This window comes from Nicotiana tabacum, chromosome 3 (genome assembly GCF_000715075.1).
Source record: "Nicotiana tabacum cultivar K326 chromosome 3, ASM71507v2, whole genome shotgun sequence".
Lineage (NCBI taxonomy): Eukaryota > Viridiplantae > Streptophyta > Magnoliopsida > Solanales > Solanaceae > Nicotiana > Nicotiana tabacum.
In genome coordinates this window covers 58,740,719-58,812,807 of record NC_134082.1, presented here as the reverse complement: position 1 = coordinate 58,812,807, position 72,089 = coordinate 58,740,719, and the positions used below count along the sequence as shown (strand labels likewise).

Sequence of the window (72,089 nt, the reverse complement as noted above, 5' to 3'; positions counted from 1 at the left end):
CAATCTTATACTCCCTCCGTTCACTTTTACTTGTCACGTTTTAACTTTTCACTTCTGTTTATCCTAAAACCAGATAACAATTGAATTTATATGTGGTTTTAAGGGCACGTGATATAACTTGGTACAAATTAAGGAGAATAAATTAGTATTGAAATTGACGATAAAAGAATAAATGTAAACCACACAAATTGAATATTTTTGGCCCTTGAGTTCAATCACCCTTGAACCAAAGATGTTTCAACTGGCTTGTGAATAGAATAACAAGATAATGAAAGCTAGAAAATGATAGTATATTGCTTTGTATTGCGTGAATATGATGACCCTTTTACAAATGATCAGACCCTCTTTATATAGTAGGGGAATCCTACTCTTATTACAATTCTATATGAGGTAAGAAATCTCATGATTAGCTAATTAATTGGTCTATTCTTGATACGTGCCAGGATTCTCACCGTGATCCTAGCTCGATTGCGGATATTTTGGCTTTCTGTTATTTGTCTTGGTAAGCTTTCCTTGATCTCGCTCGATATCTATCTTGCTCGGTCTCAATCTTGGTTGATCTCACTCTTGATCGGTCTCTGGGTCACGAACTCGATAATCTAACATTGCATCATGGTTCGATATAACACGAGGTTGAAACTTGGCCTGTAATATTCCGATATCGATTAGTAAGACAAAAGGGCTAGTCTGGTTTTGACCATATACAGATAGTCCCCTCGTTTCTCGGAGAGAAGATGACAAGAAACGACATGAATTTCCGAGCTCCGCCTTGATAGGCCATGATGTAAATGGTGAATGTCACTAATACACCCGATCATGATGTAAGCAACAACTCAAAACATCCCATTGGTCTAGTTACAAGGTATTAAATGCCTGTCAGTTGTTGATCGGCCACCATGAGTTCTAAACCGTCGCCGGCAAGCTATAAGTACTGTAACCTTCCTCTATTCATATTTTATGTTCAAATCTTCTTCCATCCTTGTTTTTCTTTAAATCTCTTCGCTTTACAATTTTTGTACCCAAATTTCAAGAACTTTTAGAAAACCACATACCATCCTAATTCCCTTTTCTTCTGCTCTATAATGGCAAAGACTTCCAAAACTGTACCATAAAAGGAGGCCGCCTCTTATTCACGACCCGCCTACGTCGGAGCTATAGCGGAATATCCCCTTGAGGATTTCATTCCGGGAGGGTGCCCTACTGTCACCGATTTTAGGATTGAAAAGACCTCCTCAGTACCTAGTCGTTGTGAACCAGTCTCGAGGTATATATGCACGATAACTTATAAACTCCTTCCCAAAGTTAAAGAGGATTTCCACTGGGTCGATAAACATGTTTTAGTACCTTCGCTCGAGGAGTCGATCACTACCCACGTGGAGGGTTTCCTAAGTTTTTACACTTACCCTTTAACGGTGGGTCCCTTAGACCCTGTCATCGTCGCCTTCTGCAATAGGTATGATGTGACCCTTGGCCAGATCCATCCTTCCTGGAGAATAGTGATTCTCCTTCGATTCTTCGTGAGAAAAATCGAGGGATGTCATTTCACCCTCGATCACCTTATGTGCCTTTATAGTCTCTGAATCTATCGAGGGGGCTGATCAAGCTTACTCGTCGGGCCATCAAGGCCTCATTCTTGAGCATAGACGAGACTTGTGACCGAGGTTGGATGGGCTGATTTGTCTGAATAAGGACTTCAGACCTAATCCCTGCTGAAGATATGTCGTTTCCTAAGAACTGGAACACAAATCGTGAGTATTACTTCGCCTTGAATATCCAATTTTGTTGTTTTACTTATTATCTTCTTTCCTCATCTATGTTTTTGGTGTTGCAGTTGTGGCCCAGGTGCCGAAAGTAGTCCGTGAGTCAAGCAATGGGTCGAGGGCCTGGTGTCACAGAGATCATACTCCGAGCATGCTTCTATGGAGTTATCGAAGGGTCGATGGGAGGCTCGCAATCATGGTAATTTTCTTTCTTAGAACGGTTATTGTTCAGGCTTCTTCTCAAGCTTACTCATCTTTTTCCCTTTGTAGGCCTCAGGAAGGATGTTGCAATGAGGCCCCCATCTAGTAGTGAAGAAGTCCTTCCCCGACAACCTACTCCAAAGCAGGCCAAAGAGAAGAAAAGGAAAAGGGCTCCGAGTTCCCCAGGCTCGAAAAAGAAGAAATCGACGAAGAGGTCACGCAAACCCAGGGAGACACCGGAGCTATTTCCTCATACATAATCCTCCAATTAAGGGATGAGTATCCAAACTGGTGGCCACGTGCGGGGTGGTGTCACCGTATAAAAAGTTCTCGAATCGGCAGGCGCTGAAGCTGAAATAGTGAGAGAGCTCTAGCTGAAGCTTCCAAGCCAGAAAGGGTCGAGCCCATCCTGCCCCAAGTTATGGGAGTTGAGAGAGAGACCGGGAGAGATGGTTCTTGAGCTACGGTAAGTGCCCCGATAGACAAACTTGGAGCGATTAACATCAGTGGGTCTCCTCAGATTTTGAACATCATGCTTCGTGAGGTTAGTATGTTGAGTCCCCAAGGGGTGACTAATATCCATGGCTTTTTTGATGGGGTCGAAGCCGCTGCTTTGGAAGACGTCACTGGGCTCGGTGACATACCGATGTGAAGAAAAGAGCCGTTGTCTAGTGCAACCGAGTGTTTGTCGAGCTCCAAACTGGTGGATCTATTCCCAACCCCAAGTATTAATCTTGACCGAAGATGGTCAATGGCATTTTCTATCCCAAGGGACGACCGGGTTTTCTCTACCCCCGTGGGGGTCGCTAGTTACCTTTGGTGTTTAGTGGTCGAAGAAGATCAGACAGTGATGGACGAGGTGGAAACCCCTTGCCTATTCAATGAAGCCCAACAAGCATTAAATTGGGTAAATTCGCGTGTCTTTTCTTCTCATATATTCTAAATTTAAAAGTTGTAATAACATTTTCCCTTACGCTTGCAAGCTTCGGTGTTGTATCACGAGGCTTTCCTCTTATATCGAGAGGATTAACTCATCACGAGGCTGAGGTCCAGGACCTCATTAAGAAAAGTGATACCTACAAGCTTCTTAGTGAGAAGCTTCAGGCCGATCTAGTAACGGGTGGGGATGAGCATGACGAGATGGCCGAGCAGGTATTCTGAGTCTTTCACGATAGTGAAGACGAATTGGAGATAATGACTAATGATCCAATTCTGTAGGTCCGGTAGAGGCTTGAACAAATTGGGGAGCTTCAGAAACAAGTAGATAAAAATCGAGCTGAGGCTGAAGAGTTCAAGAAAATATGGACATCCTAGCCTCAAAAAGGAAAGCTGCCCAAACATAACTGGAGTCGGCCGAGATCCAGCTCAGAGCTGCAAGAGAGAAGGCCTCGGTGCAGGCCAAGAAAATTGAGGAGCTTAAATCCCAATTAGCAAACTTGGACAATGAGCTCGAGGCGGCCAAATATGAGGTGGTCGTGGCCGACACCAAGGCCGATGCTAAAGTGGCTCAGTATAAGGTCGATGTCGAGGCCATCCAAGTGCAGGCAAAGAACATGGTGGATCATGAAAAGTGGCAAGCTCGAAGGGAAACCCTTGAGGGAGTCTATACTCAGGGCTTTGATATACTACTAAACTTGAGAACGCTAAAGCAGAGGAAGCCAGGGCTTAAAACCTGGCCTTTCCCGAAGAAGACTCAGATAGTTTAAATGAGTCTAAAGGTGGGGACACTCCCGAGGTCAGATATGTTTCCTCCGATGAAGACCAGGCCACTTAGGCCTTTATATTTTTTGTTTTTCCTTTTGCATCTTTTTGAGGCCATTTCGGCCATTGTGAATTTTTTTGAATTAAGATATTTTGGCTTTTGTAAGACTATTGTGTAAATATATACAAGGCTTTCTTTTCCCTTTTGGCGTTCGAATATTCCTTTTCTTTATTACTTGTATTCACAAAGGTTAGAATAAAATAGCTTAGGTTGTGCAAGTTCGAACAATCTTGCCTTTACATTATTTTTGCTTTTGAGTCATCTTGGAGTTTTGGGGTTACCAGGAACCTTCTCCCAAAGTAAGCAACTCAGACCATAATTTGTCGAGGGTAGCCTTTAAAACCAGTTATGAAAATTTCGAAGGCCTATTTTTTGGTTACGGTTCTCGGACGTCTCTGAGCCTTGTTAATGCGGCCGTAGCCTTTTAATTCGAGCATAACCCAGTGAGCTTGCTTTCCTAAGTTATCCAGGATTGCCTAAGATAATAGTCCCCAAGTGGGTATGGCCGTGGATTTTAAAATTCGGGGTTGCCATAGAGGTCTTGTGCCCTCGATAATTAATAGTTTGATATGTTCGAGTTTGTTTTTCGGACGACAATCCCCGAGTGTGGGCTTGATCATCCGAACTCTGGTTACAATAGGCCCTTGAGCTTGTTTCCTTAAGAGATCGAAAGTACAAAGTTGAAATAATTGCAAGGAAAATACTTCTCTTTATTCTTGTGAAAATGTTTACACATGCATACATGTTTTATGGCAGGGCTCGAGCAACCTATGTGAGCACGGTTGATTTGACCGTTTGTCCCTTACAACAAATCTTACCTATCGAGACCTTGCTATTACAAAGTAATTTTCTTGCAAAAGGTTGACATCCGAGGGTAAAGCCTCCCAGTATTCGAGGTTGATTGTAGAGGAACCTCAGATACTGTTAGTGATATCTTTGATACTGATTCGTGATCGACCTTCGATTTTAAGTTAGCATGATCCACTTTTCCTCGTTAAAAACCTTGCCGAAAAACCCAATTGGGACAAAAACGTTCAAGGGAAAAAGAGTGCAACGCGTGCTTTCCGACCTAAAGACTTCGTGCCGCTCCTTGTCGTATCACCTGTAATTATTAGTCCAAAAATAGATAGAATTGAAATGGGGTTGTATCTTAGTAGTAATATCGTTTAAGATGAGTTACTTTCCAATTGTTCGGTAGTTGTTCTCCGTTTATCACTCTGAGCTTATAGGACCCTTTCCCTGTTATCTCGAGAATCTGGATGGCCCTTCCCAGTTCGAAACCAATTTCCCTTTGTTTGGATTCCGAGTGTTTAATGTGACCTTCCTTAGTACTAAGTCCCCAATATTGAAGTATCAAAGGTTGGTCCTTTGATTATAGTACCTTTCGATCCGTTGCTTTTGGGCAACCAATCGAACAAGGGCAGCTTCACGCCTTTTATCTAATAGCTCCAGACTTGTATTCATGGCCTTGTCATTCGATTCCTTTGTTGCATATCAAAATATGATACTCGGCTCCCCGACTTCGACCGATAGTAGAGCTTCGGCACCATAAACCAATGAGAATAGGGTAGCCCCAGTAGTGGACTTCGAAGTTGTGCAATATGCCCAAAAAATTTCGAGCATGATCTCTTTCCATTTTCCTTTAGCATCAGTTAACCTTTTCTTAAGGTTTTGGATTATGGTTTTGTTGGTCGATTCGTCTTCTCTGTTCCCACTAGGGTGATAAGGTGTTGCAAGATCCTTTTGATCTTATGGTCCTCGAGAAATTTGGTCACTATACTATCGATAAACTATTTTCCATTGTCACATGCAATTTTGGATGATATCTCGAACCGACATATGATGTGGTCCCAAATGAAGTCGATGACTTCCTTCTCCCTGACCTTCTTGTATGTCTGTGCTTCAACCCACTTAGAAAAATAGTCAGTCATAAATAAGACAAATTGAGTCTTACCTAGTGCCAATGGAAGAGGGCCGACGATATCAATCCCCCACTTCATGAACGACCATGATGATAAAATTGAAAGCAGCAGCTCTGCGGGTTGATGAATCATCGGAGCATGTCTTTGGCACTTATAACTTTTTTGCACGAACTCCTTCGCATCTTTTTCCATATCGACCTAGTAATAGCCGACTCTGATTACCTTTCAAACCAATGATTCGGCACCATAGTGCTTCTCGCATGTGCCTTCATGGACTTCCCTCAAAACATACTTGATATCTCCCGGTCCCAAACATATTGCTAGGGGACCATCGAACATTCTCCAGAGAAAGGTTTCATCCTTGGACAAGCTAAATCGGGCTGCTTTTTTGCGAAGACCCTCGATTCTTTTGGATCCGAGGGAAGTTTCCCGGTCTTCAGTTACTCTATGTATTTATTTCTCCAATTCCAAGTGAATCTTGTGGAGTTAATTCCGGCGTGACCTTCCTCAACTACCGACCTCATGAGCTGTACGACCGCCCCCAAGTTGAGCTCGTCATCTTCGACCAAGGATCCTAAGTTCGTAAGGGCATCAGCCTCACTATTTTGATCTCGAGGCACGTGCTGCAAAATCCACTCTTTGAACCGATGTAATGTTACCTATAACTTGTCTAGGTATTTTTGCATTCGTTCTTTTCTGACTTCGAACGTTCTATTAACTTTATTTACTACAAGGAGGGAGTCACACTTACCTTTGATCACCTCAGCCCCCAAGCCTTTGGCCAGTTCGAGACATGCAATTATGGTCTCGTATTCGACCTTGTTGTTAGTCAATTTTATAGTTCTAATAGATTGTCTAACTATAATGCCTGTGGGTGGATTCAAAACAATGCCAATTCTAGACCCATTTACATTTGAGGCACCGTCTGTAAAGAGGGTCCAGATTCCCAAAAACATTCTCGAGTTTATCAACAACTCTTTTTAGACTTTGGGTATTAGGGTCGGCGTAAAGTCGGCCATAAAATCTGCCAAAATTTGGGATTTAATGATTGTTTAGGGTTGATATTCGATATCATACCCACTGATTTCCATGGCCCATTTGACCAATCGCCCCAAAAATTTGGGTTTATGCATTATATTTCGTAAAAGGTAGGTTGTCACAACACATATAGGATGACACTAAAAGTATGGTTTCAGTTTTCTAGAGGCACTTAGCAAGGCGAGTGACAATTTTTATAGGTGAGGATATCTAGTTTCGTCCTCACCTAAGGTCCTACTAACATAATAAATCAGAAATTGTGTACCTTGCTCTTCTCGGACTAGGACTCCACTTATCGCTGTTTCTGATACTGCTAGATACAAGTATAGTCGTTCATCTGCCCTTGGCGTGTGAAATAATGACAGGCTTGATTAGTATCGCTTAAGTTCTTCTAAGGCTCGTTGGCATTCTAGGGTCCATGTGAAGTTGTTTTTCTTTTTCAGCCATGAGAAAACCCGATAGCTTTTATTAGACGACCTCGAGATGAATCGCCCCAGGGCTGCAATGTGCCTGGTTAACCTTTGTACATCCTTCACATTACCCACTACTATAATGTCCTCTATAGCTTTGATCTTGTTAGAGTTGATCTCGATCCCTCGATTGAATACAGTGAATCCGAGAAATTTATCGGACCTGACCCCGAATGCACACTTTTCTGTATTCAGCTTCATGTTGTACTTCTTCAATATATGGAAGGTTTCCTGCAAATGCTTTAAATGCTCCTCTGCTCGCAGAAACTTAACTAACATATGGTCAATATAAACTTCCATAGTTTTTCCTATTTGTTCTTCGAACATTCGGTTCACTAGTTGTTGGTAAGTGGCACTGGCATTTTTAATCCAAATGGCATTATGTTATAGCAGTAAATGCCATACTTAATGATGAAAGAGGTTTTTCTTCGTCACCCGGGTTCATCCTTATTTGGTTGTACCCAGAATAGGCATTGATAAAACTGAGAATCTCGTGGCTGGCCGTAGCATCGATCATGCGATCGATATTAGGCAAATGGAAGGAATTTTTGGGGCATGCCTTATATAAATCTTTATAATCTACATACATTCTTAGTTTGTTCCCATTCTTAGGAACTACTACTACGTTTGCTAACCATTCCGGGTATTTGACCTTCCGGATGGACCCTATTTTAAGTAGTTTAGTTACCTCGTCCTTAATGAAGACATGCTTGATCTCGAACTAGGGTCTCCTTTTCTGCTTTATCGGACAGAACTTCGGGTCCCAGCTCAGCTTGTGAGTAGTGATCTCCAGTGGGATCCCTGTCATATCAAGATAGGACCAAGCAAAACAATCCATATTAACTGTAAGGAATTGAACGAGATTTTTCCTAAGATCGAGAGTTAACCCCGTGCCTAGGTATACCTTTCGATCGGGCAGATGTTCGATCAGCACGATCTGCTCCAGCTATTCAACCGTTGATTTGGTAGCATCAGAATCATCAGGGACGATAAAGGATCGAGGAACCCTGTTCATCGTCTTCGTCAATCCTTGCTTGTCCAACTGGGTCGAGGCTGGTTCCGATGATTGCTATTTGGCTTCATGTTTTGCTTTCGAACCTGAGTCCTTCGTCGATGAGATTGTTGATTTTGGAATTACTTCATCGAAGGCAAACATCTCCTTTGCGGTGGGTTGTTCCCCATAAACCGTCTTTATCCCCTATGGTGTTGGAAATTTTAATACCTGGTAAAGGGTCGAGGGCATGACCCTCATGTTATGGATCCATGGTCTTCTGAAAAGGGCGTTGTATCTCATGTCCCCCTCGATTACATAGAACTTGGTCTTCTGGGTGGTACCGGCTATGTTTACTGGCAATGATATTTCTCCCTTACTAGTTTCGCAAGCCATGTTGAATCCATTTAGCACTCGGGTTGCTGGTACAATCTGGTCCTGTAGGCCGAGTTGTTCTACGACCCTTAATCGAATGATGTTGGCCGAGCTACCTGGATCAATTAGCACACGTTTGACTTGAGTTTTATTCATAAGTACAGAAATTACCAGTGCATCATTATGGGGTTGCATAATTTCTTCTGCATCCTCGTCGTTGAAAGATAGAGTCTCTTCTGGTAGGTAATCTCGAGTCCGTTTTTCCCTTGTGATTGACACTTTGGTGCGTTTCATCATCGGGCCTCGAGGAAGATTAACCCCTCCGATGATCATATGGTTGATGTGCTAGGGTTCATTTTGTTCATTTTGTTTGTTGGAGTCCCTGTTTCTGAAGTGGTTCTTAGCTCGGTCCCTCAAAAATTCTCGAAGGTGACCATTGTTGAACAACCGGGCTACTTCCTCCCTTACTTGTCAACAATCCTCTGTCATGTGACCATGTGGTCCATGATAATTGCATATTTGGTTGGTATCCCTTTGCGTTGGATCAGTTTGCAAAGATCGAGGCCACTTGGTATCTTTGATACGCCCAATGACCGATACGATGGCAATTGCGTCCACATTAAAGTTGTATTCCGATAATCGTGGTGCTTCTGTGGGACCGATAGATCTATCGAAGCCATTCTTGCTCATGAGTCCTCATAGACCTTGACCTCGATCATTTCTTCTTTCATTCCATGCAGAATTTCCCCAGATCCCTGTCTCTACGATCTCCATTATACGGATGATATCGATATCTGTTCAACCTTGGTTCTCGGTCTATATCCCCCTTGATTCTATTGACGGATCTAATAGGATAAACGGACCCCGAAGGAGCCCCAAGTTGATCGTCCTCAACCTTGATCTTTGACTGGTACCAATTATGCACATCGGTGCAAGTAACATCCAGGTATTCTATCAAATTCTGCTTCAATTGTTGTGAAGTCACTAAGCTTTGAATGTTGAGCCCTTGAGTGAAAGCTTGAACATCCCAATCATCAGCGACCGGCGGCAAGTCCATCCGTTCCATTTGAAATCGAGACACGAATTTTCTAAGCATTTCGTTCTCCTTATGCCTTACCTTGAAAAGGTCTGACTTTCTGGTTTCGACCTTGATGGCCCCGGCGTGTTCCTTTACAAAGGAATCTACAAGCATAGCAAATGAGTCAATACTATTATACTTAGTCTCATGGTGGGCGCCAAAATGTTTGTCCTAAAATCGGATAACAATTGAATTTATACATGGTTTTAAGGATACGTGATATAACTTGGTACAAAATAAGAAGAACAAATCAGTATTGAAATTGACGATAAAAGAATAAATACAACCACAGAAATTGAATATCCTTGGCCCTCGAGTTCGATCAACCTTGAACCAAAGATGTTTCAATTGGCTTGTGAACAGAATAACAAGATAATGAAAGCTAGAAAATGATAGTATATTGTTTTGTATTGCGTGAATATGATGCCCCTTTACAAATTATCATGCTCCCTTTATATAGTATGGGAGTCCTACTCTTGTTACAACTCTATATGAGGTAAGAAATCTCATGATTAGCTAATTAATCGGCCTTTTCTTGATACGTGCCGGGATTCTCGCCATGATCTTCGCCCGATTGCGGATATTTCAACTTTTCGTTATTTGTCTCAATAAGCTTTCCTTGATCTTGCTCGATCTCTATCTTGCTCGGTCTCAATATTAGTCGATCTCATTCTCGATCGGTCTCTAGGTCACGAACTTGACAATCTAACTTTGTATCATGGTTCGATATTGTCACACCTCCTTTTTACACACCTACCCCGAAGGATAAATGCGTGAGGGAGTTTTTCCATTTTAAGTGACATTATTCGAAAATGGGATTATTTATTTGTTTCAGAGTCGCCACTTGGGAAAGGTTTAGCTTTTGGTTTCCCAAGTCACCGGTTTATCTTGAATCCCAAATCGAGAAAATTTTCGACTTTCCAAATGAAGTTTGCGAACCAGAAATTCTAAGTAAGGAATTCTGTTGACCCGAGGGAAGGTGTTAGGCACCCACGGATCCCGTGGTTCTAGCACGGTCGCTTAAATTGTTATACTGGCTAATTATCTGATTTTAATACATGTTATAACTTGTGTGCTTTTATTAAGTTTAAACCGCTTTTATTATTATTTTTAATAGAATTGCAACGTCGTGAAAATGCATCTCGAACCACGTCGCAATCAATGCACCCGTGGTTGTTAATACATTCCGACTCCGTTGAGATTTGGATTTGGGTTACATAAATGCGCACCCGAATTTAAGAATGTAATTTAATTAAAATTGCGCCTAAAGAGTCTAACGCGTTATTATCTTTGGGAAAGCCGTGAAGTTCGCTAGGCGGCTCATCCCGTATTCTAAGTATTTTTAATATATACATTTATGAGGGCCCCCGCAGTTTGTGCATTTTATTGGGCGAGGCTCGACTCATTTTATTTTTAAAAGGGCAAGCCTAAAAGCAAACTATGATTTTTTATTTTTATTTTTTTTTGTTTTGTCTCTAAAAAGAAAATATCCTAATTAAAATGTTTCAGGTCCAATACGGGCCAAGCAATATATTTAAAATAAACGTGCCATTGGGCTCAAAAGTAAGCCCGAAGAATATGAATTGAAACAACGGTCCATTAGCGAAGACTGTTCGAGCGCGGGCCTTAAAATTTGCCCAAACGAGAAAGGTATTTAATAGGCCCACTTCAAGACTTTTAATTAGCTACTGATCCTTGATTCTTACCAAACAGATTTCAAATTTAAAAAAAAAAAAAAGAAATGACGGCATGCTCAGTTATTTCACGCTATTGCTATATGCACTTGATAATAACGCATGGAATAATGATGTGTATTTATTTATTCCTACTGGAGATTGATTACTCAGCACAGGCTAACTAGTTTGATACTAGCTCGAACTAAACTTACTAGTCTAATACTTAACTTGGGCTTGACGTATGATAACATAATCAATTACTTCACGCTGTTCTAACTGCCTGCTGATTTATTATTAAACATGCAATTGTTTAATGACAAACTACAAAAGAGGATCTAATACTTAACAATCCAATAATTCACATGATCTAGCTAACTCGAAATCCATTTTTTTGGTCCAAATACAGTCTCATATAGTTCATTCGAATACACCCAGGTGCCTACTAAAATCATGCATTACACTATCAGTGTGAACTAAACCAAGCTAATCGTTAACTTAACCCAAAATCAGCCAAAAACAAACAAAATCAGTCTAGTAGTTCAATATAGTTCTTGACAACATAAGTAATCTAATTGAAATATTAAAACTACAACAATTCTCAATAGATTCAGATTAACAAAAGTTCCTTGTCATTGACTTTCTGGATCATTTATACACTTGAAACAAGATTCCACGTTCAACTGGAGACAAAAGTGTACCTGGATTCGAGATTACAATGAAGAAAAAGAGTCAGTCGAGGCATGGAAGATTAATAGCAGCAATTTGAACTCAACAGCCCCAAACTATGTCAAGCTTGAACCCAGAAACACATATAGAAACCAGGAGTGTTTTGAAAATCGAACAACACTACTCAAATAAACCCAAACTCAACTGAACATAAACCAATGGACCCCAATTGAAAACAAGCAGCAACCTCTCATACACTGACACAAAAAAAAACTGAAAGTGAACTCATAGATGTCTAAGAATAAACCCTTTTGAGTTTGATTCCTGAATTTGACTTCAAAGACCAAACTTCAAACTCAAACTCTCACAGACTGATTAAAAATCACTAATATTCTTTGTGTTTTTGACCCCTGAAAAATTTCTCTCAATCTTAACTTTTTCCCTTTTCAATTTTTCCAGTCCCCCCTCCTTCTTCCTCTCGTTTGATTTTATAGCCCTCCTCCTTCAAAATAAACAGGTTGCCCAGACTTAAAGTATATTTCCTAATCTGTCCTTTCCACCTTTTGTTGTCTAGGCATGGGTTTTCTTATTTAAAAATCTCCTGAAGTTCAAAAAAGTAATGCCTATCCTACTGTACAACAGGTTTCACTACCTATTTCCATGTGCATTCTCAGCTTTTATTATTTAAGTCATCCTACATCTGACTTCCCACCTTTAAAGATGTCAGCCAGGATGTATTTGCACTAAGATTCCCTCTTTTGATTAAATTATTCATTAATTTAATGATTCACTACATACTCAACTGGCAGTCCACTCACTCTAAACCCCATTTTTAGGTTTTCAAATCCCCAAACTAAACTCTAAAATCTACATTAAAACTGCAGCTATAACCAATTCAACTTCCTAAATTCTGGACTAAACTTCTAACCAAAATCACATCAACAAACAAAGGAGCTTAGCAGAACATTGAAGCTAAAGCTAAAGCTGAAATCAAAATTCATTGATACTTAACAGAAGACCCAATAACAACATTACCATGAATCAGAACACAAACCTATTGAACTATCCAGGTCAAACTTCCAATCACCAGTGACACATTATGAGAATGATTAATTCATAATTCCAAATTAAGCTAAATAGAGTGAAGGAAATCCTGCGATATACGGAACTTAACGAAGATTGATGAATATCAAAGAACAAAGAGCCACACATCACATATATGGGACAAACCTGAACCAATGCCAGAAAGTCTAGCATACATTATTAAACAAAAAAACAAAAGAAACCTACTGAAATGGACTATGAAATCAAGGCCAGGATTAAAACTACTATTAGGTTAAACTAACTCACACATAACGAATTAATCAATAAAGTGACCAAACAGTTTACAGCATATAACCAACAATTAGAGAACTTGGACCCAATAAACGGTCTGATGAGAAGGAGAGAAGTACTGAACAAATGACAAGAAACAAATCAAAACAAAGATACAATTTAAAATAGACAAACAAAACTATAGAAGGAAACAAAAGAAATTATAAAGAACTTACTGTTCTTTTCTCGAATTTCAACAGTATGCCCTTTCGAACTTGAGTCCTAGTCAGTATTATATGACTATTTCGTGAGAAATAGGCCTACAATACTGAATAGAAACCAATCTACCCTGAAGCTTTGACACGTCTTGAACCGTTGAAACCCTAGACTCGTCATTCGATGGTTTTTACTAATGTTCGAGCCAATTTGGTTAGGGATTAAGGACGAGGAGGTAAAGGGGATTATTGGGTGTTAGTCTGGGGTCAAGGACAGGCTAGGGCTTGGAGGGGAGATCTTTGATTGAAGATTCGAGGTGATCCAACGAGATTCGAGGGAATCTGTTGATGGTTTAGGGATGAGGGAAGCCTAGTGGTGGTGTTGTGTTAATTAGGGGTGGATTGGGGTGGTTTCATGGTCAGCTCGAAACTTCGATTGAAGATTCGAGAAGATGTGGGGTGATTCGAGGCAAATGGTTCATGGATTCGTGTTGTAGATGGGGAGATGGCTCAGGGGTGTCGTTTTGGTGGTCACCGGCGTTGCCGCCGCCAGGTTTCAGGCGAAAGGGAAGGGTGGCGACTGGCTAGGGTTCTTGGGGTCGTCTGGTTTGTTGAGAGAGACGAAGAGAGGGGGGTAGCTTAGGGGGTGTTGGGTGTGTTTGAAAATATATATATATATGTGATGGGTGAGTGAATCCAAGCCATTAGATCTGATGAGATCAACGGTTTGCATCACTTCACTTATATAAAACAGAGTCGTTTTGGTCTCAGTGGGGGACTGGGTCGATCCAGGGAAAACGGGTGGGGTTATGGGGTGAGATCTTGGACCGTTGGATGAGGATGGATGAACGGTCGAGATTCGCTGGTCTCAAAACGACGTCGTCTGATGCGTCTTTGAGAGCTGAAGGTTTGGACCGGGTATAGGTTTCGTTTGGGCCTGATTTTGGCCCAAAAATGAAATGGCCCAGTCCAATTTTCTTTTCTATTTTTTGTTCTTTTCCTTTTTAATTCCTAGTTTAATTCCGAATTTACCAAAATCCTAAAAATAAATTATAAAACAACAATTATATTACACAGACATTAATTGATTCTTAGCAATAATTAACACACAATATCAAATATTAATTAAACAAAATCACACCATTAAACAATAAAAATGACAAAATTATCAAAAATAATATTTTTTGTGATTTTCATTCCAAATATGATTTAATTAATTCTTAATAGCAGAATAAAATCCTAAATTCATGCAACATATTTTTTTGGATTTTTAATTAAAAATAAACAATCACAGACAAAACTACAAATAACTATCCGAAATGCCACGCAGATTCTAAAGATTATACAAAAAGACAATTTGTTTTATTTTTTGATTTCTTTTGGAGTAATTGTTGTGAGAGCAAAAATCACGTGCTCACAGCTGCCCCTCTTTGTTCGAAAACATGCAGGGTTTTCGTGCAAAGATAAAGTGAGCGAATACGAGCAATTTTTGCCCGTTCGAGTACTCCGTGTGAAGCATTTTTTTGAAATATTTGACCGAACCTTTGCTTCGAAGGTTTCCTACATATCCTGGGCTAAACAGGAATCAGGTCAATGTAGTTCGGGAAGTTTTGGTAGCTGGGACTACCATGGGACTGCAACTTTGCTGTTACTGCTGCTGCATGCTGTTACTACTGCTTTACCGACCTCCTTATTATACCAAAGGAAAAATAAAACTAAGTTAGTTATGCTTATCAACCATGAGGTACAAGATCCCTATCCATAATTCTTTCTAAACTTGATCTTGAGTCTTAGCTGATCTTGCTTGTAGACTTTGATCTGAATCTTGATGCTCGCAAGTGGTGGGCGCTTGTTCATTTTTGCAAGCATTGAGCGAAACGGGATTGGCGGAGCTCATGACTTCAATCAAATTTCAGGCTATCCGCACCTTTGTTTGCTCTGGTATTGGAGCTCATCTTTTTTTTTGTTCTTTTATTCTTTTCCTTATTCTGGATGGAGGCTCATTCTATAGGTCATCTCGATCCCTGTGCCTCGAGGTAAAACCTGCTCAGACAACAAAACAAACAAACGAACGAAATTTTTCTGCCCCAGTTTCACTAGGAAAATTTCGTGAGTTATTTGCCATAAAAATCTGCGGAATTGATGAGGGGATTGGTAACCCCAAGTCTAAAAGGCGCAACTCATTGATTGGAGCCCTAATGTTGGCTAAAGGAAACTCGCTCAACTCAGGGATTGGAGCCCTAATGTTGGCTAAAGGAAATGCTCAACTCAGGGATTGGAGCCCTAATATCGGCCAAGGAAATGCTCAACTCAGGGATTGGAGCCCTAATGTCGGCTAAGGAAAAAATCGCTCAACTCAGGGATTGGAGCCCTAATGTCGGCTAAGGAAACGCTCAACTCAGGGATTGGAGCCCTAATGTCGGGTAAAGGAAACGCTCAACTCAGGGATTGGAGCCCTAATGTCGGCTAAGGAAACGCTCAACTCAGGGATTGGAGCCCTAATGTCAGCTAAGGAAACGCTCAACTTAGGGATTGGAGCCCTAATGTCGGCTAAGGAAACTCTCAACTCAGGGATTGGAGCCCTAATGTCGGGTAAAGGAAATGCTCAACTCAGGGATTAGAGCCCTAATGTCGGCTAAGGAAACGCTCAACTCAGGGATTGGAGCTCTAATGTCGGCTAAGGAAAAATCGCTCAACTCAGGTATTGGAGCCCTAATGTCGGCTAAAGGAAATGCTCAACTCATGGATTGGAGCCCTAATGTCGGCTAAGGAAATGCTCAACTCAGGGATTGGAGCTCTAATGTCAGCTAAGGAAAAATCGCTCAACGCAGGGATTGGAGCCCTAATGTCGACTAAGGAAATGCTCAACTCAGGGATTGGAGCCTTAATGTCGGGTAAAGGAAACGCTCAACTCAGGGATTGAAGTCCTAATGTCGGCCAAGGAAACGCTCAACTCAGGGATTGGAGCCCTAATATCGGCTAAGGAAAAATCGCTCAACTCAGGGATTGGAGCCCTAATGTCGGCTAAGGAAACGCTCAACTCAGGGATTGGAGCCCTAATGTCGGCTAAGGAAAAATCGCTCAACTCAGGGATTGGAGCCCTAATGTTGGCTAAGGAAAAATCGCTCAACTCAGGGATTGGAGCCCTAATGTCGGCTAAGGAAACGCTCAACTCAGGGATTGGAGCCCTAATGTCGGCTAAGGAAAAATCGCTCAACTCAGGGATTAGAGCCCTAATGTCGGGTAAAGGAAACGCTCAAACTCAGGGATTGAAGCCCTAATGTCGGCTAAAGGAAAATCGCTCAACTCAGAGATTGGAGCCCTAATGTTGGCGAAATGTGACTAGGGAATGGAGGACCTATGTCTAAAAAGGTTCAACTCAGGGATTGGAGCCCTAATGTTGGTAAAAGGCGACTAGAGAATGAAGGCTCTATGTCTAAAAATCTCAACTTAGGGACTGGAGCCCTATTATTGGTAAAGGCAACTAGGGAATGGAGGCCCTATGTCTAAAAAGGTTCAACTCAGGGATTGGAGCCCTAATGTTGGTAAAAGGCGACTAGGGAATGGAGGCCCTATGTCTAAAATCTCAACTCAGGGATAAGAGGCCTAATGTTGGTAAAAAGGTAAAAGTTTGATTTTGGGGCTTCTAAACTACCTTTTTTTTTCTTCTTATCTATTTTCTTTCAATTCATTTTTTAGTAAAAACAAATGCAGGAAAGAATTTGGAGGAGACTTCCCTTTGGGTTGATTATTGTTGCTAAGCTATTTCTAGCGCTTGCACATTTCTTTTTCCATTTTGGTTACACCTGTTTCTTTCACTGTTTCTTTGGATTGCACCTGTTTCAATTTTCAAACAAAGAACAATTGTTAGTTTGAAATGGTGGTCGGTTTTGTGGCCTTCATTGTTTTTGATCACTTGATCTCGGCCCAACTCTTTTGGCGAGAACCTCTTCCACTTGCTGGATTTTATTAAAGATTGGTCTCTCTCTCCTAAAATCGAGGAACTCAACTTTTCAAAATTTATCATGACGGCTCAACCGTATAAGGCTTTGACCCTTTCATTTTAATCTGCTTCTACGGGCTTTTGACTTTGGATTTCTTTTCATTTTCAATAACTCTGATTTCAGAGCATCGGCTATCATGGCCAGTTGGGATCGACTTGATGCACCCACTGAGGCTGGGTACTTTTCTTTGGACTTGGCTTTATTAAACAAAACCCTGTAAAACCAATCTTGCCACTTTTTCTTCGTATTAGTTTCGGAATAGAGTTAGACCGAAAGGGATTCAAGGAAAAGTAAAGAAAGGATAAGAAAAATGAATTTAAGGAGAAGCGTCCCTTTTGGGGGAAAGAAGGACTTATCTGGGGTGCATGCAGACTTCAATAGACATGACATACTTCTTGGACTGGATACCCGATATGCACAACTATCTAACTCACTGTGAACCATATCTCTAAATCGAGAAACCTGGCCAGGACTCTTTCATTGGTGGGGGGTGTCTTCTTTTCGATCGACGGCGCCCTTTGCGGGTTTTCGCCAATCGACCTCTCTCATTTCTCTTCTCACCGTCGCCTGATAGCACTCTTTACGAGTTTTCACTAAACAGGCTCTCTCATTTTCAATTTTTCTGCTCACCGTCGCCTTATGGTGCCCGTGTGGGTTTTCACCAATAAGACTCTCTCATTTTATTTCTCTCACTTTATTGCATCGGATCCAAGTAGCTGTATCCTCTGATACTTGAACATTCTCACTGATTGATCGGAAAGACTTGAAAGGATTTGGGTAAAAATGATTTGGATCGAATGACAACTTTGGAACCATTCAAGCGGGATTATCGCAGGACCATTACAACATTTGCCCCAGTTTCATTTTTGAGGGAATTTGGATTTTTATTTTGGTGTGACTGAACCCCATAGAGAGACTGCCTACGTATCCTTTCGGAATCAAGTCGAACGTAGTTCAGGAAAACATCTTCTTCTTTCTCTTTTTTTTTTCAACACTTTCAAAGAGTAACCGGCACAAATGGGTTTGCAAAGGGTAGATAGTGTTTGGGTAGCGAGAATAAAAGCCTTCATCTTCCCAATCGGACAATGTTGTTGTTACAGAAAGACTAAACATAGTACCTTTTGACTGCATCCGCATTTACAGCTGCTTCAGGATCATTTCCTTCGATATCGCCCAGATACAATGCTCCTCTCGGCAATATCTTTCTGATGACGTATGGGCCCTTCCAATTAGGAGCGAATTTTCCTTTTGCTTCCTGGTGATGGGGAAGAATACGCCTTAAAACGAGTTGCCCCACTTCAAAATTTCTAGGTCGCACTTTCTTGTTATAGGCACGAGCCATTCTTTGTTGGTACAACTGCCCGTGGCAGACCGCAGCCATTCGCTTTTCATCGATCAAGGTTAATTGTTCCAGACGGGTTTTAACCCACTCACTGTCTTCAATTTCGGCTTCAACAATGATTCGGAGAGAGGGGATTTCGACCTCGGCGGGTATTATAGCTTCCGTGCCATAAACCAAAAGATACGGGGTGTCTCCAATTGATGTGCGCACAGTAGTGCGATATCCCAAGAATGCAAACGACAACTTTTCATGCCACTGCCTGGAACTTTGAATCATCTTTCTCAAAATCCTTTTGATGTTCTTATTTTTTGCTTCAACGGCACCATTGGCTTTAGGGCGATAGGGAGTAGAATTCTAATGCGTTATCTTGAATTGTTCGCATATCTCCCCCATCAAATGACTATTCAAGTTTGCAGCATTATCTGTGATAATAGTTGCAGGAATGCCAAAACGGCAGATAAGATTGGAGTGCACGAAATCTACCACAACTTTCTTGGTGACATACTTGAGAGTGATTGCTTCAACCCATTTTGTAAAGTAGTCAATGGCAACTAGTATGAATCTGTGTCCATTTGAGGCTTTTGGCTCGATTGACCCAATGACGTCCATGCCCCAGGCAACAAATGGCCAAGGTGCAGGCATGGGATGCAGTTCTGTGGGAGGTGCATGAATCAAATCACCGTGCACCTGACACTGATGACACTTCCGAACGAAACTAAAACAATCCTTTTCCATGGTCATCCAGTAATAACCCGCTCGAAGGATTTTCTTTGCTAAAACGTACCCGTTTATGTGGGGCCCGCATACTCCCGCGTGTACCTCATGCATGATTCTTCCAGCCTCTCTGCGTCAACATATCTTAACAAATTGAGGTTCGGAGTTCTCTTGTATAAGACATCCCCACTCAAAAAGAAACCACTCGCGTGCCGCCTAATGGTTCTCTTTTGGTCTCCACTGGCTTGCTCGGGGTATTCTTAAGTTTTCAGAAACTTTTTGATGTCATGGTACCATGGTTGGGTATTTGGTGCTGCTTCAATTGTATTACAATAACCTTGGCTTTCCCGAATTTGAATTTCCAAGGGATCTACGTGAGCATTGCCTGGATACGGCAACATTGAGGCCAAAGTAGCAAGTGCGTCGGCTAATTCGTTGTGACAACGAGGAATGTACCTGAACTCTATTGACTTAAATCGCTTGCTGAGGTCTTCCACATGCTTCTTGTAAGGGATAAGCTTAACATCTCGGGTTTCCCATTCTCCTTGGGCTTGCCGGATAATCAGATCTGAGTCTCCCATGATCAACAACTCTTCGACATTTTGGTCTATTGCCATGTTTATACCCATAATGCAGGCTTCATACTCGGCAGTGTTGTTTGTACAAAAGAAACAAAGCTGAGCTATGGCTGGATAGTGCTGACCAGTGGGTGAGATCAAAATTGCCCCAATTCCAACACCCTTTGTGTTTACCGCCCCATCAAAGAACATTTTCCAAGCATGATTGTCTTCAGATATTGCCTCAACTGAATTTACTTCTTCATCTGGGAAGTAAGTTCTCAAAGGTTGGTACTCATCATCAATCGGGTTCTTAGCCAAATGATCCGCTAACGCCTGGGTTTTCATTGTCGTGCGAGTGACATAGACTATGTCAAACTCCGTGAGCAAGATCTGCCACTTTGCTAATCTCCCAGTGGGCATTGGTTTCTGAAATATATACTTTAAAGGATCCAACCTGGTTATGAGGTAGGTGGTGTAAGCTTGCAAATAATGCCTCAGCTTCTGAGCGACCCATGTCAAAGCATAGCAAGTTCTTTCCAATAAAGTGTACTTGGCTTCATAACTAGTAAACTTCTTGCTCAGATAGTAAATGACATGCTCCTTCTTTCCGGTCACGTCATGTTGCCCGAGGACACAACCAAAAGAATTTTCCAAGACGGTCAGGTACAAGAACAGAGGCCTCCTGGCTCAGGTGGGACCAAGACTGGCGGATTTGACAGATATTCCTTGATTTTATCAAAAGCTTCTTGACATTCAACTGTCCATTTGATTGCCGCATCTTTCTTTAACAACTTAAATATGGGTTCACACGTGGAGGTCAACTGAGCGATGAAACGACTGATGTAATTCAATCTTCCCAAAAAACTTATAACATCTTTCTTGGTTCTTGGAGGGGGCAAATCCCGAATAGACTTTATCTTTGTTGGATCTAACTCGATGCCCCTCCAACTGACTATGAATCCCAAGAGTTTGCCGGATAGTACTCCAAATGCACATTTGGCTGGGTTCAGCTTCAAATCATATTTGCCCAGCCGCCCAAAGAATTTTCTCAAGTCCCGAACGTGGTCGTCCTGGGTTTTGGATTTGATGATTACATCGTCCACATACACCTCAATCTCTTGGTGCATCATATCATGAAAAATGGCAGTCATGTCCCTCATGTAGGTTGCCCCGACATTCTTCAGACCAAATGGCATGACTCTATAACAGTAAGTGCCTTAAGGTGTGGTAAAAGCTGTCTTTTCTGCATCTTCTTCATCCATCAACACCTGGTGGTATCCTGTGTAACAATCCACAAAAGATTGTATTTCATGTTTGGCGCAGTTATCAACAAGGATGTGGATGTTTGGCAAAGGGAAATTGTCCTTGGGGCTTGCTTTGTTAAGATCTCGGTAGTCAACGCACACCCGGATTTTACCATCTTTCTTTGGCACAAGAACTATATTAGCCAGCCATGTGGTGTATCGGACCACTCGGATCACTCCCACCTTTAACTGTTTTGTGACCTCTTCTTTAATCTTGTCACTGATATCAATTTTGAACTTCCTCTGTTTTTGCTGGATAGGGGAATAATCGGGGTAGGTTGGCAACTTATGGACCACTAAATCGACACTTAATCCTGGCATGTCATCGTATGACCAAGCAAACACATCTTTGAATTCAAACAAAAGTTGGATCAATGCGTCCCTGGTTCTTTCATCTGTATGAATGCTTATCTTGGTTTCTTTGACTTCTTCAGAGCTACCCAAATTAACTGGCTTGGTTTCATTTAAGTTTGGCTTAGGTTTATTCTCAAATTGTTTCAATTCTCGATTTATTTCCTTAATAGCCTCTTCTTCATCATATTCTGGTTCTTGGTTCATTATTTCGTAATTAGACAGCGTGTTTGGATCTGGGTATGAAGTCCGAAAGCATGTCATGTTATTTAAAGCCGCATTATTAGAACTGAAGAAAGAAATAAGAAAAAGTAACAAAATCAGAAAGAATGAAAAGAGATGAACGATGAAATATTAATTTTATTTCATTGAATTTTGAAGATAACAGGGTTCACATTAGTATTTAAAGACAAGAAACTAAAAGAAAAAACATCCGAGTTAACCCTAAAATAACTCGTGATGCAGAAAAAGTGGTAGGACAGGTCTACCGGGACTCCCGCCTGATTGGGAATGGCACAGTTTTCCAATTCTGCAGCTTGGCATTGGGTCCCATATATAGCACCTCAGCGGTGCTTGAGCCCTCCCCTGACTGGACCATGTGGGTTTCATATAGTATCTTCCTTATTGCCCCACAGATCTATTCAATCTCTTCGGCAGTAAAGGCCTCATCTTCTTCTTTCTTCTGGCATTTTGGCTTGACAAATGTTCTGTAAAGATGCGGAATCGGCTGAGGCAAAACCCAACCATCATTCTTTCTATCATTTGCCCATCTTATATCAGCTGGAGTGGGTCGGAAGCCTACCCCGAAGGACTTTTCAATGGTGGGCAGGGTGATAAGTTCAACTATCCCTTGCAATGATTTCCCAAGTCCCTTCCCCAGTTTGAAGCCATGTCGGATCATTTCTTTGGCCACCATGATTGATGCATTAGAAAGGAAAGGTTGGGGGCAAGGTTTTCCTTCTTTGTACTGGTCTGCAACCACAATTTCAAAAGCCTGATAAACTATGTGCTCACTCCCCTCTCTTGCTTCAAGACATGGGACTGATGGGTCCCGATAAATTGATTGCTCATCTTCTCCGTGGACCACGATCTCTTGGTCTTTATGCTCGAACTTCACCATCTGATGAAGAGTAGAGGGTACATCCCCCGCTGCATGAATCCATGGCTCCCCAAAAGAAAGTTGTAGGATGTGTCCATGTCTAGAACCTGGAAGGTTACTTCAAAGTCTACTGGGCCGATGGTCAGAATTAGATCGATCTCTCCAATCGTGTCCCTTTTGATGCCATCGAAGGCACGTACACAGACATTGTTGGGTCGGATTATTTTGGTCCCAATTTCCATGCGCTGTAGAGTTGAAAGTGGGCAAATGTCTACTCTAGAGCCTCCGTCCAACATCACCTTTTTCACGTAGTGCCCTTTGCATTTGACTGTTAGGTGCAAGGCTTTGTTATGTGCGACCCCTTCTGAGGGTAAATCATTTTTGCTAAAAGTGATCTGATTGATTGCGAAAAATCTTTCTGCCATTCTCTCCAACTGCTCTATAGAAATGTCAACATGCACATATGCTTCGTTAAAGGTCTTGATCAATACCTTCTGATGTTCGGCGGAATTCATCAACAAAGCCAACAAGGAGACTTGTTCGGGAAATTTTCAAAGCTGGTCAATCACCTCATAATCTTCCATTTTCATGTTTTGGAAGAAAGCCTCCGCTTCTTCGGAACTCACGGGCTTCTTAAGTGGGAAGCGCTTTATAGTAGCGTTGTTCACCTCTTCCAAATTGGAATACTTTTCAACAGGGTTATTTTCTTGAACTTCTCCTGGGATTTCTTTGCCCTTATAGGTCACCACTATTTTGTTGTAGTTCCAGGGCACGGCAGTAGGATCTTTCATGGGCTTCTGTGGCGCGCGTCCAATAACCACGGGCTCATTCAGCCTCGATGGCTTAATTGGCCCCCGCATCACATAAACCCCCTTGGGTACATACATCTGGGTTGTTTTGTTCAGCTCGAATCTCTTGGGAGGACTCAACGTCATCTGTTTTTCTTTACGGCCTTGAGGGATGTAGAGAACAACATCTTTGGGAGGCGTTGCCCCGGTCTTAACTTCAATTTTCTTCTCTGACTTTGGAAGGGTGGTTTCTTTCTTTTTCTCCCCTTTATCTTGCTTCGAGGCAACTTTTGGTTTCTTTTCTTTGTCAGCAATGGCAATGATGGCCTTCAATGCTGGGTCAAACTCCTTATCCTTACAAATCATTCCAATTACCGGCTCGTTGTTATGGGCTGGCAGTGGGTTGTTGGTCACATTGGGAACATCTTCATCCCTTAGCACTATCTTTCTTTGTTCTATCAAATTCTCCACGGCTCTCTTTAGAGTCCAGCAATCATCTATGTCATGCCCTTCTGCCCCTGAGTGATAAGCGCATCGAGCACCGACTCTATAAGCGGGTGATGCTGGGTTTTGTCTGGTTTGAGGAACAGGCTGGAGTAGGTTTCGCCAATTAGTGTGAAATTTGGCCTCTTGGGCGGTTCTTGAGGGTGGAAATTATTTTGTGGAGGACGGGGGTTGTAGTGGGTTTGGTAAGGAGGTTGGTTTCTAGGAAATGAAGCTTGATTTCTGTTGGCTTGTTGTTGTGGCCGGACATAAGGCTGAGCATTCATGACTGAGTATGGCTGAGGAGTATAGGCCAAATCTTGGTGAGGGTAATAGTGTTGCGGGGTCCTTTCTAAGAAAAGGGATCTGGGGGTACAGTTTCTCCTTGCACCCGACACTGCCATGAATGTTTATTCCCTTTTCTTTCCCTTTGCTATTCCTCTAGACCCACCCTGAATGGCTTGGGAGGTAGCTCTGATAGCGTATTGCTTAGAAGTCGACCCGTTTTTAGCCCATTTTCAACCATTTCGCCAATCTTGATAGCTTCAGCGAACGGTTTACCTATTGCGGACATTATATTCTGGAAGTAGTCAGCTTCCTAAGCTTGAAGGAAAACTGTGACCATTTCAACCTCATCCATCGGAGGCTTTACCCTGGATGCCTTCTCACGCCATTTAACTACGTACTCTCGGAAGCTTTCTGAGGATTTCTTTTTCAAGTTTGTCAATGAGTTCCTATCTGGAGCAATATCAATGTTGTACTGAAACTGCCTGACGAAATCTCTAGCAAGATCATCCCAGATGTACCAGCGGGATATATCCTGGTCCATGTACCACTCAGATGCGATGCCAACCAGACTTTCTCCGAAATAGGCCATGAGTAGTTCTTCCTTTCCACCGGCTCCTCGCAGCTGATTGCAATATCTCTTGAGATGAGTAATAGGATCACCATGCCCATCGTACTTCTCAAATTTTGGGGTTTTGAATCCCAATGGTAGGTGCACATGAGGTAACATGCATAAGTCGGCATATGATACACTCTTCTGTCCACTCAAGCCTTATATGCTTTTGAGACTCTGTTCCATACTCCTCATCTTCCTCACAATCTCTTCTTGCCCTGTAGTGAATTCAAATTGGGGTGGTTGAGGGTAAGTATAAGTAGGAAACTGAGGAGGTTCCACTTGGAAAGATGGTTCTTGAAATGTGAAGGAAGATGAATCAAAGTTAAGCCTGGGTAAAACAGGTTGTGCCGTAGCTGAACAAGGTGGCGCGGTGAATATGTTTGAAGCCACACTTGAAGCTAACACCTGGGGGCGAGACTCAGAAGGTGTTCCAGCAAAGTGGGCTGAAATGGTAGGATATCCCAGTGGGGTATTTGGATAACTTATGGGGATGTTGGAGGTCCCACTTGCCCTGGGAAAAAGCTCAGGGAATCCAGGGATCGCACTTGGCGGTTCTTTTCCATTGGCCCAGGCGTCCCACATTTCCATCATGCGGAGACGCAGAATTCTATTTTCCTCAGTCGTTGCTCACTTAGAAGTTTGGATGGCCGAGATCAGACTATCCTCTGGAATAGGAACTGTTGGCAGAGGAATTTTCGAAGACATTTCAACACTTCCTTTTGACCTTGTGAAGTATGAATGTGAAGCCAGACTACCACATAACCAACCACCTTACTATAGGAACTCTGGCGAAAAGTAGACAACAAACCAGTTAGTTTGAAGCAATTAACACATAGGAAATCGCACATTGGGGTGTGATGCTCCTATACAGTTAAATGTGTTTCTACATGTTTCGCAACGGCTGCATGTTTCATCCCGGCTCTGCTTATATTCCCAATTTTCTTTTTTTTTTCTTTCACTTTTGGCTTTTGTACTTCTCCTTTTATTCCCATTTTCCACTCTTTTCTTTCCACTCTTTCCTTGCCCCCATTTTTTTCATTTTTCTTTTGGTTTTTCTTTGGCTCTCTTTTTCACATCCCTCTCTTATTTGAAGTTATTTACAAAAACGTGACCGGATCCGATGAGGATTGCCTACGTATCACGACGCCGCATGAATCAGATCATTCTAGGTTTTTCTTTGGCTCTCTTTTTCACATCCCTCTCTGCCAATTGTGCTCGTACTTTTGCTAGACTAGCCTCGGATTTTTCTAGGTTATCTTGACACTCAAGTACTTTCCTTCTCAGACCGCTTATAAGCCTTTCATCTGCCCGGCTTCTTTCCGGGTTTCTAGCAGCTATTCTCATTTTATGGATTTGAGCTTTGAGAGCTTCGTTCTCCTGAGTTAGCTTTTTCTTTTCCCCTTCATCTGCGGCAGCTTGGATACTGTGGCCAAATTTGAGGTCCCTGATTTGTCCCTCTAATTTACTTATCTTAGCCCAATAGCTTTCTTCCTTTGCCAACCAGCCCCACTGCTCCTGTGAGTCATTAGTGAATTGTTGGACATGAGGTCTCTTAGAAGGTCTCTCGGTCTCTCGAGGAATTTGAAATCTTTTGCCAAACAAAACCATATAATTGGGGTCCACCTCACCTCTAGCTAGATCCCGTACCATAGTCTTGGGTTCGAGAAATCTGCACTCATTCCAAACTTGGCGAACTCTTCCTTCTGGAAATACAGCCTTTGGGCCCAATTCGACAACATGTATACTCAAATCTTCGTCATGGGGGACGGTTTGAAATCTTCCTAGTTGGCGCAAAACCCTATGAGGAGCATATGGCTGAATGCTCCGGATGCCCATTAGGAGAAAGTAGCACACTTTAGCTGACATGTATATGACTTCGGTGGCAGGGAGCCATCCAAACGTCCACTAAATTTTATCTGAAGTTAAAGAACTCAAGTGGGCAAACCAAGCTTCGGTACCCTCTGGAAATTTAACCCCCGCCACTCGGCTTTCAAATTCTTCGATGCAATCCAAACCGGTCATGCCGTAGTTCATATACCCGACATGGTGGCAGAAATGTTCCAGTATCCACAGTTGTAATAGTAAGTTGCAGCCTTGGAAGAATTTTCCCCCTTTTCAACAGATGGTCAAAGCTCGGTAAATCTCAGATAAGATCAGGGGAACTAATGTGCCATTAGCTTTCTTGATTGCGACATCCACCATTCCCACGAGGCCCAATTCTATGTTGTCGTCTTTCTGCGGACATATTACAACACCAAGAATGCTACTATAAAAACCAAACCCCGCCTTGCCTCCTATTTATCTTTATTTCCGGCATGGGTCAGACCAGTATTCGGTGCTTCGAAACCTTGGGGATTGCCATAGCATTGGTACAGGAACTGGAAAGTGCAAAACCCTCCAGATAAATTCCCATCTTGAATATCCCGGCTAATACTTAACATATCCAGAAACTTGTGAGGAGATACTGGTCTCGGTGATATCGGGTACCGACTTCTAAGGTTTCCGCTAAGGCCGGCGTAACCCGCAAGTTCCTCTAGTGTGGGTGTGAGCTCAAAATCAGAAAAGCGAAACACATTGAGAGTCGGATCCCAAAAAGGTATCAGGGCTTCAATCACGTCCAATCTTGGCTTGATGTTAAAAAGTCCGTCACGACCACCCAAAACTTTTATCACAGTTCCTCGGCTACCTTTCCCTAGGTCATTCCACCACATGTGGAGCTGTAAGGGGATCTCCTCAAGAGCTGCAAAGGGTTCGTTTTCATCTGTGCTCATCCTGCACATTTATTAGGGTGATTTAATTTAAAAGGTTATGACTCATTTGGACTCAAGAAAAGGTTATCAAAATTTCATAAAAGTCCGGCTTTGCAAATGCGACCTTTCAGCACTTCGGGGAAGAAGATTTTAAGACTGTGTTTGCTAAACGGCCAAAAACCCAAAAAAAAATGACTACTAAAAATGACTGTTCTTGCAAAAACGGCCTTCCAACGTCCTTTTGGGGACATTCAACTATTTTAGACAAGAATGACATCACCTTCTTATTTACAATAAAAAAAAATTGTTCTTTTGGGCTACTTTTACAAAAAAACGAAGTTGGACCCTTCTTAATGAAAGAAATGCTTCTAAAAATGACATATTTTTGAATTTTGAATTTTCTTTCCAATTTTGAAAGAAGAATGAAAATATTTTTGAATTTTGAGAAGAAATTAATAAAAAAATATTTTTGGATTTTTTTTAAATTGGGGTCTTAAAGAAAGACTTTTCTAAAGAAGGAAGTAAAGGAAAATATTTTTGGATGTTTTTGAAAATGGTGGACCGGAACCGATGAGGTTTGCCTACGTATCTCACATCCGGTGAGAATCAGACCCGCATAGTTCGCCCGTTTTGACGTAACAGGGGAAACATGCCTACGTATTATTATTTTTTTCGGAATTCCGGCAGAAACCGATGAGGTTTGCCTACGTATCTCACACCTGGTGAGAATCAGACTCGCGTAGTTCGCCAGTTTTGACAGAACATGGCAGTTGAAAAATTTGGCTCATTTGGAGATTTCGGAATTTTCTAAATACCTACCTCTCACTCCTATATTATTATTATTTATTTATTTATTTATTTTTATTTTTTTTTATTTTCTTCCTCTGTTCTAGAAAGCTGGTCAACATGCAAGCCGAAACAAACATATGCGCAAGTAGCACGTAAGATGCATCAGGATGGTCTTTTTCATTTGGGTACACATGTCCTAGACAGACCCAACCCCTGTGTTGAGTCTCCAAGGTCAAATGCGCATGATGCAAACAAACGTTCCTACTAGGGATCCGGTATGAGGCTTGTTATACTAGGTTTAAAAAACTGGGTTTATTGTTCTAGACCTGGCTTACCCGAGCGGATAGCTCGAGCCGAGGGGGGCAACGTACCAGGAATACAGAAGCTTCACCGGCTTTGCAACTTGTCCGAACCTCGTTCTAAAATTGGGATAAGACTCTAACATAAAAGAAGTCACACGAAGTGCACACTTCCCAGATGTTTTAGAAGACTCAGAGAGAGGAGGGTTTCGTAGCAATTTATATACAGTCCAAATAATATCAAAGCAGTAAAAGCGGCATTTAGCACATTAGGCTCAACATGTAAAAATCAGATAAAACAAGCCAACTATAACAGTTATTCTAAGCTCGAATTCTTGAACCCTGAACCGAAGTTCTGGATTCTGATCTCCAGCGGAGTCGCCAGAGCTGTCACACCTCCTTTTTACACACCTACCCCGAAGGATAAATGCGTGAGGGAGTTTTTCCATTTTAAGTGACATTATTCGAAAATGGGATTATTTATTTGTTTCAGAGTCGCCACTTGGGAAAGGTTTGGCTTTTGGTGTCCCAAGTCACCGGTTTATCTTGAATCCCAAATCGAGGAAATTTTTGACTTTCCAAATGAAGTCTGCGAACAAGAAATTCTAAGTAAGGAATTTTGTTGACCCGAGGGAAGGTGTTAGGCACCCACGGATCCCGTGGTTCTAGCACGGTCGCTTAAATTGCTATAATGGCTAAATATCTGATTTTAATACATGTTATAACTTGTGTGCTTTTATTAAGTTTAAACTGCTTTTATTATTATTTTTTAATAGAATTGCAACGTCGTGAAAATGCATCTCGAACCACGTCGCAATCAATGCACCCGTGGTTGTTAATACATTCCGACTCCGTTGAGATTTGGATTTGGGTCACATAAATGCGCACCCGAATTTAAGAATGTAATTTAATTAAAATCGCGCCTAAAGAGTCTAACGCGTTATTATCTTTGGGGAAAGCCGTGAAGTTCGCTAGATGGGTCATCCCGTATTCTAAGTATTTTTAATATATACATTTATGAGGACCCCGCAGTTTGTGCGTTTTATTGGGCGAGGCTCGACTCATTTTATTTTTAAAAGGGCAAGCCTAAAAGCAAACTATGATTTTTTATTTATTTTTTTTGTTTTGTCTCTAAAAAGAAAATATCCTAATTAAAATGTTTTAGGTCTAATACAGGCCAAGCAATAGTTTTAAAATAAACGTGTCATTGGGCTCAAAAGTAAGCCCGAAGAATATGAATTGAAACAACGGTCCATTAACGAAGACTGTTCGAGCGCGGGCCTTAAAATTTGCCCAAACGAGAAAGGTATTTAATAGGCCCACTTCAAGACTTTTAATTAGCTACTGATCCTTGATTCTTACCAAACAAATTTCAAATTTTAAAAAAATGACGGCATGCTCAGTTATTTCACGCTATTGCAATATGCACTTGATAATTGAACGCATGGAATAATGATGTGTATTTATTTATTCCTACTGGAGATTGATTACTCAGCACAGGCTAACTAGTTTGATACTAGCTCGAACTAAACTTACTAGTCTAATATTTAACTTGGGCTTGACGTATGATAACATAATCAATTACTTCACGCCGTTCTAACTGCCTTCTGATTTATTACTAAACATGCAATCGTTTAATGGCGAACTACAAAAGAGGATCTAATACTTAACAATCCAATAATTCACATGATCTAGCTAACTCAAAATCCATTTTTTGATCCAAATACAGTCTCATATAGTTCATTCGAATACACCCAAGAGCCTACTAAAATCATGCGTTACACTATCAATGTGAACTAAACCAAGATAATCGTTAACTTAACCCAAAATCAGCCAAAAACAAACAAAATCAGTCTAGTAGCTCAATATAGTTCTTGACAACATAAGTAATCTAATTGGAATATTAAAACTACAACAATTCTCAATAGATTCAGATTAACAAAAGTTCCTTGTCATTGACTTTCTGGATCATTTATACACTTGAAACAAGATTCCACGTTCAACTGGAGACAAAAGTGTACCTGGATTCGAGATTACAATGAAGAAAAAGAGTCAGTCGAGGCAGGGAAGATTAATAGCAGCAATTTGAACTCAACAGCCCCAAACTATGTCAAGCTTGAACCCAGAAACACATATAGAAACCAGGAGTGTTTTGAAAATCGAACAACACTACTCAAATAAACCCAAACTCAACTGAACATCAACCAATGGACCCTAATTGAAAACAAGCAGCAACCTCTCATACACTGGCCCAAAAAAAACTGAAAGTGAACTCTTAGATGTCTAAGAATAAACCCTTTTGAGTTTGATTCCTGAATTTGAATTCAAAGACCAAACTTCAAACTCTCACAGACTGATTAAAAATCACTAATATTCTTTGTGTTTTTGACCCCTGAAAAATTTCTCTCAATATGAACTTTTTCCCTTTTCAATTTTTCCAGTCCCCCCTCCTTCTTCCTCTCGTTTGATTTTATAGCCCTCCTCCTTCAAAATAAACAGGCTGCCCAGACTTAAAGTATATTTCCTAATTTGTCCTTTCCACCTTTTGTTGTCTAGGCATGGGTTTTCTTATTTAAAAATCTCCTGAAGTTCAAAAAAGTAATGCATATCCTACTGTACAACAGGTTTCACTACCTATTTCCATGTGCATTCTCAGCTTTTATTATTTTAAGTCATCCTACATCTGACTTCCCACCTTTAAAGATGCCAGCCAGGATGTATTTGCACTAAGATTCCCTCTTTTGATTAAATTATTCATTAATTTAATGATTCACTACATACTCAACTGGCACTCCACTCACTCTAAACCCCTTTTTTAGGTTTTCAAATCCCCAAACTAAACTCTGAAATCTACATTAAAACTGCAGCTATAACTAATTCAACTTCCTTAATCTGGACTGAACTTCAAACCAAAATCACATCAACAAACAAAGGAGCTTAGCAGAACATTGAAGCTTAAGCTAAAGCTGAAATCAAAATTCATTGATACTTAACAGAAGACCCATTAACAGCATTACCATGAATCAGAACACAAACCTATTGAACTATCCAGGTCAAACTTCCAATCACCAGTGGCACATTATGGGAATGATTAATTCATAATTCCAAATTAAGCTAAATAGAGTGAAGGAAATCCTGCGATATACTGAACTTAACGAAGATTGATGAATATCAAAGAACAAAGAGCCACACATCACATATATGGGACAAACCTGAACCAATGCCAGAAAGTCTAACATACATCATTTAAACAAAACAACAAATGAAACCTACTGAAATGGACTATGAAATCAAGGCCAGGATTAAAACTACTATCAGGTTAAACGAACTCACACATAACGAACTAATCAATAAATTGACCAAACAGTTTACAACATATAACCAACAATTAGAGAACTTGGACCCAATAAACGGTCTGATAAGAAGGAGAGAAGTACTGAACAAATGACAAGAAACAAATCAAAACAAAGATACAATTTAAAACAGACAAACAAAACTATAGAAGGAAACAAAAGAAATTATGAAGAACTTACTGTTCTTTTCTCGGATTTCAACAGTATGCCCTTTCGAACTTGAGTCCTAGTCAGTATTATACGTCTATTTCGTGAGAAATAGGCCTACAATATTGAATAGAAACCAATCGACCCTGAAGCTTTGACACGTCTTGAACCGTTGAAACCCTAGATCCGTCATTCGACGGTTTTTACTCATGTTCGAGCCAATTTGGTTAGGGATTAAGGACGAGGAGGTAAAGGGGATTATTGGGTGTTAGTCTGGGGTCAAGGGGACAGGCTAGGGCTTGGAGGGGAGATCTTTGATCGAAGATTCGAGGAGATCCAACGAGATTCGAGGGAATCTGTTGATGGTTTAGGGATGAGGGAAGCCTAGTGGTGGTGTGGTGTTAATTAGGGGTGGATTGGGGTGGTTTCATGGTCAGCTCGAAACTTCGATTGAAGATTCGAGAAGATGTGGGGTGATTCGAGGCAAATGGTTCATGGATTCGTGTTGTGGATGGGGAGATGGCTCAGGGGTGTCATTTTGGTGGTCACCGGCGTTGCCGCCGCCGGGTTTCAGGCGAAGGGGAGGGGTGGCGGCTGGCTAGGGTTCTTGGGGTCGTCTGGTTTGTTGAGAGAAACGAAGAGAGAGGGGGTAGCTTAGGGGGTGTGGGGTGTGTTTAAAATATATATATGTGATGGGTGAGTGAATCCAAGCCGTTAGATCTGATGAGATCAATGGTTTGGATCACTTTACTTATATAAAACAGAGTCGTTTTGGTCTCAGTGGGGGACTGGGTCGATCCAGGGAAAACGGGTCGGGTTATGGGGTGAGGTCTTGGACCGTTGAATGAGGATGGATGAATGGTCGAGATTCGTTGGTCTCGAAACGACGTCATCTGATGCGTCTTTGAGAGCTGAAGGTTTGGACCGGGTATAGGGCTCGTTTGGGCCTGATTTTGGCCCAAAAATGAAATGGCCCAGTCCAATTTTCTTTTCTATTTTTGTTCTTTTCCTTTTTAATTCCGAATTTACCAAAATCCTAAAAATAAATTATAAAACAACAATTATATTACACAGACATTAATTGATTCTTAGCAATAATTAACACACGATATCAAATATTAATTAAACAAAATCACACCATTAAACAATAAAAATGACAAAATTACCAAAAATAATATTTTTTGTGATTTTCATTCCAAATATGATTTAATTAATTCCTAATAGCAGAATAAAATCCTAAATTCATGCAACATATTTTTTTGTATTTTTAATTAAAAATAAACAATCACAGACAAAACTACAAATAACTATCCGAAATGCCACGCAGATTCTAAAGATTATACACAAAGACAATTTGTTTTATTTTTTGATTTCTTTTGGAGTAATTGTCGTGAAAGTAACAATCACGTGCTCACAGATATACTACGAGGTTGAAACTTGGCTTGTCATGTTCTGATCTCGATTACTAATACAAAAGGGCAAGCCCAGTTTTGACCGTATACAGCGCCCCTTAAAAAGTAATGATTGACATGATAATTTTACTACAATAACCCTATTTTTGGTACTCAATAATTGAAACCAAATTCCCATACATATTTATAATAGCAACTATGAAGTTCCAAAGTACATTTAATTTTTATAGATAACGGCATTTTACACATCCATCTGGCCATCTCTCCAGTTTAAAAGCCTGAATTTTTTTGATCCAAATGATTGAATAAATTTAGGAGCCAAACCATTCAGAATCATTCACCAAATTTTGGAACATCCATAACTTTTGTCTTCGAATCTTCAATTGCTTCTACTCGATCTTCATCTCTCTTTTTTGAATCTTTAGCTTCCATATTCTTTGAATCTTCAACCATTTTATGTGAGTCTTCTACTTTGATATTTGTGGGAATTTCATCTGTTTCCTTAAAAAAATCACTTTTCGTCCATTTCTTAAAAAAGATGTGCACAAATTTTTTGGACTAACTAGAGAGTTTCAAAAAAAAAAAAACCTTTTGAAGAAAAAAATACTCCAAAGAAAAGAGAATAAAAGATGACTTTAGTGGACTTGTGTGTTTAATGAAGGGGGATAATGAAGAGTTCTCAGTGAATTCCAATATTGAGCATTGGAAAGTTACAATTGACCATTAATTATTCAAGAAGTGTAATGAATTAAGGGTAAAACAAGAAAAAAAATTGTCGTTCTCTTAATATGTGTAAAGTGAAAAAATAAATATGAAAATTTATTTTTAGTATATCTGACAAGTAAAAGTGAATGGAGGGAGTACTAATAGCCTGTTTGGCCAAGCTTCTCCAAGCCAAAAGTTTTTTTTTTTTAAATTACTTTTTTTTTTTTTAAAGTTGAAGTGATTGGTCAAACTTTTAGAGAAGAAAAAAGTGTTTTAGAGAAGAATCAGAAAAAAATAGCTTCTCTCCAAAAACGCTTTTTTGAAAAGCACTTTTGAAGAAAATACACTTAGAAATAATTTTTAAAAGCTTGATCAAATACTAATTGCTGCCCAGAAGTGCTTTCAAATAACTTAGTCAAACACAAAAACACTGATGGGCCAAATAGGCTATTAGTCAGCCGACATGAAGCAGGTTTGACTTTTATCAAGCTAGTATGTATCCTTTCTTTCCTTGATATTAGACAAGATTCACAATGTAAGATTAGATAGCACGGAGTGAATGAATATCTTAGGATACATTTTATTTCGTTACTCTAACGAACCCTATGTACTATGAAACAGCTCCAAACTCCAAACGGGGAGAATCAATTGACTCTAAAGATCCAGGAAAGATAACTATTTAAACACAAAATATTATCCAGAAGAAAATTATCAAGAAAACTACTCCAAAAAAGCAGTGCAACCCACCTTCCTAGATCGAATATTTTGGCTTGGACGACATAAATAGCGCTTTGAGACACTATGAATTTGGTCACGTGCATTCAATTAAGATCTAGAATGTCAGGGCTACATTCATCCTGGATTTCTAATGATTCGTTAACTACAAGAAATTTGCCATCTTTTAAAAGAATCTAATCTCTTTATCTCCGGACAAAACAACAGGCAGCGCCATTGCCAGTACAGCTACCATTCCAGCGGCGGTCCAATTTTGACAGTAACAACCATTTAGTAAGCTTTACAAGAGCCTTAGCTCATCTGCCAAAAGTGCAAGAAATGACATGAACTTGCAAGAAAAAAGTTTATCAACATACATTTGAAGAATTGAGAAGGAAAAATTAGGAAGACTGCTTCTGCCATTCAGCAAAGCTAAGAGGGAAGAGCCGCCTTTGCTGCCATGGTGTTGCTTCTCTTCGTCCAGTTATCCGGCAACTGATATTATAATATTGATATAAGCTATCTAATCAGAACCAAAAGGGATGTGTTAACCTACACAAACAGACTAAGAAAGTAACTACAAGCATAACCGGGTTCGCTTCTCTTCTCTTTCTTCTCCAGTTAATGTTGAGGAACTGATGCCCCTTTCAGCTAAACATCTCTTATAAGGAACAAAACCCTTCACACGCTTCGTGGAATTTGCTCTTCGCTCAAACAAAGAGGGTACGCTAGCTCTAATGGAGAATAATTCCCTCCTTGCCTCTTGATTTCGGCTAATCTGAGCTTCAACTCCCAAACTCTTGTCTACACTCAACTCTGCACTTACTGATTCGGTGTTGGAGCCAGTGGAAGACCCTTCCTTTTGAATTTCCTGATCTTCCGAATCTTTGTGATCGAAGAGTGCACGCCCCTTCATTGGAATTGGATTATGCACCTGAGTGCAAGAAAATGCAGCAGATACGTATGATGATCCCCACGACAACAGATGGCAAGACACACTTTTGTTAGGCCTTGGACTTCCATTTGCTGCTGGCGAGTGATACATAGTTACAGTACTTGGGGCACATTCTGAATCCGAGGGTGAAAATTTCATAGGGAAGGAGTTCTGAGACAACGTTCGTGATGCTGGTTCATCATTGACATCTGCCAACAATATTTGGCCAGATGTTGGAGAGGAAAGTACACAAGAATCAGCGACAAATACGGTTTTACCAAATAGCTTCAGACTATGAGTGGACGATGCCTCAACTGAGCCTTCTTTCACAAAATCAATGTCTTCCGGAAACAACTCCAGTTTCTGGATGTACAAATCAAACAGGAAAATCACAATAAGTTGGTGTCAAATGAAAAATCATATGTAGTAGTATGGAACAAAAGAGTTGTCGTAAGTACCACGCAAGCCTGGTTGTCTGGATTTGAACTAGCATATGCTTGGGCAGGTGAAGATCTTCTCTTCTCTAGATTGAAATCTGATTGTTCGGAGAGTACAAGATCACCACAATTCTCAGAAACAGCTGATGAAACAGGTGATGGGCTTTCACTTGGCTTACTAGAATCTACCGTGCCAAATGCATCTGAACCACGGGCTGACAACACAGACGTAGGAGACTGATTCTCTGTTTCCGAGAGACAGAGATTTGGTGATGCAGACCTCTTCGATATTTCTGGAGCTAGGGTTCCACTTTTAACTGGAATTGCCAATTTACGAGGATAAGGGTGCATTGGCTTTCTTTTAGGCCGAGGAGGAGGGATCTCAATGGATTTCACAGAGCTTACATCACCATTATTCGATTCCCGAACAACCTGATCAGAAGAAAACATTCAACATCAATAACCAATACAAAACAGATTTGGCTCATAATAATGACGGCACGCCTTTAGTCATACACAATATGACTTACTTCAAAAGGCATATAGATACTATGGGATATAGGAGCAGCAAACCTTTGAGAAAAACTTCTGAGCATGGCTTCTGATCTGAACTGCAGTTTTGGTGCCCACGTGCTCTGAGAATTACACAAGACCTCTTTTAATATTGAATGACAGGCAGAAAGATGCCTCAAATAATCCATTGGTTTTGTTCGTTTTTTACCTTCTATACGTCGCCATGCCCTGCCATGCAGCTTTAAAGCTTCAATGAACTTTCTATGCTCTTCATCTGACCACCTCTCCCTTTGTTTTGAAATGGTGTATGGTTTTCTTATCTGTTTGATTGAAAATAGACAGTATAAAAAGACAACCGTTCAGAAATTGGCTTTAAGTAAAGAAAGTGTTAACTTAGTCAATGAGGGGAGCAATGAACCTTAGGAGCATATTCATCTGCAGGAGCTCCAACATCAAGTGAAGTCCTACTCCCGCTGGGAAGGATCGTGTCAGACTTGCTTTGATCCTAAATTTCAGAATGGCAAAAGATATCAATCAACAGCTCTTCTACAGAGATAACTCCAGAAATCTCTATCGACAAAATTTCCATTCAAGCAAGCATGACTACTAATATTACATTACGGATGAACATTTTCAAAATCCCAATTAGATGATAATGACTATTGAATTTTTCTTACATTTTAAGATATCTTATGGTTGAATGCAACATATCAGGACTAAACCATACTGCAATTAGTTCACAAATAATCTTATTCATCTTGTAGTAAAAGAAAAAAAACTTTCCCCTATGGACAAAAAGTAAAAGAACAGGTGACTCTAACAAACACTTAGATTCTTGATATTTGAGCGTTTTCACCCTATTATTCCTAGCACACACAAACCTGCACAATTGATTTCCATAAACATTTCCAGAATCAGTTCTTTCAACCCAAAACAGAACCCGAAATTCAAGTACATACATGATATATAACAAGTAATAACTCTTAAGGCCTGCAATTATTTTTCGTTGTGTACTTCAGTCACACTCTTAAGACATGCAGTTCAATCATAATTCTGAACCCCTCACTCATTTTAATAACAATAATTGGCCACACATATACAACTTGGAAACTTTACATCTATGAATTAGAAAGTTATTTATTGCATAATTATTTTTTCTCAAGCTAATACTCGCTACTTTTCCACCTTCTAACCAAGTAAAGGAAGGGGGGAAAAATAACATCAATCCAGTAAATACACATGTTATGGCTAAACAGTACTACCATAAATGATTGTTTCAAATTTGGCCAAAAACAGGTGATTTTCGAATAAAATAAATTAAGGTAAAAAATGACTTTTTCCAAATTTACACTTGTCTAATAAATAATTAGAACAAATTCATAAAAATCTCTTAAAACTTCTAAATTAATATTGAGAAGAGATAAAGGTTAATCTTGGTCAAATAACCCCCCCCCCCCCCTTAATTGATGTTATTAAAATGGTTATCTAATTGGAGTTCCAAATCTTTAAAAATCGCTTATTATGGTGTGGAGGAGTAGTTAATTAATCCAAATTCTCACCTCAATTTACTACTGAACCATGATAAATTAACATGATTTGGTTTTGGTGTAAACTTGCAGGGTAAATTTTTACTGTTGGTCATACAGTAGAAAAAATAGAAATTTCCAAATACATCAAGCCAATATGAACAAAAAGTCAAAAAGATAAAACCTAACTACAATCTGTGGAACAAAGAAATTTAACCACTGAGATTCTAAGAAAATCATACAAAAAGAATAGTATGATCTAAAAATAGAAGAATCTTACCTGTACAGTCATTACTGCAGAAACAATCAATATTCCGCTACTTTTTGAGACAAAATTATCAATTTTTTACCACTCAGCAAATAGCCCACAGTTTAGCCAATCAATTTTCTTCAGTCCCAAAAATAACAGCTATAAACTTCAATTACAGAACTGAAAAATACATTAAAAATTTTGGTAAGTTGAAGAGGAAGGAGGAGGAGGAGAACTACAAGGCAGAGAGAAAATGGAAATGAAAACAATTTCAGTTTTTTGGGGTTCAAAAGATGAGAAAAGAAGAAGCGAGTCGCTGCCACGTCATGGGGTAAAATGATAATTTCGTTTTCTTTGGGGGAGGTTTTTGGAATTTCGGATAGAACAATCGAGAAATCCATTGAAATCTTGTGGCTCACGTTCAAAGACAGCATATGACACGTGGCAAATTGACCTCATTACCTCGTCTTTTTCTTCTTTTTCTGTTTTCTTAAAATATCGTGTTTTATTTTAAGCCAAGATTTTGACAAAAGTGCTAGACAATTCATGTTTTCATACTCGCGAGTACGAATTGGAACCTTGTACTTCCTTCTTTTGTCTTCCACGTGTCGACCTTTTGTGGACGAACCTTTTTCGCTTTTTCTGTACGGTGGGGTAACGAGTTTGACACCCTCATCACTTTTTCTAAATTTCCCTTTTTAAATGATGAAAATTTGAGTCTCAAAAGATATTATCCCAACTGCTTCCAATAGAGTAATTTTTTTATGAAGATAAAAGCATGTTTAATTGATTCTTGTTTTTAGGAAAGTTTATTTTGTTATCTAATAATATCCAAAAAAAGCACCATGTTAAGTCTTTCTTTTATTTACAACAATATATAAGCATTTGTCAAATAGAATTGCTTGTATTAAATCATAATGAACGTAAAATGGTTAAACCATGTTTTTATTATAGCGTGTGAGTAAAAATAGAACTTTACATATTTAATGAAAAAATCAAATGCTCTATTGATGTAACGATAAAAGCTATCGTCGTATTACTGGGAGATCAGGAGTTTAAGCTGCAAAAATTAGGGGTGTTCATGGTTCGGTTTGGGTCGAGTTTTTTTTCAAAAAAGAAATCAAACCAAGTAAGTTGTTTTTTAAATATCGGAACCAAACCAAACCAAACCAATTAAGTCGGTTTTTATCGATTCGGTTTTTGTCGGTTTTTCATTTTTTTGGTTATTTATCGGGTTTTTTCTTAAATATGAGACATACACTACCAAACGGATATTCCGGCTACTACATTTTCAACATAACACTATCAAATCAATTGTTCTTTGAGAAATCTATCATTTACCAAGATATATTGATGATAATTGAATCAATTGTGATGAATAACTTAACTACTCAATTAAAATTTGATTATTTTTAACATGAAATAAATTTTTTTTACACTTAGCAAAAGAAAACTACCCACCAAAGTAGAATGTAAAGGCAAAGAATTAGATTATTAAATAGCAAAGAACTAGACTAAAAATATAAATGAGTAATATGTACCATAAAATTTTAGAAACTTTATATAAAATTATACACATATATAGGTGTAATAATAAATATAAATAGCTACTTTTATAGTCGGTTTGGTTCGGTTATTTTTTTATTAGAATCAAAACCAAATCAAATTTGATCGGTTTTTAAAATTCAAAACCAAAACCAAACCTAAAAAGTATCGATTTTTTTAGTCGGTTTGGTTCAGTTTTCGGTTTGGTTCGGTTTTTAGGGGTTTTATGAACACCCCTGGCAAAAATAATCTTAAAATATAAAAATCCCAATGTGATTCAAATTAAATTATTCCTAATATTATAAAATACAGACATCTTAAAGTTAAACAAGACGTAGGAGTATTTAACAGTCTAATACTATTCAATGTCACATGAAAGGAAATCAAATGATATCTTAATTGAGTTGGTGAAAATTTCATTATGAGAAGGCAGATTAATTAATTTTCTACATTATAAGGGGTTTAAAATGAAAAGAGAAAAAAGGAAAATAAAAGAACACGGGCCAACATAAGGGCGAGTACAAATCTCAACCACATCCTTTAGCAAAACCCTTTCCCTCTCAAGAAAGGACACATAAAAATATCCAGCCAAATAACTAAATAGTAGTCATAGTACACTTTCTATACTATTTTAAATTTAGGGATAACTTTTAAAAAATGTGATATTTATTGTGTGACTATGAAAGAAAGCTAAAATATCTGCAGCCTTTTCAAATAATACAAGACTCAAAAAGAGAGAGAGAGGAATGAGGAAAGCCAATAGTTATGGATCATGAAAGAATGAAATAAAAGAAAATAAAGTGGATATTTTAATTTTGTGGGTATGAATGAAGGAGATGAGGATGAGATGATTGATGAGCTGTACTATGATCTTACTGTTTGTTGCCCTCTCCTCTCAGGTGAACTTTTTCTTTGCACTTTTTTGCCACGTCAACACCACTCGCCGCCTATCGTTCAATCACCATGCCACGTGTATTTCTTTAACAAATATATTTAGTGCAAGAAAGTGAAAGCCAGCCAGATTGATAGATACAGTGAAGGAAGGAGGAAGAGTTGGGTGGGGATATTGGATGGGTTCTTGACCAAAATTTATGTGGCCACAAATGTTGAGACGGTAATATAATAATCTGAAAATTTGTGGCCACAAGTTTCTTATTTTTTGTTTTCTTTTTCTGGAGAGGGTTACTTAGGTAAAAGGCCAGATATATTAAAGTCTTCCACGAATAGCCAGGTGTCTAAAGTGCAACAATTATCCAGGCATTAGAAAAGCAAAACAAGAAGCGTGGGGAGCCACAAAAACTATACCTCTTTGGACGCCCCTGAAATTGCTAGGACCGAGACCTTTTGGTTTAGATATGCAACATATTACCCCTTTGCCTCGATGTTGTTTGACTGGAAATAAGATTTAAAAGAAAAAATGACACTCTAAATTTAACAATAAATATTTTTATAGTTATAAATATTTATCTAACTGTTTACCCGTAAAATAGTACAGTTGAATTTATACGTGTATTCCCGTAAAATTGTATAGTTAAATTTATACATGGTATCTAAATAAGTGAATTAATTAATTTAATCCTGAAGTAATAAAATAATTAAAGAAATGTGCGACACTTAACCTTGAAATGAAGATGAAATCACAAAAAATAGTAATTCTGGGGGCAGAGCTTCCGGCCACAACAGTGATGAAACTAAAGAACAAGAAAGTAAAATTATATAAAGCTTTTAATCAATTATAGCGTAAGTTTGCCAGAAAAGTCGTGTCCTTATAATGGTAATAGAGCTCATTATTTATAGTTACATCTAGGGAATAAGGACCTAGGATCAAGCCCTCTTTAGTGCCAATTATGATGGCCATTGAATAGTATGTAACGGCAAGCATGAATGCCATATCCTTTTGTGATGGGAAGTGTATTAAGTATTGTGGAATATTCTTCATTAAATATCACTGGACGGAAGATATTTATTGCCTTTTGTGAGTGTTATTTCTTCCGGTACCAAATAGGATAATTGTCTTTGGTTCTAACTATCATTCGCCTTAGATTCCACGTGTCATTCTTTTAAGCGGCCACCTGGCATAGCATATTTTACCCTATACATATAGTCCCCCTGCTTTTCAGTGACATAGCTTTATGTCACCGGAAAGTTGGTAGAAATACTCTTTTTGGCGGGAACTACTATGATCCCTTCTAAAAAGCCTCTGACAGTTAATTAGATGTACGTCTCACCACATTTAATGCCCCGAACACGCGTCATCCCACGATTCAATATAGCTTTTGCCGGTTATCAAGGTAATCATAGCTACGAATTTAGCCGCCTAAACCTTTACTTATACGCATCAATCTTATTCACTCATACTCCATAACTCTCCAAACTTCCTAAAACCTTCTTTATTGTACTTCAATCTTTCTTTAACTTCCTTTAAACGAAAAAGCTTTTCCTTCATCCATAACATATAATGGCTTCTTCTTCAAAGAATAAAGTTCTTCAAAGAGCAAGAGCAAAGCCGAGGACGCTGCTCCTCCAATAGTGGGTTCCACCATCTCTAGAAGTCTTATTATAACAAAAGACTTCGAAGAGAAATTCCCTTCGGCTAACCCTCGCATATGGGCCATTGGCAGATACCCTTCTTCTATCCGTCCTTCCAGTATTTCTGTTGTGAAAGAAGATTGTCGCTGTCAAGATTTGGACATTGTTGCTCCTGATCTAACAGAGCGAGTAACCTTATCCAAGGAGGGTTTTACATACTTTTACACGTATCCCTTTACTTTGGGAAGGTTTTCTTTGAGTGGAGAGCTTGACTCCATTATTGTAGAGTTCTGCCTCCACTACTAGGCATGTTTGGAACAAGTAAGTCCTTCTATGTGGAGGACAATTATTTATCTTTGGTATCTGTGCCAGGAGACGGGAGAGGAGCTATCTTTATCTCATGTGATGAATCTTTATTCCCCCTAAGTCTTCTGCGGGGGAATGATAAACTTCAGCAAACACAGCCACCATGCTCTACTATCAAGCATGGATGATGACAACGACCGTGGGTAGATGGAACGATTCGTTGCAGTTGCCACCAATGATATCATCCGGCAATGGCTTCATCCTTTTCGGAATCATGGAACTGCACTCGTAAGCTCTTTGTTTAATATTTCTTTCATTAGAAATTTTTTCATATCCGTATTGATCATCCGTCTTTCGCCTGTTTCAGCAACTCGATAGGTTCCACCTAGGGTTAAAGGCTTGGACCAGTGAGTTCAGAAAATCTTGGACATCACTACGCCAGAAACCTGCACGTGGAAAGAAATGGCCCTCAAATCGGGTGGAAGGACCAAAATCATGGTAACTTAGACTCATCTTGTTTCTGCTTTTTATGTAAGAAAATTGATTGATCCTTTCTCCTTTTTTTCTAAATCAGGTCTACACGCGGGCTCGGTTGTCGTCCCCGAAGAGGACGTTTTGGTTGATCCTACTGATGCGACGAGGATGCTTCAGGAGGCGCTTACTTGAACAAGTGTCTTCGGACCTGCTTCGGGTACAAGTGTTTCTTCACGGAGTCCCTGGCTGGAGAACAAGCAACTAAAAAGAAGGTGTTTCTCCTCGGTCGGGAGGAAAGAATAAGAGGGCAAAGAATGACGAGCCCTCCGCCTAGGCTGATCATAGACACCATGATGATCGACGATAATGGAGAATCTAGTGATGAGGGAGCTTCTCTACATAGAAGACGACGATCATGCTCAACTTGTTGAGTTAGTTACACCAACCGAGGTCTCGGCGCTTTGGGGGGAGTTCGAGATGGTAGAAAATGCCAATTCCCATTTTCGGGTTCCAATAGTTGTGCTCGGTATTATGGGGCTGAGTACGAAGTTCCTGCCGTCTTTGATTGGAGAGCAACTAACCATTAGTACTACGTTTGTCGCGGTTGTTTCTCATCTTTCATCACCATTAGCTTCATCTCCTTCTTCACCAGCTCTTTCATCAACAACCACTACATCATCTCCACTAACCGCATCCTGCCAAGAAGAGGGTGTTCCTCTTCCTTAGTCCCTACTTCATGGGAATTTAGGGCAAAAATATGCTTCCCCCTCTGAAGATCCGCAAAGGAGTAGGAGCGTTAGTCTCTCGATCTCCACCGGAAGCAATTTGTTGTCCCGGGCGGTGGAACTTGCTAACTATCTGAAGCCTTTCACTTCAGAAAAAGATTGGGAGAAGATACAGGCTCTCTCGGCAGAAAGCTTGTTGAATAATTCCATGCACAGCGCCGCATCGGTATACTCTTATTTTCCTTTGTCATTTCTCCTATCTTCGATTTAGTATTACTCTTGAATTTTCCTTTCTTGTTTCGTAGACCAATTTCATTGCTTCTGGGGGCCTTCAGAGGTTGATTCGGTACAAGGAGGAACTTACCACCAAGCGGGATCAACTTTTGGTCAAGTGGGACCAAGCCATTATTTGCCTCTCGGAACTGGGAACCGAAGCTGCTGAGGTTGTTATGTTAGAAGCTCGTTTGCAGCAAAACAAGAAAGAAGTGGAGACTCTTAGCCAAGAGAACACCACGTTGAGGGTTCAGTTTGAAGAGTCTAAGGCCAAATGGGTTGAAGTTCATAATACTGTTCTTGCTGCATCCAACCGTGAGGCTGTCTCCGCTGAAAGATTGATCAATTTAGAGGTAGCCTTGAATTCCAAGACTGAAGAGCTTGCTGCTATGGGGATAAAATATGCCCAGTTGAAGGAGAAGTATAAGAAGACCATTGACATAATAGAATTTTCAGCTCTACCTTCCATGAACTTGACGTTAGCCTCAAGTCCATTAGATCCGCCCGGAAAAACCTTTCTGTCGAGGTAACCCAACTCAAAGAAGAACTTAAGTGCTGAGCAGCTTACCTCGTTGTTAAGAAAACTTACATTATATACAACATAAGGAGAAAAATCTTGGAAGAAGCAAAAGATGGTATCATTGACTTCGATGCTGAAATTGCTAAGGGTCGTGAGCTTGAGTTAACTGCTAAAAGTGGTCTCCCGGCATGGGCTGATGCTTCTGGCTCTTCTGGTTCCAATTCTGAATTCTCAGGAACTGAAGAGGAACTCGAAGTTGATGATGCTGAGGGCCAAAATGATTAAGGCCAAGATATCGAACCGATAGCGGATCTATTGTCACAACCCAAACTGGAGGGCCATGACTAGCACCCAGCCATACTTGCCGAGCACCAACGTACATTTTATCTAACCTTCTTTATTATCTTTAAGGGCCGACGAGATCAATATATTTGGGAGACATGGATCATGGACAACTAACAACAAAAGATGATGACATGAACATACATAACATGGATGACCAGACAATCAAGAAACTATATATAAGGTACGAGCTACCATGCTACCATGAAAGACTATACAACAAAAATCAACCGACAAAGCATACCAAACTATACATGAGTCGACACCTATCTATGAGCCTATAAATGAACATAAGTGCTGCAACATTGCCGGAATAGGGCCCCAACATACCCATAATATCTATAACAAAAATACATACCAAGACCACGGCAAGTCCGAAGAAGGGATCTCGCCAATCACCGCTGAATTGGACCGCCTACTATGGTAGGGGAGCTGCGCCTGGCTGTCTATCAGGACCTGCAGCATGACATGCAGCGTCCACAAATAAAAGGACGTCAGTATGAATAAAGTACTGAGTATGTAAGGCAGGGAACCATAAGTACGAACAGTAATATAAGCAGGGATAGAGAATATACAACCTATAACGTTTAGGTACCTCTAAGGGATACTGACATGCAATGCATGATACATATGTATATATGCATAAACTTTTAAAACATACGCCTCTGTGGGCATCATCATCATCATATCATACCCGACCGTAATAGGCTCGGTAAAAACATACCCGGCCATCATAAGGCTTGGTAGAATCGTACCCGGCCACGTGGAGCTCGGTAAAACCCAACTGATCAGTGGTTGCACAATAGGTGTCGTACCCGGCCGACTATAGCGCGACTCAGTAGAGTAAAATAGATACATATATAATACTGCATGCTCGACTCATGGAATCACGTTCTAAACCTTTCGGAGTGACATAAGGTCAGTATCCTCTGTACACGTTATTAGGACTAACTCTTCACTATGAACCTTATAAGAATTAGGAAGTACCAACAACATTGATAATATAAGAATAAGAGAAGCAACGTCAACATTAATCGTTCCATAAGAGGGGAAATAATGTAAGTACTGCTAGCTTCTAAGAGTAGAGTATCTTTGGAAGCTCGTTCATTACATTATGTATAATCGGAGTCGTGCAAAAGAAGGAAAGGGATAACCTCACATACCTTGTGTATACTGCCCAACCTCAAGCTATGCAAATGTCAAGACTCCTTAGTCTAAAATAGGAGAAATGACACTATCGTTAATGTTTAAGCGTCGTAACTATTATGTACCGACCACAACCTATTTTATGATGAAGCGGACAGCACCTCCCCTATTTATATGACTTCCACAAGTGAAAAAATCACCAAACAGCCCAAACAACATCAATGTTAATCATATTGAACCTCCCAAAATAGTCCACCAACCGATAACATTACTACCAAGCCTTTTGATATATATTCCACAAGTTCTAGCTTCAATGACTTAGCCGCAACTTGGATAATCTTAAATACATATATAGTAAGAGGTTACTTACCTTTATACAGAAATAACAACTCCAATTTGAGCTTAATTTCCCATGAAATATCCCTCTAATGCTGCCACAACAACAAGAAAGCGAAACTAGCAATCAATTAGTATTTTTGGGCACTAAAATCACTTTAGAAGGCTTGAAATCTCCTAGGGTTGATATTAAGAACTTGAGGGAGTATTTACAGAACATAAACCTTTTAAAACAACCTCCCACACGAGCTGAAACAACACAAAAATGAGCAACAAGAAGAAGAAAAAGAAACTTACTAGCGCCACGGGATTCCCGACACTTGATTTGTGTTGTTTGCCCTTTGTTTGGGTCTTGAATCTTGAGAGAACCTTGAGAGGGTGTTAATAGGGTTCTAAGGTCTGAATTTCGTGAAAAACATGACTTAAAACGGGTTGGAGGCATCATATATATATATACCCAAATGTCTTAAATCGCCTAAGTGGGCTCCATAGAGAGGTGCTTGGCACAGTCTCACGAAAACGCGAATATCTCTCTACTCCGAGATCGTATCGATGAACGGTTTAATGTTTTGGAAATTAGACTCATAGATATTCAATTTTATGGGTAGATTACCCCATAATTCTAAGTAAATTGGGAGAAAAGCTTAGTAACATGTGACCTAATATTTAAATAAAATTATGAACCTAAGTTGTGACAACTTTTGTCGACTTTTGTCTCATAACTCGTTTGACTTCAAGACTTATAATACGGATATTATATGATTCAAATACCTTAAAACACTAACTCTTGATTGTATTAAGAACCTCTAGGTTTATCCGAAAATACGGCTGACAACATCCTTGATTCGTTTAACTTCTAATACTTGTTAATCACCCTTATACACCTTTGTATCATTTAAGACCAATAGGATTAACTTCTTATCATGTTAAAGATAATCTCTTCATGTATTTACGTTGACTTCCTTATGGCATGAGATAACATATGTGAATATGGGTTGTAACACCCTCCCCCCCCTAGGAACATTCGTCCTCGAATGTAAGGGTCTATGGGGAGTCCAAATCATCGTGGATTCCAACGGAAATTTCCGATTAATTTTACCCTATAAAATGGTCACGAGCAAAACTTGCAAGTAGTTAAGCCCAACATATGGCCTCACAAGGCTACACAAAGCATTATGGATATTTACATTATCTGCATATCACTATTTTGTATTAAGGAAGAGTATTCTCAAGTTATTGCTTACCTCAGAGAGATATTTCACTTTCCAATGTATCTTATGTTCCACCAGCATCCTTGTTATCTTCATTCTGGAATAGGTACGGGTATTTAGACTTCATATCCTCTTCTTCCCATGTCATTTCTTCTATATTCTTGTTCATCCACAATACTTTGACGGAAGCTACATCTTTTTGTTCTCAACTTGCGGACTTGTCAATCTAATATAGACACTGACACTTCTTCATATGATAGGTCATCTCTAACTTGTACATCTTTGATAGGGACGACTCGAGAAGGGTCTCTAATACATTTCCTCAACATAGACACATGGAATACCGGGTGGACAAATTCCAATTCGGATGGCAATTCTAACTCATAAGCAACTTGTCCAATTCATCGAAGAATTTTATACGGCCCGATATACCTTGGACTCAGTTTGCCTTTCTTCCCAAAATGCATAACACCCTTTATTGGTGAGATCCTCAGGAAAACCCAATCACCAACCTCAAACTCCAGATCACGACGTTGGACATCGAAATAAGATTTTTGCCTGCTTTGTGCCGTCCTCAATCGCTCTTGTATCACTTTCACCTTCTCAATAGCTTGGTGAATCAAATCTGGCCCATATAATTCTGTTTCACCGACTTCGAACCATCCAACTAGTGATCTACATCTCCTCCCGTATAGTGCCTTGTATGGAGCCATTTTAATACTGGAATGGTAGCTATTATTGTAGGCGAATTCTATGAGTGGAAGATGATCATCCCAATTCCCTTAAAAATCTAGAACACATGCTCGTAGCATATCTTCTAGTGTCTGAATGGTACGTTCAGCCTGTCCATCAGTCTACGGATGAAATGCAGTGCTGAGATTCACTTGTGTGCCTAAACCCTTTTGAAAAGACCTCCAAAAATTAGCCGTAAATTGAGCTCATCGGTCTGATATAATAGATATTGGCACACTATGAAGCCTAACAATCTCCTTGATATACAACTTCGCATAATCTTCAGCCGTGTAATTTGTCTTAACTAGCAGAAAATGGGCACATGTTGTAAGTCGATCAATTATCACCCAGATGGAGTCAAACTTATGATAAGAGCGAGGTAATCCAATAATGAAGTCCATATTAATCACCTCCCACTTCTAGGTCAGAATCTCTATATTCTGAAGTAATCCACCGGGTTTCTGATGTTCTATCTTTACTTGTTGACAATTGGGACACTGGGCTACAAATTCTGCAATAGACTTCTTCATATTATCACACCAATACTGCTCCTTGACATCATGATACATCTTTGTCGAGCCAGGATGGATGGAATATCCGGACTGATGAATCTCATTCATAATCTTCTCTCGCAACCCTGCCACATTAGGCACACATAATCGGCCCTGGTATCATAGTGCCCCATCTCTTCTGATCTCAAAAGCCATACTTTTACACTGCTGAATGCTCTCTCTTAATCGTACTAAGATAGGATCTTCATATTGTCGTGCTTTTACCTCGGCTACCAAAGATGACTCTGATGTATTCTGCATAGTAAAACCTCTGTCATCAGAGTCTAACAATTTGATTCTCATATTGGCTAGCTGATGAAGCTCTTTAGTCAACCCCCATCTACCTATCTCAATATGTACTAAGCTTCCCATTGTCTTACGGCTGAGAGCGTCTGCCACAACATTGGCTTTACCGGGATGATACAATATCTCGACATAGTAGTCTTTCAGTAATTCAAGCCACCTACGCTGCCTCAAATTCAACTCTTTCTACTTGAAGATGTATTGTAAACTCTTGTGATCTGTGTAGATGTCAACATGGACGCCATATAATTAGTGCCGCCATATCTTCAAAGCATATACTACTGCAGCCAATTCCAAATCATCGGTTGGATAATTCTTTTCATGCTTCTTCAATTGTCTTGATGCATAAGCACTCACCTTCCCACGCTGCATCAATACGCACCCCAAACCTATACCTGAGGCATCACAATATACCACATAACCTTCTGTTCCTTCAGGGAGAGTGAGCACTGGTGCGGATGTCAATCGATTCTTCAGCTCCTGAAAACTACGTTCACAAGTGTCAGACCACTGGAACTTGGTAGCTTTCTGTGTTAACTTAGTCAATGGTGCTGATATAGAGGAAAACCCTTCTACAAACCGCCTATAATATCTTTCTAGCCCTAGGAAGCTGCGGACTTCTGATGGTGTTGTAGGTCTCGGCCAATTCTTTACTGCATCGATCTTCTAAGTGTCGACACTAATATCCTCGTCAGATATCACATGGCCAAGGAACGCTACTGAGTTCAGCCAAAATTCACATTTGGAAAGCTTAGCATATAACTGACGATCCTGAAGCGTCTGTAATACTATCCGTAAGTGGACCGCATGTTCCGCCTTCAAACGAGAATACACTAGAATGTCATCAATGAATACAATCACGAACACATCAAGATAGGGCCTAAATATAGTATTCATGAGATCCATAAAAGTTGTTGGGGCATTTGTTAGCCCGAACGACATCACCAAGAACTCAAAATGCCTATATCTTGTCTGGAAGGCCATTTTTGGAATATCCTTCTCCTTAACCCTCACCTGATGATACCCTAAACGTAAATCAATCTTGGAGAAATACTTGGCACCCTGGAGTTGGTCAAACAGGTCGTCAATTCTTGGAAGTGGATACTTGTTCTTTATAGTAAACTTATTCAACTGTCGATAGTCGATACACATCCGTAACGACCCATTTTTCTTCCGCATGAATAGGACCGGTGCACCCCAAGGTGAAGTGCTAGGCCTAATGAAGCCCTTATCCAGCAAGTCCTTCAACTGCACCTTCAACTCTCGCAACTCCGTCGGGGCCATTCTGTATGGAGGGATAGAGATCGGTTGAGTGTCAGGAAACACATCAATGCTAAACTCAATCTCCCTTTCAAGAGGAAGGCCTGGGAGTTCATCTGGGAAAACATCTGGAAATTCGTTGACCACGGGGATTGATTGTAGAGTAGGCGGCTTCGCCTCTGCATCCCTAATGCGAACGAGATGATAAATGTAACCTTTTAAGATCATTTTCCTTGCCTTAAGATAGGAAATAAACCTACCTTTCGGTGTAGCAATGTTCCCATTCCATTCAATGACGGGTTCACCAGGAAATTGAAACCTAACCATCTTCGTATGACAGTCAACATTTGCATAGCATGAGGCCAACCAGTCCATTCCCATTATCACATCAAAATCAACCATTTCTAACTCAAATAAATTTGCCAAGGTTTGACGACTATAAATCATCACAGTGCAACCTCTATATACCCTTCTAGCAATCATAGAATCTCCTATCAGAGTAGATACCGCAAAGGGTTTATTTATCAATTCAGGTTCAATGCCAAACTTATTAGCCACAAAGGGTATAACATATGATAATGTAGATCCCGGATCAATCAGCGCGTATACATCATAAGAAAACACAAACAATATACTTGTAACAACATGTGGAGATGACTCGAGATCCTGTCGACCTACTAGAGCATAGGTTCGATTTTGAGCACCACTCGAACTCGGAAATGCACATCTACCTCTACCACGACCTGTCGATTGCTAAAAACCCCGTGTTGGAGGTCGAAATGATGAGGAAGAACTAGAAACAGATCTAGTCGGTTGAGCCATACCATCACCTCCTCTATTAGGACAATCCCGCATCATATGGCCAGGCTATCTGCAAGAATAACACGCACCAGAACCTCGACAACACAGTCCAAAGTGGGCATTGCCGCACTGATCACAACGTGATGTTGGGGGTCTCGTCTAACTAGTATCCTTGTGATGTTGCGAGCCTGATGCCCGTGAACTCTGACCCGGACCAAAATAGATAAAATGATCATATCGAGGCCTCTGAATCTATGGAGGAGCACTAGCTACAGGTGGCGCCGAACTCCTCGAAGACTCGGGCCTAACGCTGCCTCTAAAGTCATCAGAACCCTGCAAATTTCACCCTCTTATGTTGGCCCCTATCCTGCTCCCTATCAGCCCTCTGCTGGCGCTTACGATCCTCTAGGGTCTGGGCATAAGCCTGAATACGGGAAATATCCATGCCTTCCACCAAGGAGGCTATCATACACTCATTTATCAGATGTGGTCCCAACTCGTTCACAAACAGATGCACCCTATCACTCATCTCGGCCACCATATGGGGAGCATACCTTGCCAAAGAATCAAACTGCATACTATACTCTCGCATACTCATATTACCTTGTCGAAGGTTCAAGAACTTATCAGCTCTAGCTCGTCGTATCTCAACTGGCAAGTAGTGATGAAGAAAGACCTCAGAAAATTCCTTCCACATAACTGAAGGAGCGTTCGGACCCCTGGATCTCTCCCAACTATCATACCAGAAAAGCGCTAAATCCCATAACCGATAAGAAGCCAACTCTACTACCTCCGTATCACTGGCATGCATAACCCACAGTGTACGATGAACCTGGTAAATAAAAGTTTGCGGGTCCTCTTTGGGGTCTGATCCGGTAAACACTGGAGGATCTAAATTAATAAAATCACGAACTCTCATACTAACTGGTTTATCAGCAGCACCTGTATTCTACCTCTGAGCCTGAGCAACTACCAAGCTAGTCAACAACTGCAAAGCACTCCGGATATCCTGGTCTATAGTGCCAGACGAAGGAACTGGAGGTATTGGGTACCTCCTAATATCCTCTGGAGGAGACGGAGTAGATGAGGTATCAGAGGGCATCTCACTCTGAGCCTCACTTTGTCCTGCTCTGGCTTAGGGCACCTGACTGGTACCCTCTTCTACTGCTGTATCCAGCAGTCTACTAATTGTTTGCTTCCTAGTCGAAGGCATCACTGAAAGAAAACAAGGTGAATATTAGATACGAACACTTACGACTCAACTCTACGCATGATCTAGATTCAGGAAGAAGGTAACAACCCTAGATATCATATAGCCTCCTGATTATAAATGTGGCGCGCTACACATCCATAATCAAGACTCTACTAGACACAACTCATAGACAACCCCTAGGACATACTTGCTCTGATACCAAGTTTCTCACGACCCAAACTAGAGGGCCATGACTAGCACCCGACCATACTTGCCGAGCACCAACGTACATTTTATCTAACCTTCTTTTTTATCTTTTAGGCCGACGAGATCAATATAATTGGTAGACATGGATCATGGACAACTAACAACAAAAGATGATGACATGAACATACATAACATGGGATGACCAGACAATCAAGAAACTATATATAAGGTACGAGCTACCACGCTACCATGAAAGACTATACAACAAAAATCAACTGACAAAGCATACCAAACTATACATGAGTCGACACCTATCTATGAGCCTATAAAGGAACATAAGTGTTGCAACATTGCTGGAACAGGGCCCCGACAGACCCATAATGTCTATAACAAAAATGCATACCAAGACCACGGCAAGTCCGAAGAAGGGATCTCGCCAATCAATGCTGAATTGGACCGCCTACTGTGGTGGGGGGCTGCGCCTGGCTGTCTATCAGGACCTGTAGCACGACATGCTGCATCCACAAATAAAAGGACGTCAGTACAAATAAAGTATTGAGTATGTAAGGCAGGGAATCATAAGTGCGAATAGTAATGTAAGCAGGGATAGAGAATATACAACCTGTAACGTCTGGGTACCTCTGAGGGCTACTGACATGCAATGCATGATACATATGTATATATGCATAAACTTTTAAAACATACGCCTCTTTGGGCATCATCATCATCATATCATACCGGACCGTAATAGGCTCGGTAAAAACGTACCCGGCCATCACAAGGCTCGGTAGAATCGTACCCGACACGTGGAGCTCGGTAACCAACTGATCAGTGGTTGTACAATAGGTTCCATACCCGACCAACTATAGCGTGGCTCGGTATACTAAAATAGATACATATATAATACTGCATGCTCGACTCATGGAATCACGTTCTAAACCTTTCAGAGTGACGTAAGGTCAGTATCCTCTGTACACGTTATTAGGACTACTCTTCACTATGAACCTTATAAGAATTAGGAAGTACCAACAACATTGATAATATTATTATAAGAGAAGCAACATCAACATTAATCGTTCCATAAGAGGGAAAATAATGTAAGTACTGCTAGCTTCTAAGAGTAGAGTATCTTTGGAAGCTCGTTCATTACATTATGTAATATCGGAGTCGTGAAAAAGAAGGAAAGGGATAACCTCACATACCTTATATATACTGCCCAACCTCAAGCTATACAAATGTCAAGACTCCTTAGTCTACAATAGGAGAAATGACACTATTGTTAACGTTTAAGCGTCGTAACTATTATGTACCGACCACAACCTATTTTATGATGAAACGGACAAAACCTCCCCTATTTATATGATTTTCACAATTGAAAACAATCACCAAATATCCCAAACAACATCAATGTTAATCATATTTAACCTCCCATAATAGTACACCAACCGATAACATTACTACCAAGCCTTTCGATATATATTCCACAAGTTCTAGCTTCAATGACTTAGCCGCAACTTGGATAATCTTAGTACATATAGAGTAAGAGGTTCCTTACCTTTATACAGAAAGAACAAATCCAATTTGACTATAATTTCCCATGAAATATCCTTCCAATGCTGCCACAACAACAAGAAAGCGAAACTAGCAATCAATTAGTATTTTTCGGCACTAAAATCACTTTAAAAGGCTTGAAATCTCCTAGGGTTGATATTAAGAACTTGAGGGAGTATTTAAAGAATATAAACCTTTTAAAACAACCTCCCACACGAACTGAAACAACACAAAAATGAGCAACAACAAGAAGAAAAAGAAACTTACTAGCGCCACGGGATTCTCGACACTTGATTTGTGTTGTTTGCCCTTTGTTTGGGTCTTGAATCTTGAGAGAACCTTGAGAGGGTATTCCTAGGGTTCTAAGGTCTGAATATTGTGAAAAACATGACTTAAAACGGGTTGGAGGCATCATATATATATACCCAAATGTCTTAAACCGCCTAAGTGGGCCCCATAGAGAGGTGTTTGGCGTAGTCTCACAAAACGCGAATATCTCTCTACTCCGAGATCGTATCGATGAACAGTTTAATACGTTGAAAACTAGACTCATAGATATTCAATTTGGTGGGTATATTACCCCATAATTCTAAGTAAATTGGGAGAAAAGCTTAGTAATATTTGACCTAATGTTTAAGTAAAATTATAAACCTAAGTTGTGACAACTTTTGTCGACTTTTGTCTCATAACTCATTTGACTTCAAGACTTATAATACGGATATTATATGATTCAAATACCTTAAAATACTACCTCTCTTGATTGTATTAAGCACCTCTAGGTTTATCCGAAAATACAGCTGGCAACATCCTTGATTCGTTTAACTTCTAATACTTGTTAACTGCCCTTATACACCTTTGTATAATTTAAGACCAATATGATTAACTTTTTATCATCTTAAAGATAATCTCTTCATGGATTTACGTTGACTACCTTATGTCACGAGCTAACATACGTGAATATGGGTTGTAACATCTATCCACTTCCCATGGGGGTGCAGACGTAAATAAAAATATCTTTTGCTCAAATATTGCATGAGTCTTTCTGCGTTCTTTCGTTTGAACATTTATGCAAGTTTTAACCTTTGAATTCTTTTTTGCTTAAGTGTTTTGCATAATTTTTACTATTTGTGTCTGATTATGTAGGGCCTTGGGTGTATTCCCCCCCAAAGCATATGTATTTTGGGCACAAACTCGTCCGAAATAAACCCTTTAACGTGAGGGTTTTCGTAAGTATTTGCGCAAGTTTGCTTTTTACATTTTTTTGTGCAAGGCTTCGGGTGTATTTTTCCCCGAAGGCATTTTGATTCCGGGCATAAGTTCTTCCGAAATAAACCCTTTAACGTGAGGGTTTTCATAAGAGAGAGCCCTCTTATGTTTATAGTGCTCTTGAAAAGGACGTCTCATGTTTATTACGACACTAGCTTTTGAAGTACTTCTTTAACTTTCAAATAACAAAGTCAATTCATCGCTCAGACAAGAAACAAGATAGAGATAAAAGAACTTCACTTTATTCCTTCCATTTTCAAAAAGTACATAATGCTAGAAAGAAATTGCCATTACTTGTGGCTAACTTATACAAATTATTTCTACTAGGCTGGCCACGTAGTCCCCAGTCCCGATGATATAACTATATTTTTGGTTTTCGTTTCCTGGTCGACATGGAAGTTATTGTTGTCGTATCCTCATATCATTCCCCCCCCCCCCATGTTCGAATGTGAAACACCTTCGAGGACCCCACTAATGAATTGCTAGACAATCTTTAACTCGATAACACACTTCGTTTCCCCTTAGGAATTTATGCTATATAATAATCCTTTAGTGGTTTGCACTTGCGAATGGTCAGGTGATATTTGTTCTATAGCAAATTTAACTTCCTAGTAGGAAATTTGCTATTGAGCAAAAGATTAACTAATAGTCCGCATGGTTCGTCTCTTATATGCCTTGTTATTAGAAGGTTTTATTGTTGTTGTTGAAGCTTTCTTCGTAGTATTCTTTTCGTTTCTGGCTCGTTAAAAACCTTGCCAGAAAAACTCAATTGGTACAAAAACTGGATGGAGGGAAAAAGAGTGCAGCACATACTTTCATTACAGGTGATGTTCATCAGCAATAATATCTTTTGAGGTGTGCCATGTTCCAGTTTCTAGGCAATTTTTCTCCATCTTGATTCTCCAATTCGTACAAATCTTTCCCAATGATAGCTGAAATCCGGTAAGGGCCTTCTCATGTTGGACCTAGCTTCCCTGCGTTGAGCTCCAGGTGTTTAGAGTTACTTTCCTTAGGACCAAGTCTCCTACTTTGAAATAACGGAGGTTGGATCTTTGATTATAATATCATTCCATTCTCTGCTTCTGGGATGCCATTCTTATATGCACCAAGTCCCTGCACTCATCGAGTAGCTCCAAATTGACTAACATTGCTTCGTTGTTTGACTTTTCATTTGCTTGGAAATATCTCAAGGTGGCTCCCCTACTTCCACTGTGATTAAGGCTTCTGCTCCGTACACAGGAGAAAAACGAGTTTTTCCTATTCTCGATTTGGCCGTTGTTTTGTATGCCCATAAAACTCCGGGTAGTTCCTCGGGCACTTTACCTTTAGCCGCTTCCAACCTTTTAGATTTTGTATAATCACTTTATTCGTTGACTCCGCTTGACCATTTGCGCTCGGATGATAGGGTGAAGATGAGATCCTCTTTATTTGCAAATTTTCAAAGAACTTTGTGATCTTTGCGCCGATAAAATGCAGCCCATTGTCGCACGCTATCTCTTTTGGTATTCTGAACCTGTAGATTATGTTTTCCTATAAGAAATCCACCATTTCACATTCGTCGATCTTCTGATAAGGACCTATTTCCACCCACTTAGAATAATAGTCAGTTAAAATCAAAAGACATCTTACCTTACGATAGCCGGTGGCAGTCTATCCCCTATTTCATAAATGACCACGTAGATAAAACCAAATATAGTGGTTCTGCCACTCGATGTACCAACAGTGAATAACTTTTGCATTTATCGCATTTTTGTACGAAAGCTTTGGCATCTTACCCCGTGCGGGGCCAACAATATCCAACCCTTACCAGCTTTAACACTAAAGAATCTGTGCTCGAATGGTTTCCGCATATCCCTTCGTGGAGTTCTCACATAACATAATTAGCTTCGGATGCTCCCAAACATCGATCCAGTGGGACTTGGAAAGAGTTTTTGTACAATTGGCCTCTTTTGAAGCTATACCATGCTGCTTTGACACGCAGTGCCCGAGATGCCTTGGAATCTTTGGGAAATTTCCCGTGTTCAAGATAATCGATGATCTCATTCCTCCAATCCCTGACCAAATTAATCATATTTACCTCGTAGTCGCTATCTACATTTAAGACCGAGTGCATCAATTGTACTACCGTCCAGGACTCTAATCCCTTCATTTTTGTTGATGAACCGAGGTTAGCTAGTGCATCTGCTTCTACATTTTCTTCCCTGGGGATATGAGTAATCGCCCACTCCCTAAATCGAGCCAGCAGAGCCTGGACCTTTACCACGTATTGTTGCATGCGCAACTCTTAGGTTTCGAAGATCTAGTAGACTTGGTTTACCACCAGTTGTGAGTCACACTTGATTTCTATGACCTCGAAGTCCAGTCCCCGAGCTAGTTCGAGTCCTGCAATTAAAGCCTCATACTCTGCTTCACTGTTAGTTAAAGGGACCGTTCTGATGGCTCACCTTAGGGTTTCTCCCGAAGGTATGGTTAATAGTATGCCAAGCCCGGACCTTTTTACGTTGGAGGCTCCATCCGTAAATAAGGTCCAAACTCCCTATGTTGATTCTGACACCATTACTGGTTATTGGTTGTTAGAGGCAGAAATCCCAAGCTGAAATCGGCCACAAAGTCAGCCAAGACTTGTTACTTAATCGTAGTCCTTGGTTTATATTCTATGTCAAATTCACTTATTTCAACTACCCATTTGGCCAACCTACCAGAGAGTTTAGGTTTGTGAAGGATGTTCTGCCGGGGAAACGTGGTCACCACAGCTATCGGGCGACATTAGAAGTAGGGCCTCAACTTCCGAGTGGCGACTACGAGAGCTAAGGCCAACTTCTCCAAGTGCGGGTAGCGAGTTTATGCTCCCATTAAAATCTTACTAACGTAATAAATGAGAGATTGCGTACCTTCATCTTCATGGACTAAAACTGCACTTACTGCTACTTCCGAGACTGTGAGGTAGACCAATAGTGTTTTGCCTTCCTTTGGTTTCAAAGTAACGGAGGACAAGACAAGTAACCTTTTAAATATCGCAAAGCCTGCTGGCATTTCAGGGTCTATTCGAAGTTATTTTTCTTTTTGAGCAGTGTGAAGAAATAATGGCTTTTCTCTCATGACCGAGAAATAAACCTGCTCAAAGCTGCCAATCTTCCCGTGAGCCTTTGGACTTTTTCATGCTTGACAACTGATCCGGGATGTCTTCGATGGCTTTGATTTTATTGAGATTTACCTCAATCCCCATTTGCGATACCAAAAATCCTAGGGATTTGTCGGAACTGACCCCGAACACGCATTTCTCGGAGTTAAGCTTCATGTTATGCTTCCTTAGGATGTCGAATGTTTCTCACAAATGCTTAAGATGGTCACCTGCATTCAAAGACTTAACGAGCATATCATCTATATAAACTTCCATAGTTTTCCCTATTTGTTTTTCAAACATCTTGTTTATAAGCCGTTGATAAGTGGCTGCGTGTTCTTCAACCCGTTGGCATCACATTATAGCAATATGTACTGAAATTCGTTATGCATTAATTTTTTTTCCTGATCCTTAGGGTTTATCTTAATTTGGTTGTACCTGGAGTAAGTATTGAGGAAACTCATTAACTCGTGCCCGGTCGTCATATCGATCATTTGATCGATGTTTGACAGTGGGAACGAGTCTTTCGGGCACGCCTTATTCAAGTCCTTATAGTCTATGCACACGCAAAATTTGTTCTTCTTCTTAAGAACTACTACTACATTAGCTAGCTAGTCTGGATACTTTACCTCTCGGATTGAACCGATATCAAGTAAGCGAGTTACGTCTTCTTTGGAAAATTTATTCCTGGCCTCCGCAATAGGGAGCTTCTTTTGTCTTACCGAAGGTATCTTGGGATCCAAACTTCACTTGTGCACGGCTACCTCCGTTGAGATACCTGTCATGTCTGCATACAACCATGCAAAACAATCGGCATTATATTTAAGAAATTCAATGAAGCCAGACCTGAGCTCGGGGTGCAGTCTTGTCCCCAAGTGGAATTTCCTTTCTAAGAACTCTTCGAACAATGCAACTTGCTCGAGCTCTTCCACCGTAGATTTTGTTGCATATGTCTCTTCTGGTACCTGGAATTACCTTGGCACCTGATAAGATTTCGACACTTCTACCGCTGGGCTAACTTCATCCGATTCGGGAGTGGGCATCGGTTCCTATAGTTGCTATGTCGCGTGCTCATTTCTTTTGATATTGGAGACCGAAATAGTTCTCTAATTTTGCCATAGTCATTATAGACATGTGATTTTTGACCCTCCCCAAGATTTTTTATATTTTAGCATGTAAATATTTAGTTTAGGCCTAATATTGCTATTTCAACTAATTTTGACTCTTTTACTTTATTTCGTCACAAAAATAAAAATTACAAAAAAATATTTTAGGTTATGTATCTTTCATAAATTTAAATAAAAAAATATATACAAAAATAGTACCTTATTTTATCTTTATATAATCTTGAAAATACAAAAAATAGTTTCATATTTTAATATAGTTTAGTTTAATTAATTAGGATTATTTTTTGCATTGTGTAGTATTTTTATCTTATAATAAAGGGAATTAATTAAGGTGTTGGACCACAATTTCAAAAATCTTAGAGCCCAATTTTAGGACCCAATTCGGACTTGCCTAAACAAGACAGGCCCAATACCCATTAAACCCAATACCTTAAAAAACCCTACTTCCTCACCTTTAATAGACACTACAAAAAGGAACCTAATAGACCCCTAGACTAGACCTAACGCCTAAGATCCGTAAGAGCTAGGAGATCCGCCGTTTTTATTAAAAACAGACCACCCCCCCCCCCGCCACCGTTCTTCATCTTCTTCAGACGCTGAACAAAAATGACCCCTCCCCTGTAGATGACTTCTTCTTCTTTAACAAAAATATCACTAACCTAGAGACCTAACAGAGGATCAACGGCAAAGGACCAAAGAGGGACTCCTTTCCATTCATCTTCTTCAACCAGCAAAAACTCAAAAAGGACCCCCCCTGACGTCGGTTTCTTCAACAGAGATTGACCATCTCCGACCCCATCGCCGGTCACCCCATCTCCAGTCACCCCCTCATCGATCCCCACAACCATCGCTGGCCAACATCTCTCTAGCCTTGAACACCCCTCAAGGAACCTAGAACACCTAGAGCTGTCACCCCCACCAAAATCGGCGACCCTTCATCTCCTTCACCAAGCTCGCCGGAAATCAGGCAATGATCTTCATCATAAACACATACACACACACACACACACACGAAAGCACACAGAGATATAGTTGCTTCAATCTCGTTATAATGATTTCGATTTTCAGATTTGTTATGGAGTTCATGTAAATTTTAGAGTTTCGCTTCTTCTGATTTCAATGGAAATTGACTCAATTTCGGTCATGGAGTTTTGTTTGAGTTTTATTGCTGCTTTATTGGTTCGGTGGTGACTGTTCGAGGTAGAAGTTTTTCGTCGAGGTCTTGTTCACATCTCAGATTCTGTTTTTGAGGTCAATTTTCATCTCTTGCTTTATTAAGGTCTTGTTTGCGTTGGTGGCTGTTAATGAATTTTCTAGTGATGATCTATGTATTATGAAAGTTTGAGCTAAATGGCCAAAATCAGTGAATCGCCTATGAAATTATCTATGACGAAAAACCTAAAATTCCATTATGTCTGGAATACAAATTACATTTGTCTTTATTTAGATGATATTTTGTGCTCTTGACTATTATCTGTATGTTATTTAGCTCTATTCTCATTTGGATGAATTTAATGGCTGATTTGAATTTTGAATTCTATTGCAATAACTCATTAGGAGATTAAGGTTTTAAATCTTTAGAATTCACATTCTAGTGATATGGAACAATCAAGCTCTACTAATCTCTTCTAGTGCTGGATCGTTATGTTGAAAAGAAAATCAGTTGCTTATTTGAATTTCCTTAATGTGATTCACTTGAAAAATTGGACTTGGATTTTAGATGAAGTAAAGTAGAATTGGGATTAAATTCGCGTTCTTGTCTTAATATAGATTAATTGATTCATCGTGATTGTGTACACGTTCGCGTGACATAATTGCGATCCTAAAAATAAAATCGGGGTATGCGTTCGTGCAACTTCGGCTAAACTTTCTTAATAATAACAAAGCTTGTGGACACGTTTTGCGTGATATGATTTTTGACGCGCCAAACAAATAGGTACACGTACGCGTGACCTGTTTTAAGATAATTTCTTAATTAAAAGAGGCAAATGCACATAGGTTCTAAAAATGAGTAATTAGACAATTTGATTAAGCCAAGTATGATCAAAGCAACCGTGCTAAAACCACGGAACCCGGGAATGCCTAACACCTTCTCCCGGGTTAACAGAATTCCTTACCCAAATTTCTGTCTTCGCAGACCATAAATAAGAGTCAATTTTCTCGATTCGGGATTTTAAACCGGTGACTTGGGACACCATAAATTATCCCAAGTGACGACTCTGAATTTAATATAAATAATCCCGTTTCAACTGTCACTTAAATTAGAATAAACTCCCTTATATACCCTTTCCGGGGGTAGAAAAAAGGAGGTATGACAGCTCTGACGACTCTGCTGGGGAACGAGAACCCAGAATCTCTGGTTTAGGGTTCAAGAATTCGAGCTTGTCAATATGATTTTATTTGGCTTTATTTATTGTTAATACTACTGTATATTTGTGAACCTAATATGCTAATTGTTGTTTATTTACCGCTTTGATATTGTTTAAATTGTATTAAAATGCCTTCCTACGCCACTCCTCTGAGTCTTCTAAAAATGGTGCACACGTTCGCATGACCCGCTTTTTCTATAGAAATTATACTAAATAGAACGAGGTTGGGCTAGCAACAAGATCGGGTAGACTTTAGTGCTCCCGGTACGTTGCCCCCTCTTCGGCTCGAGTTGTCCGCTCGGGTAAGCTAGGTCAAGAACACAACCCCAGGTTTAAACTTAGAATAACACAACCTCATGCCGGATCCCTAGTAGGAACATTTGTTTGCATCACGTGCATTTGACTTTGGAGACTCAACACAGGGGTTGGGTACATCTAGGACAAGTGCACCCGAAATTAAAAGACCATCCTAATGTATCCTATGTGCTACATGTTGCATTTCTTCAAGAGTAAAAGGGTCATTTGGCTGACCAATGTTAGTTGAGGGCAAATGAAAAAAAAAAAAAAGGTGAAGTGTGAAAATAAAGCAAGTAAGGACTAGTTATGTTCTTCTTTCACATTTTTTTTAAGAAAAAAACCAAAAAAATATATATATGAAAAAGCCATAAAGATTTTGCACTTTCCCATCATTTTCCAAAAATCAAAAAAAGGGAAAAGAAAATCCAAAAAAGAGTTTACATTGTTTCATTATTTTTCAAAAAAAAAAGAAGACAAAAAATATATTTTCTCTAAATTAGTTATTTTTTTAATTCTCGTCCCCACCCGAACTACGCATATCTGATTCTCGCCTTTCGGGGCGTGATACGTAGGCAACCCACATAGGTTCCGGTCTTCATAGTAAATAGTAAGTTCTTGGCCTTGCGGGGTCTTAGCCAAATTTTGCACTTCTAGTCACCTTTTGGCCACATAAGTCATTTTGCAAAAATAGCATCAATCATGTCTTGCATGCTCCAATAAGGAGTGTTATTATCTCACATAGTGTTCTTGGTCTTTAACTTTATTTAGTCTTAATTTTTTCCTATCGGTATGGGTCTACTTAACGGAGTTGAGCATGACAGATGTTCCAGGACTGTCCAGTCAGGATCGCTCATTTAGGAATTTGCTTAAGGAGATTTTTTTTATTTTTTATTTTTTAATGATTTGAGTTTGTTTCCTTTTTATGCCATCTTTTACCTTTAGGTTCTGTACAGTAATATCAAGTCTTGTAAGGGATGTTGAAGTCTGTCATAGTCTAGCAAGTTTGTCGAGTTTTTTTTGTTATTGTATTTCCTATTTTGTATTTGAAAAAGTGTGTTATAAATCAAAAATCCAAAAAAAAAGAAGAAATTTTGCGTTTTTATACTGTTAGAAGTTTTCTTTAGAATACTAAAAAAAATTCATTTGAGGTGGTTTTCCTTTATTAAATTAATATCTAGAACTCTAAAATAAATAAAAATTATTTTTATATTTCCTTTAGTATATTGAGACTAAAAATAAAAAAAGAAAAAGAAAAAAACAAAAACAAAAAAAAAAAGAGAATTTTCTTTTAGTACTTCTTTAAAAGTTTTCCTTAAGATATTAATTCCAAAAATAAAAATAAAAAGAATTTTCTTTTGAGGTCCTTCTTTGGGAAATTAATGAAAAATGAATAGAAAAAAGATTACTTACTAGAACTTTAGGACATTGTACATAGAAAAAAAACATACTTTATCTTTAGTTTATCTTCAGAGCTTCTCCCTCAGATAATCAAAACTGAAATCCAAAAATATTTTTTATCTTTTTCATTTCTTGGTTCGAAATCTTTCTTTCAGGATATCAAATGAAAATTCAAAATATTTTTCTTTGGTTCATTCTTTAGATTTCCTTCCTAAAAAAAGGATCAAAAAATATTTTTTCTCTTCTTGGGTTTTTTTCCTTAATAATTTTCCATAGAGTATTTGTTTCAAAAAAAAAACATATATATATGCTCGTTAAGCTTGAGTTTAGAATAGGTTATAAAATATTAAGTTTAGAAAATTCAAAAAAATGAATTTGCTTCTTTTATTTCTCTTTTCTCATCAGAGTAGTCATTAAGGTTAAAAAAACAAAAAAACAAAAAAAAAGAAAATGTTAGTTTGTTTAGTCTATTCTCGATTTTCCAAAACTACGCTTGGTCTGATTCATGTGGCGTCATGATACGTAAGCAACCTACATAGGGTTCGATCGAATCATTTTTTTAAATTAAAAGAAAAGGAAAAAAAAAAGAAAAAAAGAGATGAAATTGTGGGATGCGAGAAATGAGAGGAAAGAAAATAGTGATAATTAGAAAGAAAAAAAAGGAAGGAAAATGAGCAAGCCAAAAAGTGCAAGAAAAGAAAAGAAAAGAGAACATTCAAATGGACAAATTGGGATGATGACAAGTGACCTTGTGACCCTCGAAGTCATTCTTGAGCCGTTAATTGTTGCTAGATGCGTTGTACGCAATGTGATATTTTTAGCTGTTAAATGCCCTAACGCTAACGTGATGACCTCATCTTGTTCCTTTTTGTTATCTTCATTGAGCAGAAGGGTGGTTGGTTTATGGCACTTTGGCGATTCATCCAGACAATATAAGGTCAAAGAGCAAGGTAGCCATGGCTAGCAAAGACTTGGACACAGAAGTTGTTGACCCGTCGAGGGAGTTTGTGGAGTCGGAGTCTGAATTGAAAGAGGAGGTCCAAAGGTTGAAACAGCAGATGGCAGAAATGTATCAGTCTTGGATTAGGGGGCATCCTGCACCTTCATTCTCCGCTAACTACACTGAAAACCCTACAACTATCCCACCACTGTTACAAATCCAGCCCCCTACTGCTGCTGATATCTACCTGCAACCTTTTCACACTCCACCCGCCAAAACCACCTCATATCCCGCTCCTTTTTCCACTCATGCCTTTGTAGCTCCTCCAAAAGCTACTTTTCCTCGATCCTCTAACGAGATTGTGTTCAAAGTCCCCGATGCCCAACACTATGCTCTAGAACCAACTTCTCACGCTCCTAATTTTGAGCCTTCCGGTGAAATTGAAAAGCATGCTAAAACAGTGGAGCAAGATGAGATATCCAGGAAGGTGAAAATCTTAGAGCAGTTTTTAGGAAACATACAAGGGATAGAGAACCAGGTGAGCGTGCCTTACAAAGACTTGTGCTTGTTTCCTGACATCCAACTGTCTGTTGGGTTTAAGATGCCAAAGTTTGATTTGTATGATGGGCGTGGAGACCCAGTAGCACATCTGAGGGGTTATTGCAGTGAAATGAGAAGTGTTTGCGGGAAAGATGAACTGTTGATGACCTATTTCAGTAAGAGTTTGAGTGGGGAAGCCTTGGAGTGGTATACTCGTCAAGATGTCAGTAAATGGCATGCATGGGGTGACATGGCTCAAGATTTTGTTCGGCACTATCAGTACAATCTAGACATTATCCCAGACTGCTCTTCCACATCTCAGATAGAAAAGAAACCCGAGGAAAGTTTTGGGGAGTTTTGGCTCAAATGGAACGAACAAGTTGCTCGAGTGAGTCCTCCAATTGATAAAAAAGATGTTGATGAGTCCCGCCAACGACGAGATCCAGTGGGCATTCCTGCTAAATGCTTTCAGCCTCAATACCAACCCTATGAATATCCTCATACTCCAGATAATCCTTCCCAGTGCTACTTTCCTCCACAAAATCCCCAAAGTCATACCTCACCTTCCCAGTACCATATCCACAATGCACTGCCATATGATCCACACCTACGAGACCCACCGTAGTGACAAGACAGCATGATCATGCTCAATAAAGGGAAGCCCCGTCAAGAGTCCACAATGCAATCTATGGGAGCTCCGCCAAATGGACTCGAGGCCACGAGTCCCAAGCATGATGTTCAGAGATAAAAGAAGATGATAAGAAGAAATGGTCAAATGAGCCAACGAAGGTACTAGGATAGAAAAATTAGCGCCAAGGCACCCCCATTTATAGGGGGTAACGACACGATCATCAAGGCTTTAGAAGATTGACCGGCGGATGCAATTAGTGTGCTCTTGAAAAATTAAATCAACGGCGGTACACTCACCTTGGAGAACGGGAATTGACAGCGCGTTAAATGATGTCAAAATGCACAAGTCCACAGGGCACCCCGATTGTCACAAAAGCTCGCGCCACAGGTTGCATCATTGGTGCGACGTCACCGTAAGAAGCTCGAGGAGTCAGGTGACAGAATCATTTCCCATCGCTTTGTTCTGGGAAATGCAGAGACTATCTGTATGTGGCGAAATCAGAAGACTCGATTTCTCGCTATAGAGCCACTTCAGAAGAATTCCTCGAGACCCTGAGGACGTGAAGCCACGACCGAGTTCCCTCCCTCGGGGTTCGACAGGGCCCGACTCAAAGAAGATGAAGGATGAGTCCAGAACAGAAGAGGAAACTCCCAAGGCATACGACTAAGTCTGACAGGGCCGGCCCATCTAGAGCCTACGCCGAAGCGTCGCATCTAGCCGTCACATCTCCATACTTTATAATTAATGCCCATGTACTATAGCCAGGTTCCCCTCCTATATAAAGGGAACCCATACTACATTGTAATGGGCTGATGTTGCTCCAATTATTTCTCCACAAGTGCAATAATATCTCTCTCTCTCTTCTCTCTAACTTGCTCGCTCTCACTGGTTCGAGGCCACTTTAATATTTATCACTTTCTTACTTGTTCTTCATTCTATCGCTTGGTATTGGCCATAAATTGCCTTGTTTAATCATATCTTAACTGTTATCCCATTTCCGACTGCCCCCGATAGCTCGAGCTCGGCCCAGTCGTCGACCCCAAGGTCCCCCATCGACCAGTCCTACACCTCGGCAGTCGACCTATCGGTTCGATCACTGCCTCGTTTAAGCTTTCATTTCATCATTGAACTTCATCTTCTTAGCATCATATGCTCTAACAACTAGCATAAAAATAAATCACGTATTTTTAGAATCTCATTTACAAATTTAATAGTTGTTACCATTTTCACGGTAAACAAAAATACTTTTGGTCAACAATTTATTTTTTTGGCCAAACTTTCCAGAGAGTAATTTTAAGTGTCAAATTACGAATAAGAACATTAAAATATTTACTTAATAGTTGATATATTAAAGTAGATAGATAATTCTAAATGTTTATTATGAAAGAATATAATTAATTTCTCATATCTATATATATATTAAAGCTATAAAGTTGCCATAAATAATTGATTATGTAGTTAAGCCAAGTGGCAAACTAATAAATATCAATAGTATATGGTAAATTTATTCTATATTTGACTATGTTAGTCAAATATATATATATATATATATATATATATATATATATATATATATATATATATATATATATATATATATATATATATATATATATAATTTTGAATTTCAATATAATTTTTTTAAATTTGAATTAAAATAAAAAAAATATCTTTTATTACCATGTTATCATACTTAATTCGGTTAGTGATCATATGCAATTATATTAGGAACTTTTGTTATCTTAATTCAGATTATGTAAATTCCACTTCGCCTCTAGCAAAAATAAATAAATAATACTCCATATAACTATAAACTCTTTTACATTTAAAATCTTATAATTATAATTCTTTAAAACACTATAGCTAGATTTGAATAAAGCGAATTTCTTTTAAAATAAATATAATATATAAGGTACACGTCTATGTTTATAACAAAAAAAAGTTTAAAAGTTGATAAAAATTTACTTGCATATATAATGAAGTAAACCTAAATGCTGGAGAAAGAAACATTACAAAAATCAATCAATATTCAACACAAATTATTTTTTTTCTTTTTGAAAAATATTTGTTTGAAGAGTCAATTTATATAAAGGACATCAAACAAATAACAAAACTTTGACTATATAATTGATTAATTTCTATTTAACACCTTCTAGGAATTGAAGGATATAAGCCGACCTCTTCATTTAGCTGCAGTCAAACCAACATTGCAAGGGTGTAGTATTTTTTTCATTGAAAAATATTAGTTTTGAATCATTAGATTATGTGAAAGTTTTTTTTCTCGAATTCAAAAGGAGGGATATTGGTTTCTAATTGATAGTTTCTATAGCAATTTTCAAGTGTAACGAAAAGTATATTTAAAAAAAAATTGGTATGACGTGAAATAGTTATTTTTAAAATATAAACAAATTATTTCGAAATGGGATTATTTTTTAAATTATAATATAATTTTTAAAATAAAAGATAAGATATTTTTAAATTTTAGTAGAGAGTTTTTAAAATAATTATAATAGAAGTCATATCATGGATAAAATCAAGAAACCAAAATCTTATATATTATTACATAAATATCCGGCCAGATTTATTATTTACTTTTTATAGCTAACATAGATGATATACCTATTACACACGATTATACACATGTTACATATGAATTATAAATAAATTACACATCCTTAATTTTTTAGTTTAAGTGGTTGGGTGAGCTCCTGTTTAGATTGATAAGATAAAGCCAAAAGAAAAATATTACAAAATTTTAACCAAAGATTAAAAATATAAATAGAGTTCTTATGTAGACAATTTCTATTAAAACTCATCATTTTATTACGAAATAACTTAATTTTGTGTAACAAAAGAAAGAAAACATAAAAAAATAGGATAAAAGAAAATAAATATAGAAAAAATGTATGAAAAATTTAAAAACCAGAAATAAGAGACGACAACGAATTTCTTCTTCTGTTTCATCTTTGTTGAGTGTAAAAAATTTGGAAGATGATCTCATCGATTTCAAATATATTTTTCAACTCAAATACATAGATTATAAGATAAGGATATCTTAGAATATTTTTTTTATTTACATTGTGTGTCGTTTTTAAAAAAATCACTATTGCTAACAAAGTGATATGATATTCGAATTTGAATTTAATTATAATTTAAGTAATTTGCATTGAGGTTAAGCCAAGCATGGTGAAAAAATTGCTTAGCAATTTTAAGACAATATATGCAATGTTATATAATAACAATCAATTAATCTAACATTTAATGATTCAAAGAACAAAAAATTTGTATATGTAAGGGTATTCAAAATTTGAAATTTGTGGCTAGAGATATCGATAAACTCAAAATGGAGTCATACTGAAATAAAATTTATAGACTAAAGAATCATTTAAATTTTTTGCTAGCCGATTAAAGTAAATTTTAAATTAAGGATAATATCTTCACTTGCATCATTATAAAAATAATTATTTTATTGAAATATATATAATGTTGTAGAAATTGAAATTTTAAAATAGAAATATTTTTTTAAAACATAATAGCATACCAAATAAGAATTTAAGTAGTAGTAAAAGAGTCACGCCGTAACCAAAGAATCGTTCATATTGTGTCAACCTTTGTGCTTTTTCAGAGCTCATAAATACGAGTTATTATTTCGTGACTATTTTTAGGTTCCAATGACACCAATAAGAATGGTGCAAAAATAAAATTATCACTACGAGATTTGAGAAAATATTAGCCTTTTTTCATGTAGTGTTTCATAAACAATATCTAACGATTATCTATAATTACCTAGATCGTTTAAATTTTATGGTTATTTTATATATAATTCAAATAACTCACATATTTAACATGGTTAATGTCAAATATCAAAATGGAGTCATACTAGAAAGAAAATTACTGGCTAAAGAACTTTTTAAATTTTAGATAACCGACTAAAATGAGTTTTGAATTAAGGATAATATTTTCACTTACGTTGTTCATATAACTATTATTGAAAAATAAAATTTTAGAAACTGAAAATTTAAAACAGAAATAAATTTAGAATATATCAACACACTTAAGAGTTCAAGCAGTAGTAAAAGAGTCAAGTCGTATCCAAAGAGTCCTTCATAGTCTCAACCTTTGATTGTTTTGCCATAAATATGAGTTATTATTTTGCTTTCTAACTATTTTTTTTTTGATCCAATGACACCGGCGAGAATGGTACCAAAAAAAGAAAAATAAAATTATAACTAGGAGATTTGAGAAATGTTTAATCATTTTCATGTCTTAATTAATATCCAATGATTATCTATATTTATCGAGAAGGTTTAAATTTTAAGATTTTTTACGTATAATCCAAATAACTCAAATATTTAATATGGTTAGTGTCCGCACATCTGCGCGAGTGCTAATACTAGTTTATTAAGTAAAGTATGAAAATAAAATTTAAAAAGTAGTTTACTCTTTCAATAGTTTAAATATTTCTAAACATCATTAAACAAATATAAAGTATTCACCCAAAAGTCACCATATCTTAGAAATTTATCCTAAAAATAAAAAACAATACTTATACATTAGGAGAATTATGTTTAGAATAGCTAAATATTTCATTAAATTAAGTAGGGTCATTTTAGTATATATAATTTTTTGCTAAGGGTATTTTTGCCCAAAGAATAATTAAAAATATCTTTTGCTTCCGCTTTTGATGAGAACCTACTTTTAGCTACTCAAAAGTAGCTTTTGCTTTTACTCAAAATATGTTTTTCTCCTAAAAAAATGTTTTTGCCTTGTGAAAGCTGGATCAAACACACTAATAATTTAATGGAGATCCGCAGAATCTTTACGTGAACAATAATTGCGATACAAAAATAATGAAAGAAATTAAATTTTACATTTTGAACGGGATTTTTGTACAATAGTATCATTAAAGTAGTCGACTTTACTTTGAGCACTCTTGAGACACAAAGTTCTTGAGAGAGCACTATTCATAACAAGAAATATCCACCAACTCTCAAAAGTTAAAATGCATCTTCTTTTTGAGAAATTTAGTAGGTGTTTGGACATAAAAATTGTAATTTTGGAAAAAAATAGTATTTGGAGTTAAACTAAAAAATGGTATTTAGAATTTGAAATTATGTTTGGATATGCATTTCACTTGAAAAAATATTATAGTTTTGTGAGTGGATTTTTTTTTTAAATTTTGAAAAAGTGGTCAAAGTGTGAAAAACTCATTTTCAAAATATTTTCAAAAATTTATAAAATTTCATGGACAAAAACATATTTTAAAAAAAAAATCGAATTTTTTGTATGGACAAACGGGTCCTTAGCGCAGTCTGATTTCTTGTTTTTTCACATAAGAATTAAGTCTCTCAGTTGTCACTATTTATTTACGGCACAGAAGAAGAAAAAAAAATGTGTCCTCCAAAAAAGTCGTGCCACGAAAAAAGAAAATATTCTTCTGCCTTTTTAATTTCTTTCCTCGTAAAAATTTTTATTTCTCAAATTTAGCAATTTTTTTACCATCACTTCGACTTTTTTTGCTTTTCTATCTTTTAGGATTAGACTTGACAATTC

General features: G+C 38.9%; 2 protein-coding genes across 2 annotated transcripts; both read right to left on the bottom strand.

Annotated features, from left to right (window-relative positions):
* Positions 1-19,788: 19,788 nt before the first annotated feature.
* LOC142176375 (uncharacterized) lies at positions 19,789-20,145 on the bottom strand. The gene has a single exon (XM_075243810.1). It carries the CDS (start codon positions 20,143-20,145, stop codon positions 19,789-19,791), a length of 357 nt encoding a protein of 118 aa, XP_075099911.1.
* Positions 20,146-35,547: 15,402 nt separating this feature from the next.
* Positions 35,548-39,116, bottom strand: LOC107801057 (protein REVEILLE 1-like). The gene is made up of 6 exons (XM_016624324.2): positions 38,874-39,116; positions 37,486-37,572; positions 37,276-37,387; positions 37,128-37,189; positions 36,576-36,986; positions 35,548-36,480 (listed from the first exon to the last, which is right to left on the bottom strand). The coding sequence occupies exons 1-6, from the start codon at positions 38,883-38,885 to the stop codon at positions 35,761-35,763; spliced, it is 1,404 nt and encodes a 467-aa protein (XP_016479810.1). The 5' UTR covers positions 38,886-39,116; the 3' UTR covers positions 35,548-35,760.
* Between the last annotated feature and the right edge of the window lie 32,973 nt (positions 39,117-72,089).

Coding starts and splice junctions, on each gene's coding strand:
- LOC142176375 (XM_075243810.1), bottom strand. CDS start 20,145: ATGGCAATAGACCAAAATGTCGAAGAGTTGTTGATCATGGGAGACTCA.
- LOC107801057 (XM_016624324.2), bottom strand. Junction 37,388..37,485: donor CAGATGAATATGCTCCTAAG/GTTCATTGCTCC, acceptor TCAATCAAACAG/ATAAGAAAACCATACACCAT. Junction 36,987..37,127: donor CTCAGAAGTTTTTCTCAAAG/GTTTGCTGCTCC, acceptor TCTTCTGATCAG/GTTGTTCGGGAATCGAATAA.